General features: G+C 41.1%; 1 protein-coding gene across 10 annotated transcripts; it reads left to right on the top strand.

The window, feature by feature from the left end:
• Positions 1 to 11,819: 11,819 nt before the first annotated feature.
• RCBTB1 (RCC1 and BTB domain containing protein 1) lies at positions 11,820 to 60,647 on the top strand. 10 transcript variants are annotated; one of them, XR_012158856.1, is made up of 12 exons: positions 11,820 to 12,069; positions 31,010 to 31,183; positions 32,158 to 32,308; positions 33,863 to 34,029; positions 38,640 to 38,798; positions 44,671 to 44,778; positions 45,769 to 45,911; positions 49,277 to 49,467; positions 50,816 to 50,942; positions 51,796 to 51,947; positions 53,603 to 54,055; positions 54,490 to 54,572. XR_012158856.1 is itself a non-coding variant. In XM_073343627.1 (12 exons), the coding sequence occupies exons 1-12, from the start codon at positions 12,001 to 12,003 to the stop codon at positions 59,761 to 59,763; spliced, it is 1,713 nt and encodes a 570-aa protein (XP_073199728.1). In that variant the 5' UTR covers positions 11,828 to 12,000; the 3' UTR covers positions 59,764 to 60,647. The 10 variants fall into 10 exon arrangements, 9 of the variants coding, with proteins under 9 accessions (XP_073199790.1, XP_073199782.1, XP_073199728.1 ...); XM_073343627.1 differs by lacking the exon at positions 53,603 to 54,055 and adding an exon at positions 59,623 to 60,647 and having other exon boundaries at positions 11,828 to 12,069; positions 54,490 to 54,620; XM_073343636.1 differs by lacking the exon at positions 53,603 to 54,055 and adding an exon at positions 59,623 to 60,647 and having other exon boundaries at positions 11,828 to 12,069; positions 31,013 to 31,183; positions 54,490 to 54,620.
• Positions 60,648 to 60,948: the final 301 nt, after the last annotated feature.

Consider the following 60,948-nt stretch of genomic DNA (forward strand, 5'->3'; position numbering starts at 1 on the left):
GTATGCAACTCTGTATTAACTACCACTTAGCAAACAGACCAGAATGCATGACGTACTATATATAATGGAGAGAGAATTGTCCTTCTAGTCACTGAGGCAAGAGGCAAGTTCAGACCTCAGGGTCTTGTAACTAGAGCCAAGGAAAATGTAATAGAGGTTTTAAAAATCTCCACCATTTTCCCCTCAAAGACCACAATCTTCCCACTCAGAACTTGTTTTTTCTAGGAAATTTTATCATGCTTCATCATGAACACAGGGTGCTCAATTAGATAATACAATGCCAACCATGACTGGTCAGGACAAAAAGAGAAGGTGTGTTCATCATATATCATCTAATTATGCTGGTGTGAAGGTATAAGGGATACCATTCCTCTGGGGTCAGAGGCCTGCAGCTGATTAGCTCTTCATGGTTGTGTTTTAACATAACATTTCCTAGCAAAGACCAGCTGTTTGCAAGATACTATTGTTACTCATCCCTAGATATATTCCGTTGAGGTTAGTGTTGAGTTACATTGATTGGATGGCATGAGAGCCTGTATCACCACTCCTTGTGTCTCCTCCATGGCTAAACAGACAGCTTCATTTTTTTCAGAATTGTCAATTTGTTATCAAACTTAATCAGTATGAAATTCACATTCAGGCACAAAGGAGATATGGAAATTTTAACAATATTATAATAGGCACTTTTTATGCATCATCAAAGCTTTGCATGGAACTTCATAGCCAGATAAAATTATAGGTACCAGCTGGCCCCTCTGAGTCCCATTTTAAATCCCAAAGAACAGCTTGAGCGCCAAGGCTCCTCCGTTTATAACTCACATAAATCGAAATGTTGTATCCTCTTGTCCTAAATACAAACCAGACCTAAGCGGAACAGAAAACGTTCCAACCAGATTTTAGGTGGGTCCTATTTCAATCCGGGTTAGTCCAAAGTCATGTACAGCTCTTAAAAACACAGAGCCTTTCCTATGTGCGCCATGAGACTATGAAAGCTAAACATACTTCGGTCCTATTTCCACTTTGAGGCCCTAGGAAATTGCCAAAGGATCCACAGAGATGCCTTGCCTAGGGCTAGCCTGGAATATATCATAAGCTCTACTATGTGTTGGTACTAAAATCAGATGGTGTGCATTTTTTTGAAAAATGATCGCCTGTTAATATGGCATGATCAACAGCCTGAGCACATCCCTTTGATTTCTGAGACCATGTCTATACTACAGAGTTAAGTCAACGATCGTAAACCGCTGTAATTACATCACTTGTGCATGTTCAAACAACACTCATTGTGTCAGCGGAGCACATCCACAGTCGGTCCTCTAGCACCGAGAGCAGAGCACCATGGGTAGCTATCCCACTGTGCCAATCGCCACTTTCTCCCACTAGGAGTTCTGGGAATGGATTGCAGTGCATCTTGGGGACAGGATCACCGTCACATGATGCAATTTTCTCCATCCCGTAATTCTAAGGGCTTCCAACTGCATTTCACACTGTTTTTCAACTGCCCCTGTAAACCTTCTGCCCGCCATCTCTGCCTGAAAGCATGGATCCTGCACAACTCACCAGTCTTGTGATAAGTGTTATGAACACAATGCGGCTGATCCTGCAGTATTTCATGAGCTGAGAATCTGAACAGGAATCTGTGCTGCCTGCCCTGCTGTGTACTATGGAAAGAAACAATTCAAGATTGATGTTGGCATTTATGAAGCAGCAGCTGCACACAGTGGACTGTGGTTATTGGGCTCAGGAAATAGATTGTGATGCAGGTATGGGATGATGAGCAGTGGCTGCAAAACTTTCATATGCACAAAGCCACCTTGAACACTCTGCAGAGCTCACCCCTGCCCTGTGTCACAAGGACATCAAAATGAGAGCTGCCCTTACGGTGGGAAAGCACGTGCTGATCGCTGTGTGGAAGCTAGCAACTCCAGACTGCTACCAGTCAGTTGTGAATCAGTTTGGAGTTGGGAAGTCCACCACAGGGGTTGCTGTGATACAAGTTTGTAGGGCTATTAATCACATCCTGCTACGAAGGACTGAGACTCTGGGCAGTGTGTGGGAAATAGTGGATGGCTTTGTGGCAATGGGATTCCCTAACTGCAGTGGGGAGATAGATGGCACGCATATCCCAATTTTGGCCCCAGACCATCTTGTAATGGAGTACATCAACAGAAAGGGCTATTTCTCCATGGCCTTGCGGTGGATCACCAGAGTCACTTCATGGACATCAACGTTGGGTGGTCAGGGAAAGTGCATCTTCAGGAACACAAGCCTGTATAGAAAGCTGCATGCAGGAACTTTCTTTCCAGACCAGAAGATTCCAAAAGGGGATGTGGAAATCCCAGTGATCCTGGGAGACCCAGCCTACCCCTTACTCCTGTGGCTCGTGAAGCCATACACCAGAAACCTTGATAGCAGCAAGGAGCGCTTCAACAACAGGCTCAGCAGGTGTAGAATGACTGTCGAATGTGCGTTTGGCAGACTAAAGGGTTGGTGGCACTATCTTTTTTGGCAGATTAGACATCAGTGAGGAAATTATTCCCATCGTCATAGCAGCCTGCTGTACTCTGCATAATATTTGTGACACCAAGGGGGAAAACTTTCTGCAGGGGTGGAGCATTGAGGTGGATTGCCTAGTGGTTGGTTTTGAGCAGCCAGTCACCAGAGCTATTAGAGGGGCTCAATGATGGGCTATTCAAATCAAAGGGACTTTGAAGCAGCATTTTGACCATGAGCCCCAGTAATGCATCCATCTGCAATGAATTGAGCCAGACATTGTTTACTTGCCACATTGAATGCCTCCTGTAATGATTTCTGCTGAGCATTAATTGTCGTCTGCAAATGTGCCGATTGCCACTGTTTATGAATTTCTGTTGCAACCACCCTGCATAGGTCACAAATAATCACAGTCTTTGTAAGACTAAATTTTTATTAAACAGCAATACACAGATCATGGGTGGTGGATAGAACCCTCCCTGTGGGGAGGCTATCCGCCCCTTTCTCCCATGCCCTCCCCATGGCCGGAGCCCCAAGTTCCCCCACCCCACCCCCGCATGAAGAGGCCTCTCCCCTGGCCGCAGGAGCCCTGGGCTGGCTGAAGTCCTGAGCCCCCTCCACCTGCCCGGAGGAGCCCTGGGCCACCTGCAGTGACCCCCCCCCACCTCAGCTGGAGGAGCCCTAGGCCAGCCTCAGCCTGGAGTGCCACCCCCACCCCCCGCTTGGAGGAGCCTAGGGTTGGCCAAAGCTGCACCATGCCTCCCCCTCCTTGGACCCAACCCACCCAGGGGAAAAGCATCCATTAGAAGATGCTTTTGATACGCCCCATGCAGGTTCTGGGGCAGCTAAGGAGGTAGTATGTGCCTCCTCAGCCACCCCGGAACCTACATGGGGCATATTAAAGCAAAAACTTCACCACCAAACCCTGGAACCAGGGGTCCAGCAGCCATGACAGCGCTGGAGGAGGCAGAGCCTCCCCTGGCCTATTATACCCGCAACCCATGACATAGATTAACATTTCTTACAAGGGACATGACAGGGAGCAGCACTCTCTGAAGTGGGGAACTCACAGCTGTGTGGAAGTCCAGCTGTCGTTATGGAAAATGTCCCTAGGGGTGGAGCGTAAGGGGTACTGTGACAGGCTGGGAATGTGAGAGGAATGTGTTAGGGGAGTTTGGGGACGGCAAGGAAGGCAGTTCTTTTTGGGCTGCAGGGGGAGTCGAGCATGCATGTGTTCCACCTGCAGCACAAACTGGGACCTCAGCGGCTTTATTTGGTCCTCTATTATTCACTCCTGACCCTGTATTATCTGCTCCTGGCCCAGTCTCCTCTCCTGGCTATCCATTTCTAGTTTCTTGTTTATTGCCTCTCTCCATGCTGTGTGCTCACTATCAGCCTGATCTGACGATTGCAGCATTTTGCGAAACATGTCCTCCTTACTCCTCGGTCGCCCCTTATCTGATGGAGGCACTCTGCTGGTGTGTAGGAGATGGCCCTGAAGGGCACATCTGCATAAACAAAAGAAACAATACACAGAGTCAGTGCTGTGTGTGCACTCACAGTCTTGAATCATAAGAGTTATATACACCTCTTTCTCACTTTCCGTTGGCAAGCATGCATCATGGCCAGAGCACTAAATATAGTGAGTTCAGCCTCCAGGATGGGAGTGGTGCAAGATGGGACAAAGGGTCTAGGTAGTTTCAGAAGGGGATCAGTACAAGTGCTTATGGACACTATGCTGAATACTGACACAGTTTTACACAGGTGGCGGTGATCGAAGCTGAAATCACACTATGGAGGGTAACTGAAAATGCAAGGGCGCATCTCCTGTATGTATGCAGCTTCAGACCAGTTCCGTATGCTATTTTGGTTCCTCCAGAAGTAATTGCAGATTGGCATGGCAAAATTTCCTACAATGGGGGAAGAAACAAAGCAACTCTGCTAAGGAGTCTTCAGCAGAGGATTGCAGAGTATCTGCGAGAAAGTTTCCTAGTGATCTCTATGGAGGATTCCCAGGAGATCTCAGTGTCCATTAACAAACTTTTCCACAGGGCCCTGCTGTATAGGGGAATGTGAAACAGGTGCGAACAGTACTTAGCGTCGTTAACTTCGATCCCTTCTCCCACGTGCACCATGTAACCAAATAAAGGATACCTTTACCTCATCCTACCATGCACTATCAAAGAAAAATAAGTACTTACTGGAGCTCCCCTCCCTGCTTCAGGAATGTCAGAGCCGGACTGCTGGGACTGGCTAGACCCCTCTGGAGTCACAAAGAGGTCCTGGCTCGCCACGCCACCGGACAAGCCTGTTGTCTGTCCCACATCCTCCTCCAACTTGGCCTCCTCGTCCATCACTTCATCCCCAGGGTTGACTCTGCTGGCTGCTGCCTCCGGTCTCCCACAGGTATCCACAGGGCTCTTGGCTGTGGAGGTGGGGTCGCTGCTGAGGATGGCATGCAGCTCCTTGTAGAAGTGGCATGTTTTTGGCACTGCACCAGAGCAATGGTCGGCCTCCTTTGCCTTCTGGTACGCCTGCCTCAGCTCCTTGATCTTAGCATGGAACTGCTGCATGTCCCTTTCATGCCCCTTCTCATCTGTGCCACAAGCAATCTGCTCATCAGTGTCAAAGTTCCTATGGCTGTATCGGACTGTGACTGTACAGCCTCTTCTCCCCACAGATCCAGTAACTCCAGTGTACTCCACATGGGAGCCCATTTGCTGCAGAAAGTCAGCATGGTCAGCTGGGAAGATGCAATGTGAGCTGTCCACGCTGAGTAAACAGGAAGTGGAATTTCAAAAATTCCTGGGGCTTTAAAGCAGGAGGGGCACATGCCTGTATACCTGGCTATAGGGCAGCAGAATAGAAACTGCTTACCAGAGCGGTCATGATGGGAATTGTGGGACACCTCCTGGAGGCCACTTAGGGTGACATAAGCAAGTGCAGTGTCCACACTGACACTGCATCGCTCTAACTTTGTCAGAAAAAGATCTATTCTGCTCGTTGAGGTGATTTTATTAGGTTGGTGTAGCAGTCAGTTAAATCAGTGGGAGGAACATTGTTATGCATACACCTCCACCGTTCTGTCCACAAAACTGTGTAGTGTGAGTAAGGCCTAAGTCTACAATCCAACAGTGAAGTCTGTGCAGGCAGAATCCTGTGCACATGCAAAGCTCAGTGCAGGACTGGCACCTAAATCTGATAAATAAGAAGGGAGGCTTCACATCAGAGCTACAAAAATGGAGAATTGCTTACACTGTAGTTTGGTTTCTACAGGGAAATCAAGAACAATTAGTGGCTTTTTGATCTGTTTTAATGAAGTTTAAAAGCCATTATTTACAAATCATGTTTATTTCTTTGCTAAAAGTTTGTATAAGGGTGAGGCTTGCTGTGTCTGTGAGAGACAAATATAATTGGCTACAGCCTGGCAGGAGTTATGTAAATTTTCCCTTCAAATCACTAGTAATGTACTTCAATTGGGATCCCAAATACTAGTGTAATTACAGTCCCAGGTCCCTCATGAGCAGAAGCTGATAATCATGCAGTGGTTTTGGATGTGGACTAGGATAAAAACACAACATTAATTTCTGATCTCCATTATACCAAGCTCTTCACAATGGCTAGGGTATCCTAGTTTTACAGGAATAAAAGACCTATCTCACTCCAAAATCTAGATCCTTGGTTTATTTGCCACACTTTAAGATTAATCTGGGAGAATCTCTGTGTATATGACAAAGTGCACATATTCAGCAGCAGAAAATAGCAGATTAAAAAGGGGGTAAAACATTTGTTATCCCATGTGTGACCAAAAAGCATGGGAGTGGAAAAAGAAATAAATTCTTGGAGCTATGGAGTAATGATGACAATGAGGCTAGAAGACCAATTTAGGAAGCAAGCATAATCTTGGTAAATAGACTCTTTCAGAAAGGGACAGTCTTTTTGTTGTAAATGTGTACAGTGCCTAGCACAATGGAGCATAGGCTCTGCTGCTTTACAAATAGTAAGTAGGTTGTGTCCTTTTCTCTTGGAGGTGGAACTTCCCAAGGTTAGACTATTGCAGTGCACTCTATATGGCAGAACCTGGATTTGGAGACCTTCACGGCATCCTGCAACATCCACCTACTTTCCATAGGGAAGAGGGTTTGATTGGGGGCTCACTGAAGGATCCAAGAGAGAAGGGGCTGAGAGAAGGTTGTAGAGGTCCTTCTATCCTTTAAGATTTACAGGTATAGCTCATGTTCAGATGTCCTGTTTCGTGAGCTGTATTACAATGATTATATTACATCTACCTGCTGCAGAGTATCTTACATCTTCCTCTGAAGAATCCAGTACTGGTTGCTGTCTGAAACAGGATACTGGACTAAGAATCATAGGACTGGAAGGGACTTTGAGAGGTCACCTAGTCCAGTCCCCTGCACTCGTGGCAGGACTCAGTATTATCTAGACCATCCCTGACAGGTGTTTGTCTAACCTGCTCTTAAAAATCTCCAATGATGGAGATTCCACAACCTCTCTTAGCAATTTATTCCAGTGTTTAACCACCCTGACAGTTAGGATGTTTTTCCTAATGTCCAACCTAAACTGCCCTTGCTGCAATTTACGCCTGTTGCTGCTTGTCCTATCCTCAGAGGTTAAGAAATTTTTTTTCTCTCTCCTCCTTGTAACAACTTTTTACGTACCTGAAACCTATTATCATGTCCCCTCTCAGTCTTCTCTTTTCCAGACTAAACAAACCCAATTTTTTCAATCTTCCCTCATAGGTCATGTTTTCTAGACCTTTAATAATTTTTGTTGCTCTTCTCTGGACTCTCTCCAATTTGTCCACATCTTTCCTGAAATGTGGCACCCAGAACTGGACACAACACTATAACTGAGGCCTAATCAGTGGAGAGTAGAGCGGAAGAATTACTTCTTGTGTCTTGCTTACAACACTCCTGTTAATACATCTCAGAATGATGTTTGCTTTTTTTGCAACAGTGTTACACTGTTGATTCCCAGATCCCTTTCCGCAGTACTCCATCCTAGGCAGTCATTTCCCGTTTTGTATGTGTGCAACTGATTGTTCCTTCCTAAATGGAGTACTTTGCATTTGTCCTTATTGAATTTCATCCTATTTACTTCAGACTATTCCTCCAGTTTGTCCAGATCATTTTGAATTTTAATTAGGGCTGTCAATTAATCACAGTTAACTCATGTGATTAACTCAAAAAAATTAACTGCGATTAAGAAATTTCAATTGTTATAAGTGCGATTAAATATTTTTGGAATTTTTCCTACATTTTCAGTATTGATTTCAATTACAACACAATACAAAGTGCTCAATTTATATTATTTGATTACAAATATATGATAAACAAAAGAAACAGTATTTTTCAATTTGCCTCATACAAGTACTGAAGTGCAATCTCTTTATTGTGAAAGTGTAACTTACAAATGCAGATTTTTTTTTTTTTTGGTTACATAACTGCACTCAAAAACACAACAGGGTAAAACTTTAGAGCCTACAAGTCCACTCAGTCCTACTTCTGCCAATCACTAAGACAAACAAGTTTGTTTACATTTACGGGAGATACTGCTGCCTGCTTCTTATTTACGATGTCACCTGAAAGTGAGAACAGGTGTTCACATGGCACTTTTTGTAGCCGGCATTGCAAGATATTTACATGCCATGCTAAACATCTGTATGCCCATTCATGCTTCAGCCACCGTTCCAGAGGACATGCTTCCATGCTGATCATGCTCGTTAAAAAAAGAATGCGTCAATTAGATTTGTGACTGTACTCCTTTGGGGAAAAATTGTATGTCTCCTGCTCTATTTTACCTGCATGCTGCCATATATTTCATGTTATAGCAGTCTTGGGTGATGACCCAGCCAGCACATGTTCGTTTTAAGAACACTTTCACAGCAGATTTGACAAATGCAAAGGTACCAATGTGAGATTTCTAAAAATAGCTACAGTACTCAACCCAGGGTTTAAGAATCTGAAGTGCTGCCCAAAATCTGAGAGGGACGAGGTGTGGAGCATGCTTTCAGAAGACTTAAAAGAGCAACACTCTGATGCGGAAACTACAGAAAATCAACCTTCTGCTGGTGGCATCTGACTCAGATGATGAAAATGAACATGCGTCAGTCTGCTCTGCTCTGGATTATCATCAAGCAGAACCCATCAATAGCATGGAAGCATGTCCTCTGGAATGGTGGTCGAAGCATGAAGGGACATATGAATCTGTAGCATGTATGGCACGTAAATATCTTGCAACACCAGCTACCAGGGGTGGCAGGTTTGTAGAAATTTTGGTGGTGCCCAGAACCTGCCCGCTCCCAAACTCCACCCCCCACCTGCCTAAGGCTCTGGGAGGGAGTTTGGGTGCGGGGAAGAGGTCTGGGGTGCAGGCCCTGGGCTGGGGCAGGGGATTGGGTTGCAGGCTCTGGGAGGGAGATTGGTCGCTGGGTGAAGGCTCTGGATTGGGGCAGCAGGTGAGGGTGATTAATTTTTTTAATCACTTGACGACCCTAATTTTAATCCTATCCTCCAAAGCACTTGCAACCCCTCCCATCTTGGTATCATCCAAACTTGATAAATGTACTCTCTATGCCATTATCTAAATCATTGATGAAGATACTGAACAGAACCAGACTCATAACTCATCCGTGTGGGACCCCACTCACTGTGTCCTTCCAGCATGACTTTGAACCACTGATAACTACTCTCTGGGATTGGTTTCCCAAACAGTTTTGCACCCACCTTATAGTAGCTCCATCTAGGTTTAATTTCCCTAGTTTGTTTATGAAAAGGTCATGCAAGACAGTATCAAAAGTTTTACTAAAGTCAAGCTATACCACATCCATTTCTCCCCCCCACCCCCCCAAGACTTGTTACACTGTCAAAGAAAGCTATCCGGTTGGTTTGACACAATTTGTTCTTGACAAATCCATGCTGACTGTTACTTATCACCTTTTTATCTTCTAGATGTTTTGCAAATTGATTGCTTACTTATTTGCTCCATTATTTTTCCGGGTACAGAAGTTAAGCTGACTGGTTTGTAATTCCCTGGGTTGTCCTTATTTCCCTTTCTATAGATGGGCACTATATATGACCATGGCATTGATTCCATCTATAGCTGTATTATGCCTAGAATTTCAGACAAATGCAGTCAGACATTTGAATAAATAAGCAATGGCCAATACTGCCCTATGCACTTAATTGTTAATAACACACCTTCAAGCTGAATAGACATCCAAATTGTAGTACTAGAGATTTCATAGGCTATGTCTACACTACCACTTAAGTCGGCAAAATGTATGTCGCTCAGGGAGTGTGAATATTCCACCCCTCTGAGTGACACAAATTACGCCAGCATAAGTGGTAGAGTGCACAGCACTATGTCAACAGGAGAGCTCCTTCTAGTTTGTTTTCAAATATTTTCTCCCTTCTACAACAAATTTGAAAAAGAACCACAGCAGAAGTATAACAAGTGTTATTTTGTCCAAGAATGCTCAATAACATTGTATCATTGTATTAGCTGAACATTTTGACACCTTTATTCTTCAAAGAGATGTTTAGAACAAGTGAAAATCCATAGGCCATCCTACAACAGCTGGGTAGCTACAGGTATGGGGGTGAGTATACTGAGCCATAACCTGCAGCAGTGAAGGGACATGCTACTCAAGATGTGGGGCAGGTGGGAATAATCATGTTGCTTGCAGGGAGGGTACCCCTATTTCACCCCCTTATAGGACTATGATACATTTTGTAAAAAGTATGCCCTATGAGGTATCATTTTAAAACATATTATTTGCTGATCATTATGGTTCTGGTAAAATGTGTGGCTGTATGTAAAATCCGATTCCACTATATGATATTACTAAGCCATGTTTTGGAGGGCAGTCACACACCAGTTCCCCAGAGACAAAAGGCTAATCAACGTCTCAAGATCAAGTGGACCATCATCTGATTCAGTGGCCAGTCTTCCACAGGAAAGAGGGTGTAGGCAAAAAGTCTACATTTTGATAAAGAAGCACCTTAAGGTTCCTGTCCACACAGACTTTCCCCAGATGATTCTTGTGCAAAACAAAGTGCTCTTAGAAGAGAGGGCAGACACCCCAAATCATCCTTCCCTTTCTCTATACTAATGGCATCAGCACTTGAAAGGAAGCAGCACGGGGAAGGGGGGAGATGCTGACTGAAGGATTCAGCCAGTTAAGACTGTTGGAACTTATGGTGAGAGAGACCTTTGCTTAAAGTTCACTTAGCTTGTTAAGTTAGATATTAGTTGCATTTTACCTTTTTATTTAGAATCATAGAATTTCAGGGTTGGAAGGGACCTCAGGAAGTCATCTAGTCCAACCCCCTGCTCGAAGCAGGACCAACCCCCTCTAAATCATCCCAGCCAGGGCTTTGTCAAGCCTGACCTTAAAAACCTATAAGGAGGGGGATTCCACCACCTCCCTAGGTAACCCATTCCAGTGCTTCACCACCCTCCTAGTGAAAAAGTTTTTCCTAACATCCACCCTAAATCTCCCCCACTGCAACTTGAGACCATTACTCCTTGTTCTGTCATCAGTTACCACTGGCACAGTCTAGATCCATCCCCTTTGGAACCCCCTTTCAGGTAGTTGAAAGCAGCTATCAAATCCCCCCTCATTCTTCTCTTCCGCAGACTAAACAATCCCAGCTCCCTCAGCCTCTCCTCATAAGTCATGTGTTCCAGTCCCCTAATCATTCTTTATTTGTAATCACTTAAAATCTATCTTTCTGTAGTTAAAACAAATGTATTATCTAAACTGGTGTGTTTGGACTGAAGTGTTTGGGAAACTTCATTTGGGATAACCGGATTTGTGTATATAATTTTCTATTAATTAAATGATGGACTTCATATGAGCGTGTAGTGTCCAGAAGGTTGCTCGGAAGTATAAGACATACATTTCTGGGGGAAAGTCTGGGACTGGGAGTTTGCTGGTGCTGCCCTGCAGTGAAATTCAAGAGTTGCTGGCTACCGGACTTTTACAATATAGCTGAGTGATTTACATGTTGGAGACTGTGTGAGCAGACCAGGAGTGGTTGCTCTCTCAGTTGAGCAGTGAGAAAGGCACCCCGGGTTGGAGAACTGAGGGGACACAGCTCTCCATCACTCCAGATTGTATCCTGGGGTATGTCACTGGGTTCTTAGTTTTAGAAAATGTTAACTTTCTAAGTAAGCAAACGCGATGTTGCTGATGCTATACGACGCTGCTGAGCTCCGCTCGAGGTCGAAGGCTGCTAACTTATCCCTGCAGAGGAAGCCAAGCCTCCTTCAGTCTCTTTGCTCCTGCCCAGGCTGTTTGCATAGCAACCCCGCGCCCAGCAGGAGAGCTGTCCCGGGAGTAGGAAGCGCCGGCAGACAAAGCCGGCTCAGTGCAGCCCGCTTTCCCCACCGCAACTCCAGCCGCAGGGCAAAGGGCCGGCCACAGCCAAGCCCTGCCGTGCGACGTGGGGCAGACCCTTCCTGACCGGGGCGCCCAGGGAGATGGCGAGCGCCGCTCTGGCCCCGGGGCTGCCGCGCGGAGCGTCTGAAGGGCTCCGGAAACACCACCTGGTAGGCGCCCGCCCCACCCCGGGCTTCCCCCCCCGCCCCTCCAGCCCGTGTCCCCCCCCCCGCGGGGAACTGGGGGCGCCCCCCCCGCCGGGCGAGCGCGGGGGGAGGGGCAAAGGTTACGCGCCGGGCGCGCTCTGCCCCTGGCCAGCTCGCGGGCTCCCCGCGCGGCGACGGTGGCGCGGAGACATTGCTTCCGGGCTCCCCGACTACATAACAACCACGGCGCATGCGGAGAGGCGGTCCGTTACGCTCTTGCTTTAAGGTTTGTCAGAGGCTGACCCCGCCGGCCAATCAGAGCGCAGCGCCTCAGACTCGTCCGCTTCTGAGGCCGGGGCAAGCACCCAATGGGCGGTGAGAGTGGGCGGGACCTGTCATTCTCCGCGTGAGACCCCGGAGAAGGAGTTCGGTTCCTTGCAGCCGGATCCCGAACAGGGAAAGGGGCGGGGTTCTGGGAGCACGTGACGAGTGTTGGGTTTCTCGCCCCCCTCCCGTCGCGTGATCTGGACCGGTCGCGGCAGCGTCCCCCGGGCTCTCAGCCTCCTGCTCCGCGCGCTGCCGGGGTGGCGGGTTCGGGGCAGCAGCGACCCTGCCCCCCGCCGCGGGCCGGGGCTCGGCCGAGCAGGACGCTCCTAGCTCATTTTCAGGTATCCGGCGGGGTGCGGGCTGCTGCGGCTTCCTAGCGCCGGTAACGGGACCGGCCCAGCGCCGCTGCTAACCCGCGGGCGGCCCTGAGCAGGGATCGTAACTAGTGGGGGGGGGCCCTCTGCATGCAGCGCAAATTAATACCCCCCTCCCCACCCCCAGGCTGCTCGGGGTCCTAAGCAACAACTGCTTGGTTTGCGTCTGTGTAGGGCTGGCTGCGGCCGGGCCGCGCTCTGCCCTAGCGGGGGTTTCGGGGAAGTCTGGGGTGATGGTGGGGAGAGCGTGGGAAAGGGGGGTGACTGGGCGGGTAGCTGCTGAGGGCAGAGCCTTTGACCCCGGGTTGCTCTGTGTGGGGGCTGATCTCCCCCGCTCTGTGTGGGGGCTGGTCCTTGCCTGGTGCCTTGTCTATAGCTCCCTCCTGGCCTTGGCTGCTCTCCCCAGAGGTGGCTGCATTTCGGCGCTGCTGTGCTACGGCTCCGGCGGGCCGGGCCCTGGTTGTTACAGATGCTCCGGAGCGACCCCCGGGCGGGCGCCGCGGTGGAGCAGGTTGAATGGCCTGTGTCTGGCGGGTCAGCGCTGGAGGCGCCTTTTCTCTACCTGGGGGTTTGGGTGGGTTGCACCTCCCCTCCCCCCCCAAATTTCTGCGGGAGACATGTAAGAGGGGGTGTTTGCTTTGGATCTGAACTAGTTCTTGCTGTTTCTTGGGTGCTCCAGTAAAACCTAGGAAAAACGGGAATGAAAAACAGTTTACAGAGCTTTGTGCTTAAGCTCATGGGTGAGCAAATATCTGTTAATGCACAGGGCTCTCTTTGAGACTGCCACAAAAGAAAAAACAAGAACTTAGGTTCGTGTGATATAGTTGACTTAAACCCTGAACTCCATGACATTCAAATTGAAATTAAGGCTGATGCTCTGCCTAGGGCACTGCAGCTATCCTGTATTGTGTAGCCATTTTAGCATATATGGTATGTCAAGCCATGCACTGTTCCGATATCTCCCCCATAAATAGAGAATTGTGCTACCTTGGATATAACAGGAGTGAGTTAAAGACGAAGTGACAGCCTTTACCCTTTCACTGCACTGTAAGACTGAATGTTCTTAGAGTTTAAAATACTTGTTTTAATTCCTTACACTTTTTTGGAACGTGACTGTCTTATGAAATCTCTCATGTTTTTCTGGGGTGTCCTCCACTTCCCTCATTGAACTTTAAGTACTGCCCTTTCTGTTCTCTCCTGCCTCCCACTTTACCTTTCTCTCCATCAAGGACCTCAGTTCTTGAACCCTTCTTTCTTCAGAGAACTCCACAGGATTCTTCAGTACTTGTTAATGCATGTCCATAGATGGATGACATAAATAACTTCTTCACCCTTAAGGGATGAATGTTTTATGACTGCAGTACTCTTAATTTATAAAGGAATAGGCCAGCAATCAAACTGGGATTAGCTGGATGGCATTGCAGAACACTAGTAAGCCAGCTTCTGGCAGAAACCTGAGTAATTCTCCAGTGATTACCTGAAGGAAAGATCAGGAAATACTTAATGTGTCAGAACACACTACTAGAGGAATACATATAGCACCTTACAGACTAACCAATTTATTTGGGCATAAACTTTCGTGGGCTAAAACCCACTTCATCAGGCTCCATGCATCTGACGAAGAGGGTTTTAGCGCACAAAAGTTTATTCCCAAATAAATTTGTTAGTCTGTAAGGTGCCACAAGGACTCCTTGTTGTTTTTGCTGATACAGATTAACATGGCTACCACTCTAAAACTTGTTACTCTAGGAATGTTTTCTGAAAGGAGTAGGTACCTGATTCAGTACCGAAGAGAGTAAAACTGGTAATTAGTCACAGAAAGGTACTTGACACTAACAACCATGTTATTTTGCTGTGATAGCTATATTATTCAGGTTTCAGAGTAATAGCCGTGTTAGTCTGTATTTGCAAAAAGAAAAGGAGTACTTGTGGCACCTTAGAGACTAACCAATTTATTTGAGCTTAAATATTTATGCTCAAATAAATTGGTTAAGCTATATTATTATTATTATTTCCAAATTTGAGTAGTAAAGATAATGAAATATGTCATAATTTAGAGTATTGCTGTTGTATAAGATAAAGAAACCATTATATTTACTGTACAGACTCTGAACTGTATTGGCCAGTATAGAAGCATATAACTTTTTCACCAAAGAGCCATATAAGAGTGTAGGGTTACAAAAGTCCTGGGAGGTTGTTCCCTTGTTCCTGGTATGCAAGCGTCTTAGAATCATAGAAGATTAGGGTTGGAAGAGACCTCAGGAGGTCATCTAGTCCAACAACCTGCTCAAAGCAGGACCAACCCCAACAAAATCATCCCAGCAGGGCTTTGTCAAGCTAGGCCTTAAAAACCTCTAAGGATGGAGATTCCACCATCATAGGATTCTTACTCTAATCCTATGAGCACAGATGCTTTTTAAATGAAATAAGTGTTTGCTTTCTATAGTGCTGGTACTTAGATTGATAACATGCTTGAATTTTTCATTTATGCTGGAAGTTTCCTTCCAACACTTTTTCTTCCCTTAGCAACTATCACAGTGTCTGCTAGCTAAATATTTTTGTTCAGCTCATCCTTCTTTCCTGCTCCATGGAAATAGAGATGTAATTTCTTGAGAAATTTGGACTTTGGACATTTCTGTAATAAGTCTGTCTCTTCAAGTGACATCTGTGATGCAGTGGTTGTTGACCACCGCCTTCCATCTCTTGCAGTCATGACAGAGTTGTAAAACTTCCACTCAGGTGGGTAATTAAGGTTTTCAGATCCTTTCTAACGTAAACCCTTAGTCTAAGGAACAGGATTTTTTTCCCTCATATAAAGGTTTTTGGGATCCTACTTTTAAAGAATCTTAGTATAGGAGTGAATGGAGAGATGACATTTGTATCATTATAGCTTTCATTGCACATGAAAGGATCCTAACAAATTAAATATAAAAAGAGCCTTGTCTCTCCCTCATATTTACATAGCAGAGGCTAGGAGAAGTCATGGAGCAACCCAAAAGTTTTTGAAGGAACGTAACATAAGAGAGGGGTTATTGCACCCTTCTAAATTTCAGGTAATTGTAAACAAACACCTGTACATTTTGAGAACCAAATTCATCATTGATCTTCTTGGGAAAACAATCCATAGAAGGGACAAACAATAAGTTTAAAATTACTTCCTCTGTGTTTAGCCAAATTGAAATAAATACTGTCTTAGGAGCTATTTAGGATAATTGGGCTGCTTCAGAAGTAATGATGAGTCAGCTAAACAAAAATCAGCATATTGTAGCCATAATACGATATAAAAATGTTTGGCATTCAACATAGTACTTAAGTACTTTATATAGTTAAATCTGTTAAAACAGTTATATCTGTTTATAGATAATAACCTAGGATCTAATGCTGACCCCATTTTATTTATCTATCTATCTATCTTGCAGTTACTCAAGGCAAATAGTTAGGAATGTTTAATCAGTGTAAAATTAACAAACTTCATCTCCACACTGGTCAGTGGAGGATATTTAAAAATAAAGCGGCAATGTGCAGGGGTTTAAACATATGATTGTATTCTAGTAACTGCCTTTATGGTAAGGCTTATGTTTGGAACACAAAAGAGCCTTAGACCAAACAAATACACTTGGAAAGAGTATAAATTAGTGGTATAGGAGAAATTGCACACTTTAAAAATATCTGATTCAAATGTCTAATGGCAATCTTTGTGTTCTTATTGCTCTTTCTTTATGTTTAAGTTGCTATTATAAAATGGCAAAAGTAAGAAATGCCATACATGTGAGACTGACCCTCTTTAAGCTTGAATTTTCACATTTTTGTTGGTGTATCCCTACTTAATTCTTTTTAAAAATTGGTTAACTTTCAGTTACTGCACTTGCTCTTGAGTCCCACTGCCAACTCGTACGGTTTTACAACCAGATTTTCATATTTTTGTTTTGTTCTGGGTTTTTAAGATGTTTCTCTCCCCTGTTAATTTATGAAAGACCTACACAACTAGAGGAAACTGACTAAAATTCCGACCCTCCCAATTTTTCTCTGCAGATGCAGGGCTTTGACTATAGGAACAACAGTTGCAGGATTGGGGTGCAATTGAGGGAAACAGTGGAAGTGGATATACCAACAATACACTAACAAATGCTCAAAGCATATAAGTTTTAAGACTTGTTCAGTTTGTCCTCTTGGGTGTGTTTCTTGTAATGATAGTAGGTACACCATTTTCATGCAGAAGTGTGTTTAAATTGATTGTGTCCTTTTAAGTATAGTTTAATTAATCTCTATTATAAAATAATGTTAGGAATAGTTTTAAAAAATCAGTTGAAAGCATTTTGTAAATATTTCTGGCATTGACTTTGTAAGGGGATGGAGAGGGAATCCTAACTGCCCAAATGATCCTTCTGCACATCCGTGACAATCAGCTTGCAAAATGTTGTTGTGAAAAGTAAACTAACGAGAAGAATTCATGAGCAGTTCAGTCTTTTCAGATTTGTTCAATCTGTACAAATCTGGATATCTGGGTTTTTTTTTCCTCCCCAGATGTTAATAAAGATACTGGATTTAGCTTCTCTGATGTTTTTAAAATTTTTTATTTTCAGGACAATGTGTAAACGCTTCAGCTTTATTCCCCGGCAGTCTCCTCCTTTTGTTTGGTGAACACTTTTGTTCATTTGTTTGTGTTTCAGTGGAGCTGAAATTACCATGGCTTTTTTGTTTTTGTCCTTGTTTGAGCACTAGTACATTGGATCATTTCAAAGATGTCATCACAGCCCTGGGAATGGAGTGAATGGACTTATGCTCCTTCTGCTGGCTAGTTCTGCCATAGTGGAACACAAAGCATTGCAGGTCCTGAAAACTTTTACTTTAAATTGTTTGTTTGTCAGTGGATCAGATGACAAGAATGAAAATGGATATTTGGAATCTGGAGGACTTTATCATTGCTTGCCATCAGTTTGATCTTTTGAGAGGGCCTAGAATGAAAATATTAACTTGTTCATATGCTATTTTTCCAGGAATATTTTGGTACAGTAATTTTTAAAATGTGCGCTTCAGGTGCGATGCTGAATCTGATACACGGATGAAGTTCAGAATCTTCCTAGATCCTCCTTAAAACTGACCTCTGCCATGATGCCTTCAAATCCTGTCATGTCTGTTTTCACCTGTTGTGTCTTCTCTTATACTTAGAATATAAGCTCCTCAAGGCAAGGACTGTCTTTATGTTTGTATAGTGTTTAGCACAGTGGACTGAGGCCTCTAGGGGTTGCCACAATACAAATAAATAATCAAACGTTACATTTCTGATGAAAGTGGACCTGGAAAAGATCACCAAATAAGGTAGTTTTCAGAGTAGCAGCCGTGTTAGTCTGTATTCGCAAAAAGAAAAGGAGTACTTGTCGCACCTTAGAGACTAACAAATTTATTTGAGCATAAGCTTGTGTGAGCTACAGCTCACTTCATCGGACGCATTCAGTGGAAAATACAGTGGGGAGATTTATATACATAGAGAACATGAAACAATGGGTGTTACCATACACACTGTAACCAGAGTGATCACTTAAGGTGAGCTATTACCAGCAGGAGAGAGGGGGCACAGGGGGGAACCTTTTGTAGTGATAATCAAGGTGGGCCATTTCTAGCAGTTGACAAGAACGTCTGAGGAGCAGTGGGAGGGAGAGGGATGAACATGGGGAAATAGTTTTACTTTGTGTAATGACCCATCCACTCCCAGTCTCTATTCAAGCCTAAGTTAATTGTATCCAGTTTGCAAATTAATTCCAATTCAGCAGTCTCTCGTTGGAGTCTGGTTTTGAAGTTTTTTTTGTTGAAGAATTGCCACGTTTAGGTCTGTAATCGAGTGACCAGAGAGACTGAAGTGTTCTCCAAGTGGTTTTTGAATGTTATAATTCTTGACGTCTGATTTGTGTCCATTTATTCTTTTACGTAGAGACTGTCCAGTTTGGCCAATGTACATGGCAGAGGGGCATTGCTGGCCCATGATGGCATAGATCACATTGGTGGATGTGCAGGTGAACGAGCCTCTGATAATGTGGCTGATGTGATTAGGCCCTATGATGGTGTCCCCTGAATAGATATGTGGACACAGTTGGCAACGGGCTTTGTTGCAAGGATAGGTTCCTGGGTTAGTGGTTCTGTTGTGTGGTTGCTGGTGAGTATTTGCTTCAGGTTGGGGGGCTGTCTGTAAGCAAGGACTGGCCTGTCTTCCAAGATCTGTGAGAGTGATGGGTCGTCCTTCAGGATAGGTTGTAGATCCTTGATGATGCGTTGGAGAGGTTTTACTTGGGGGCTGAAGGTGATGGCTAGTGGAGTTCTGTTATTTTCTTTGTTGGGCCTGTCCTGTAATAGGTGACTTCTGGGTACTCTTCTGGCTCTGTCAATCTGTTTCTTCACTTCAGCAGGTGGGTATTGTAGTTGTAAGAATGCTTGATAGAGCTCTTGTAGGTGTTCGTCTCTGTCTGAGGGGTTGGAGCAAATGCGATTGTATCATAGAGCTTGGCTGTAGACAATGGATTGTGTGGTGTGGTCTGGATGAAAGCTGGAGGCATGTAGGTAGGCATAGCGGTCAGTAGGTTTCTGGTATAGGGTGATGTTTATGTGACCATCTCTTATTAGCACCGTAGTGTCCAGGAAGTGGATTTCTTGTGTGGACTGGTCCAGGCTGAGGTTGATGGTGGGATGGAAATTGTTGAAATCATGGTGGAATTCCTCCAGGGCTTCTTTTCCATGGATCCAGATGATGAAGTTGTCATCAATGTAGCGCAAGTAGAGTAGGGGCATTAGGGAACGAGAGCTGAGGAAGCGTTGTTCTAAGTCAGCCGTAAAAATGTTGGCATACTGTGGGGCCATGCGGGTACCCATAGCAGTGCTGCTGATTTGAAGTTGTACATTGTCCCCAAATGTGAAATAGTTATGGGTGAGGCCAAAGTCAGAAAGTGTTATCCTGTTCCACAATTTGTCGTAGTATGGATGGATTCTGAAGGATGCGCATTCATCCCTATGCTTTCATAGCTGTGTAGTTTCCTCTGGGCTGTTCCTGCAAAAATAAAAAATGATTTACGCAAAGAGCCTTGCACAGGAATCTGAGGTTGTATTTAGAACATGGTGAGGGGTGGGACAAAAATAATATATTGCAAATTGTCTACATAGAACATAAGAACGGCCATACTGAGTCAGACTAAAGGGCCATCAAGCCCAGTATCCTGTTCTCCGACAGTGGCCAATGGCAGGTGCCTCAAGGGGAGTAAACAGACAGGTAATCATCAAGTGATCCATGCCCTGTCACCCAATCCCAGCTTCTGGCAAACAGAGGCTAGGGACACCAACTAGTTCCTGGAAGGTTTGCTTCACCCACTGTCAGAGGATTCAGAAACTAAGTGGGACATTACTTTGATAACAGGCGTAACTATAAGCTGACATCTTTCCAAAACAAGTTTTTATTCCCCTGTATGGAAGTTTTATACTATCTTTAGAGAGGAAAAGGATGGACCTGTGACCAGGTTGGGAATTAATTTTCCTTCAACAACAGAGGAAGTTGTAGTGTACAACTAATAGAAACTAACAGAAACAGTTAGGTGCTCTTAAAGCTGTCAAAGCAGTAGGTCAGATAGTGTGAAATAATGAGCTTTAAAGTAAGTTTGATTAATTTAGGCTTAATCAAAAACAAAAAGAGCCCCTGACATTAATGTAAAAAAATGCCAATTCATAACAAAATACTGTAGCAAACTGCACCATCTACTGGCAATAGCTAACCACTGCAGTGACGTGGGTGTGGGAAACCCACCATAATAAAGGGTACTGTACTCTCATATCACCTAGCAGGCAGGAAGCCGTTAACTAGGACATCTGTAAATTTTTAATTGGTCACTATATTTCAGAGAGATTTGAGGGTTGTGAATTGGTAAACACAATTTCATTATAGCAAATGGTCATGAAAGAAACTAGAAAATTATAGGCAAAGGACTCATTTGTGATGGGAGGGGAAAAAAATTCTTGAAACTAATTTAAGAAGAATAATGGTAAGCCTTAGACAATCACACTTTTAGAGAGAGGGAATTTATATTTGAATAACCTGCTGGAGTTCTTGTTAAATACTACCACTATGGATGAGAAATGCAGGGACTATAATGGAGCTAGATTTTTTTTTTTTTTTTTTTTTGGAAAAGCATTTGACAAGATCCCATGTCAGAGATCCGTGGATAAAATCAGATTATATGATGTGGAATAGAAAACTAAACTGAAGATCAAGAGAAGAGAACCAGTTTTTTGTTTGTTACCCACAAAAGCTTATGCCCAAATAAATTTGTTAGTCTTTAAGGTGCCACTGGACTCCTTGTTGAGTAATGTATGGTATCTTTCTTGCTTGAGATGCTCAAGTGGGGTACATAAGGAGTCCATTTTAGAAGGCTGTTCCCAACATATAGTAAAATAGGCAATTATGGTTAATAGCACATCTTAATGGCCAGTAAATTTTTAGTCCTCTTGAGAGTGCATGTTAGTCACACTGGTGTCTTCAGTTACTTACTACAGTAGCCAGAAAAGAAATATCCATATTAATAGATTGCACTCTAAAGTAAATGTTTTAAAATGAGACTTCCAAATTTGCAGTTAATGTTAGGAGTGCTACAGTTAATAAAAGAACAATGTAGCTGTTCTTTAAAATATTTTGATCATATAGGTGGTAGCACCAATAGATGGTAAATAAATTGGTCACTTGTAAAAATATTAAGTATCGGAGCAAGGGGCTAGACAAAGGCTTAGTCTGTACTTAAAAATTAGAAGAAAAATATCACACCATGAGCACCATAGTTAGCTCAACCTAACCCCCAATGTAGATGCAGCTAGGTCAACAGAAGAATTCTTCTGTTCAGCTAGCTACTGCCTCTTGGAAAGGTGGATTAATTATATCAGTGGAAAAACCCCTTCCCTCATAGCTGCAGCTGTGCTGCTGAAGTGCTTGTAGTTTAGAGGTAGCCTTAAAATATAAAGGCTGCTAAGAGGTGTACTGACAAAACAGTGGACAATCAATCCTGGACATGCAAGGTGAATCTGAAGTTTCAGTGAGCCCAGATACCTTTCAAGCTATTGCTGTGTAAAATGTTGATCTCAAGGGATTCCTTCTACTCTTGAAAATAACAGGCAGACTTAGCTTTAATTTCATTCCATGACAAATCTGTTTGTAACCTCTTTTCCATAGCACTTTGCATCTTTGAGTAGATTTGAGGTCTTGTATTGCTCAAGCTTGTCTGTATTCCTATAGTGTTCGCCTCCAGTCTTTTTACTTCTGTGTGCCAAATAGAGTGTGCACAAGAGCCTATCTCATGTGAGCCTATCTCTTGAATCATGTGGGTAGTTTGTCTGAAAATATGCCAAGTAAACTCAGAGGTCAGCCATGAATTCCTAGGAATTCTAAGGGTATGCATTGCAGTAAAAGACCTGTGGCAGCAAGCCTCTGCGTCTGGATCAGCTCTGTGCTACTGTGCTTAAAATAGTAGTGTAGACATTCGGGCTTGGGCTGGAGCCTGAGCTCCAATACCCTCATTTCCTCTCCTTTCCCCCACCCCTCTCCTTCCCCACTGGGTTTTGGAGCCCATCCCCAGCCCAAACATTTACACTGTTGTTTTTAGCCGGGTAGTGTGAGCTTGAGTCAGTTGACCGGGGTTTAGAGACTTGCTGCCTTGAGTTTTTGTTTTTGTTTTTTGCAGTTTAGACGTACTTTCATAGACCACCATTTCATAGAAAGCAACATGTTCTGGGTTGAAATTATGTTTGTTGCTGTGATCTTTATAACTCAAATACATTTAAAGGTAGTAATTCATCTACTGAAGAAAGTTTTTAACAAAAAAAAAGAAAAAAAAAAAAGCTTTCCTAATGGCTTGTCAATGGAATGTACATGATTGCCAAACCTATGCATGTAGGAGGAAATCCTAATAGATTAAGGCCAGAAGAATCTTTTATGATGATCTAGTCTGACCTCCTGAATAACACCAGTGAACCCAAAAAGAAAAGGAGTACTTGTGGCACCTTAGAGACTAACCAATTTATTTGAGCATAAGCTTTTGTGAGCTACAGCATTCCTGACTCAAAATCCTCTGAGCAAGCGAGTTGATCATGTTCCTCTCCCAAAGCTTGTTGCTGAATTAAAATTTGTCTATCTGTCCTAAAGCACTTATAGTGTAAAAGAGTGGTTTTCAAACTTTTTTTCTGGTGACCCAGTTGAAGAAAAGTGTTGATGCCCACAACCCAACAGAGCTGGGGATGAGGGGTTTAGGGTGTGTGTGTGGGGGCTCTGGGCTTGGGTTGGGGTGCAGGAGGGGGTCAGGGCTTTCAGTTGGGGGTGCAGGCTCTGGGTCGGGGATGAGGGGGTTTCGGGGTGCAGGAAGGGGCAGGGGATCGGGGCATGGGGTTGGGGCGTGGGCTTAACTTGGGTGGCTCCTGGTCAGCGGCGCAGTTGGGGTGCTAAGGCAGGCTTCCTGCCTGTCCTGGCACCGCGGACCGCACTGCACTGTGCTCCGGAAGTGGCCAGCAGCAGGTCTGGCTCCTAGGTGGAGGTGCACAAGCAGCTCCGCGTGGCTCTAGGTCACAGACACCTCGCCCCCTGCCTGCCCCAGCATCCAATGGGAGTGTAGAGCTGGTGCTTGGGGCTGGGCAGCGTGCAGAGCCCCATGGGCACCACGCTCCCCCTACCTAGGAGCTGGACCTGCTCCTGGCCGCTTTCGGGGTTCAGTGCGGTGTCAAAACAGGTAGGGACTAGCCTGCCTTAGCTGGGCAGCACCGCCGACAGGACTTTTAATGGCCTGGTTGGCGGTGCTGACCAGAGCCGCCACGACCGAGTGTCTTACAGTACTGGGTTGTGACCCGCAGTTTGAAAACCACTGGTTTTAAAAGTAAAAGTCTTATATATAATTGTTTGGTTGCCATTTTGTATCTAGCAGGAGCTGCTTCTTTAGTTGGGAGCAAATACAAATAGCATATCCTCTGCAGCTGGAGAGGTCTAAGAGATACGTTATCCTCTGAATAGACCTTTCCCCTCTTCACATAGAGTAAACAGGATGTTGGACTGCAATGGTAGAGGAATTCAGTATAAATCAAAGGTGATGGTTTATAAGAGAGAGCGTGATTCTAAGTATGGTGCTGTGTGTGCAGTCTAGGTTAAAGATTTGTCGAAGCTGGTAAACGATTCTGAGGGTTTTTAGATCTTGGCAACTAACTAGCTTCCAATAGATAATTGTTACTGATTAAGAGAGTCTAAATGCAAGCTCATTGTTTAGCTGTATAAATTACAGTAATGTGTAGGTCTTTCTGGTGTTTAGTTTTGAAAGAACTTTGTAAACAAGCTTTTGTGGAATGAGTAATAACTATATAGAGACTATATACACTTGAAATCTAGGCCACAGTTTTCAGATATAGTAGCCTAAAGTTAGGCTCCTAAATCCATATGTGGGCACCTATGCTATTTTTTCAAGAGTGCTGAGTATCTAGCAGCCTCCTCTTGGGTGCTCAGTGCTCTTGAAAATGAGGTAGATGCCTTACTATGAATTTAGGAGTCTTACTTTCGGCTACTATTTTTGAAAAATCTTTGCTGTAGTCAACTTTTAAAAAATGAATTAAAAGTAGTTTCAGGTACTAAATTCGCTGCGGAGAGGTTTGCCAACTTCTGCCTTTTTTAAAAAAAGGTAGGAAAACAGCTAAATGTGTATATTCCTGTTACTGCGTGAAGATCCAGGAAGGCAAAAGGACGAACTGAGTACTGAAAGTACGGTCAAATGCACAAAGTAAACAAATAAAATAAACATACAACTTTTTTGCTCTTATAATTTTAGGTGGTGGTTGCATTATTAGTCACTTTTTTTAACCTGATGTTGGAGGTGTCCCTTTAAAACATGTACATGAATACTTATGATTTTATAGCCTTTAAATATCTTGTCAAAGATTTAGAGATAAGGTTGTCATGGTTTCATAGCTTTTTTTACATTAAAAAACAATAACAAACTATTTACAGTAACTGAGTGTTGAAACTTGTCCTGTGCATTGCTCTGCAGCTTAGGGTCACAGTTTACCTAGGATGGCTGCTTATTTAGGACTTCCCTGCATTAAAGAATTCCACCGAAACATTTCCATTGGTTTAGCTGCATTGATGACAGCCCTCCCTGTAGGTAAGGTAAGGATGCCAGAAGTTACCATCAGTGCCAAATTAGCTCCTGCAGCTGAACTGAGAGTATCCTCAATGGAGAACTTGTTGGTAAAATTCTGTATCATAAATGTGGCCTTTGATTCACTGTCTCTCAAGGTAAGTAGACAAAGGGGAAGCAAAGTCTCTCAGATTTGAAGGGACAAGCCCAAGGTCACACAGTGCTTCAGTGGCAGAGTGGGTCTTGTTAGGTTTTTAAAAGTTTTATAAACTGTCTGGTCAGGGTGGTAGATGACACTTGCATTCCTAACTACTGAACTATTTACATGCATCTGCTTTTCATTCTTTCTTCCATTTTGAGCCTACAAAAGGTCCTCTGGACAAAGCAGGCTCTTCAGTGTGGGCCTTCTCTTACTTTTAAATTAATGTAATTTTCCTTTCCAAATCTCAAGGATTTTTTGAGGTTTTGCAGTAAACTAACTCTGGTAAGAAGAGTTTGCCTAAGATGACTGTAAACACAGAATGAAGCACGATAGTATTGTCGACTCTGAGCATTCAGATATTGTGTCTCGCCCCAACCAATCATGACATTAAAAAAAGGGTTCTTTGTTTTTCAAGCATTTAGTCTTGGGTCTCATTTTCAGTCTTTCCTGCACAACCATGCAGGCTAGCAACTTTCATCTTAAAAAGCTGAGATTCTCATGTAATAGCTTGACTCAAGAATGTGGGGCTTCAAGAAAAACACCTAAAATTGTGAGATTTTGCAACATCCAGAATAAATTTTTCAGATTTGTATTTTGGTACTTGACCACGTGCTAAAGTCATAAACAGCCAGTCCAGATAATTTACATGACTTGGCTTATAGTGTTAATCTCATGTGAAAGTAATTTTTAGGTTTTATATAGCACTTCCTCGTGTAGTGTTCTGAACATTTAACTCTTCATTCTCTACGTGGCAGAGGCAAGTGTATTCCCCATTTTACAACCGCATATGTCTTTAATTCTGAGTACCATCAACTTCTGTCACTCTGGCTTCTGATCAGGAATAGTCTTCCTGAGTCGGAGTAGTTAGTAGTTGATGTGTTTAATCTGCACAGGCAGACCCACTGACTCCATTGAGGCTCCATACAGATACAGGGGTCCGCTCACTCAGAGTGACTTCCTGCGTCAGAACTCTAGTTGATAACTGAGAGCTGCACAGTTGTGAAACTTTTGTGATGGACTATAATCAATAATACTGCATTTAACAGAATGTAGCTACGCAATCTGATTTTTTTTTTTTTTTTTTTTTGAGGAACATAATCTCTTGTTTTATTGTAGGCTGAGTTTGTAGTGCCAGCTGTAGTTAAGGTCGCCTAATACTTGCCATTATAAGAACTTGTTTTCAGCTGCTTGTAACTCTTGCAAACTTTAACTGTTCATTCAATTTTTGAAAAATTTCAGCTAGAGCAGTTAGTTCATTTCCAAGTGTGAGTTGAGCAAACAATGTGTCTCTCCATAATATTGGAAAAAATGCTTAAATCCGTTTAATTGAGAAGCTCTAGCACTTCTTTGTGTTGGAGTAGACACACAAAATTTGGCAGTGAGATTGTGTGGTGTCAGGGGAGGTGCCTTTTCTTCAAGTGTCCTGAACATATTTACACTCTTGAGTTGCACTGACAGCTTGGACAGTGCAGTGTTCTGGTTGTATTACGGGTTAGAATGTTCACAAACCCCTCCTGCACCCTTAATGTTCTAACACATTCTGAGGGTGTGGCTATAAAAGGGAGCATGGCTCTGGTTGCTGCCTCACTTCCTTCCAACTGCAACGGTGAATGTACACAGACCTCTCCAGACTGCAGGGATCCATGGATATAAAATAATCTTTCCATTCTTAGATTAGTTAGTAGTTAATAGTTTTAGAGTAAGCTCGTTTTAGAAATAGGTTTAGATTAAGTTTCAATTTAAAGTAAGTTACTTATACAATATCATGGTAGATTTGAAGATCAAGAAACATTGTTTTAAAGGGTGTTTGTCATGCCCGGCTGTCTTCGCCACATCTGATGTGCATGTTCAGTGCTGAAATGCCTAGGAGAAAGGCATTCTTGTTCGTACTGTACTATTTGGGGCCCTCCTCAGCCCCACAGAGCTAGACAAGACTTCAGGCTCTTCTGTTACAAGAAACTTTGTCAGTCAAGCCTCTGGGATCAGATACTTCTAAACAGATATCTGATACCTCACTTTAGGAAGGAATTTGGGGTAACTTAAGACTTTTGATGTAAATCAGTGTGTAAATTTACCAGTATTCTTCCCCAACCATGGGCATGTAAGGGCAAATCTAAATTACATTATTTAGACACAGAGAATGCATTCTGATCTGAACAGAACTAAAGACTTTAGGTCCTCTGCTACATTGTTTATATCATATGTTGGTCAGGGGTCAAGCTGTCTCTGCCCATTCCCTGTCAGTGGGTCAGACAGTATATAGAGGACCGTTATAAAAGTTCTTCACTCTCTCCTCCTGCAGTTCTTAAAGTTCATTCTACCAGTGCAGTTGCTACGTCTGTAGCATATGGTAGACATGTTCCCGTTATTGAAATATGTAAATATGGAGTTCAGCTCACACTTCCACTAAACAGTGTGCCTTTTTAGATTTGGCAGCCAGATCTGATGCACAGTTTGCCAAAGTGGTGCTTCAGTTGTTTTGTTTAATTAGGACTCAGTGTTCCTACATCCACCTTTTATGTACTCCTTGCCAAACTATCCCAAGAGTAGGAATATTCAGAGGATTCTTGAAGGAAATGGAGGTTACTTGTAACTGTAGTTCTTCGAGATGGACTCTACATACTTCCATTCCCTGCCCACCTTCCCCTCTTCTGTGGAGTCCCAATTAAGGTTATCACTGGATTCTGTAATAGGGATGGAAGAAACTGAGGCCACTTGTGTCACCAAGCCCTTTTGATAGCCATGCCCTCAGAATGGGCTAGAATATTTAGGGAAGTGGGGAGAAGGGCATGTGAGCACTCTAATCGACCCTGATAGCAGAAGTTCCACTAGCCAAGCTGCACCAGTTGGCGCATCCCCAGAGTGTGAACTTGCTGACTGACTCTGCATAAAGTATGGTTACAAGTAACTAACCTTCATTTACTCTGTGTGGAAAATAGTCAAAACTTGGCCAAGTTACACATTTTTGAAAAAACTCAGACTTGTAAGTTTGGAAGCTATGTCTTCTGAAGATTCTTTATGCACTAAGCATGCTCCAGCTAAGGGCTGCAGGGACTGAGCAGGACTTTTCTTGCAATTACTCCTCTTGGTGTCCTGAAATGCTATGGTATCAGGAACTGGGAGTAGGGGGATTCTCTTCCTGGGCACCCGAAGTAGAAGCAGTGAGAGCAGGGAAGCATGGACGGGGGGGGTGGGGTAAGGGGGAAAGCCTGTCTTGAATTCAGAGGGATGAGAAATGGGAGGAGTGAGGGAGGAGAAAATGGGATTGTGGGGTGGGAGGTTGCAGGAGCCAGAAAGTGGGGGAGGAAGAAAGGGAGCAGCTGGAAGGGGTTGGATAGGAGCTGAGGAGGACAGGATATAGGTTGCACTTCTTAACTGAGTGTTTGGCTCTGCAATTTTAACTCTTTTAACATAGTCTTTTAGGTATAATAGATATTATGTTAACAGTATTATTTCTATGTGACGGTACTCAGGGTCATGAGGCACCTCACCACCATCTGCCCATAGCATTAGGAAGTGTTGTCTGGACCTTCTGTGGGTCAGCTCCTTGAAATCATCAGCCTCTGGCAATCCAGACCTCTGCAGGCCTTGCTGTGTCTGTACCAGGTAGTTATAGGCATACATCAATTCCTGAGTCTTCTGAGCATTCCCTGTAGTGCCCAGCCCCTTATCCACTGAGCACTCAGAATTACTAGGCCTACTGTTCCCAAAGGAACAGTGAACACCAACTTATACCTTAGAACACAGCTTTGCTAAACACTTAATTTTTTTCACTATAAATGCATCTGTTTACTGTTAAAGAACTGACATTGAAGTGAATAAGAATATTGGAAACAAATGGTTACATATAAAACAATCGTAAAACGCTTTCTAGAGACTAAACATAACTAACAGGTGAATATCTTGTTTAAAGAAGCTAGTCTCACCCAAGATTCTTTCCAGCATTTTCAACTAAGTGTGGTTGAGATCCCTCTTGCATGAAGCAAACTCATTATCCATTTGCTTCCATAGTGAAGGATGCTAGGGTGTCTTCTTTGTCCTCCAAATTACTAGAGCAGACCTTGGGTGTCCAGACAGTGGTGTAACCAGGTGGAAAAAACAGGGGAAGCGGTAATGATAAAGGCACCACCCGCTTGTACTCACCCAGCGGTGCTCCAGCTGTTTGGCGGCGGCTCGGGCGGCGCTCTGGGTCTTCAGCGGCACTGAAGGACCCGACGCCGAAGTGAGTAAAAATTTAAAAAGGCGCCACTTGTGCTCGGTGGGGAAGCGGCCGCTGCCCCGCTCCCGCCCTAGCTACGCTCCAGTGTCCAGGTCAGAATAGGGTTGTCTCCCCTACTCTCTCACTGCTTGCTTCCTCCTGTTACTTTCATCTTTTGAATCTTTCATAGTCCTTCATTATCATTCAGTTTAGACTGGTGAGAAGAGGCCCTTTGTTTACTTGTAAATTAAGCACTGTATAGTTCAGACTGCTAGATAACAATTTCTCTTCTGACAGAACCTGTATTTCCTCTTTGCTGGAGATCAGTTCCAAAATACAGACCTTAACATAATTTTGTGTGTGCGTGTATGTCTGTCTATAGACACACATACACGTAACCCCTTAACAACATGTTTCATGATGATTTTGATGACCAGTGTGTGACAGCAGCTTTTATTTCGGACCTCACATGAGACTTGCCGGTGAACTAGAATGTATATTCCAGACCCAGGAGGTCCCTGTAACATCTAGGCACCCCTCTGTGCCCCTTTCTAGTTGGCACAAAGAGGTTCCTGGGTCATACATGACCAGTGCGTACCATAGTGCTGTCATTTTATGGAATGCTCTGGTGAGAGCACAGATCTGTGCCCAGGAAGTACTAGCATGTCACATAAATGTGGAGAAATACTAACAGCAGAATCTCTTTGGAGCATCAGTGCTAACATGACTTTTCTTTTGTGTGAGGATCTGATCAGATCTAAAACATCTTGCATAGTTGCTTCTTTTTTTGAGTATTTTTATCTCCTTCTTGAATCCACACAGTGTTCATGCGCAAACTAGAGGTGATGAGGGTGGTAGAAATTTGTAAGTTATACAGAGTGATCTTGTTTCTCTGGCAGATTTGATGATACTTTTGTCCATCTTCCAATGTTCTAACGCAATCCAAAGTGTTTCCCAATTAACCAGTAATGACTAGTTGCTCTGCACAGAGTTCTCCAATGTTTTTCATTTAGTCTGAAGCAAACAGATCATGGTTTTGTGCTGTAATTCTCCCATGCTCAAAAATAGTTATTTTTGTCCACAAGGAAAGTTTTAAATCAGCCCCCGTCCCCAGGACATCCCCAGTACTTTAACAAAAAACCCTAACAAACTGGCATCGTGTGCTACTTGCATATATTGGGATTTCACACTGTCCAGAATTAAACTGGGATTGCACACTCGTTATAGGAGACAGATATTTTACTTTAAGATCTGCTTGTTTTTATTTAAATGGAATCTAGGCTTGGAATACTGTTTCACGTTTACAAGAGAATTGAATGTAATACAGAAGAAAATAAGGTCCAAAATAAAGCTCAGAAATATACTGCCCCTGAAAGGCAATACTTGCTAGGTTGCATATTTTATCAACATATGGATTTTTCAAGTAGAACGGTGTCTTTATCAGGGTTTTTTCAGTAGTTATTAATTCAAAGTAGCCCAGCAGGTATTTGTTTTTAATGACATTTCTCTAATATCCTGTCTAGGACTAGCTATTTGTTCTTCCTTGGTATGTTGTATGATTACACATCTTAAATAGGAATAGAATATTCATTCATCAGAGAGACTAATGTCTCTGTAGTTAAGTTTTAAGTGCTATTTTCTTTTCTAAAGAAGAATATCTTGTGCCTTCTGTTGAAAACAAATAATAAGCCTTTTTAATAGTTTGTTTTTGTTTCCCCCCTCCTTTTTACAGCAGAAATGTCAACTTTCTTATAGGAATTATATGAAACCCAACATAGTCATGGTGGATGTAGGAAAGTGGCCAATATTTACCTTGCTTTCACCTCAAGAAATAGCATCTATTAGGAAAGCATGTGTATTTGGCACATCGGCCAATGAAGCTATATACATTACCCATAATGATGAGGTAAGTCTATAAGGAAATGAAATACCTGATCTATTTTGGGATGTAATTCTAACCCCTTTGAAAGCCTGTAAATAAGCAGCCTACAAAAGACACTATGCATGAATCTGTGTCCCATTCTGTGAATGAATGTGGCGGAAATGAATTGCAAATATTTGAAATCTTGCATGGGGACAAAACTGGGAAGAGAGTAAAAGGAGTCACAATAAAACACTCTTAACAACAAAAATTATTTTCATTACTATTAATGTCCTAGATTAGAAAAGATGGAAAAAATAAAAACTTGCTACATAAACTGGGTCTCTTTACATTTCTTTTCACTCGGACAACTGAACTAGACTGGTCAGTTTCACTTCTTGGATCTCTTATGCTAGCACACATTTAAATATAACCGGGCAATTATTATGACAAATGTTAGAAGAACTTACTATCCTTTAGATCGCTATTGGGTATAGCAGCTGTAATAAAAAGGAATCTCCAGTCCAGGATATGCCCATTAGAGGTATCCTTTTAAATTTAAGTAACTTTTTTCTGAATCAAAATAGAATGGTCACAGCTTTTTTATGGAAGAAGTCGTAGTAGTGCATTGCCCTAAATAAGCTTAGGCACCCAAGAGGAGGAGATATTTGGATGCCTGACTTTAAAGCGTACAAAACACAACTAAAAACGCTTCCGTAAACATTTAAAGACCTATGATTTCAGTAGAATAATTTCCGTTAGGGTTCGTAAACCTTCCTTCTGTGTGTATTAAACAAAAATCGAAATTTGAATCTAGAACTAGCTGTAGAACCCTTTGAACCCAGTAAAGTTCTATGGACGAAATCTTTGCCCCGTTGAAGTTGATGGGAAAACTCCCGGTCACTTCACTAGGGTCGGATTTCACCCTATATATCTATATCTGTCTCTCTCCCTCTCCATAAATATGAATCTAAATAGTTTAAAATGCAAATTGTTTTTTTTTCCCTTTTTCCCCCCAGGTGTTTGTGTTTGGACTAAACTGTAGTAATTGTTTGGGGACTGGAGATAATCAAAGCACCATAGTACCAAAGAAATTAGAAGCCTTATGTGGAAAGAAGATTAACAGTCTCAGTTATGGAAGTGGACCACATGTTCTACTTAGCACTGAAGGTAGAAAACATTTAGTATGTGATATAATCAGTTACCTATTCTATAAGGGTTAACCAAGAACAGAAGTGGAGATATGTTGGTAGATTGATACTTGGCCAATGTGCTGGGTTTGTTGCTCTTTGGGGAATTCTGATCCTGGGCCAACAAAGTTCAAAGGCCAGATCTCTCCACTTACAGAGATCATAGCTTTGCTGAAGTCACTTTACACTAGCTGAGGAACTGGTCCAAAGCATACCATGAGGGTGACCTGCTTAATCTTCTCTCTGGGAAGGAGGAGCTACGTGCATTCCTAATTATCAGAACTTAATGATCAGATAACATTTTCCAAACCTGGTGGCCATCCGAATCAAATAGTATTTTCTAGTTTTTGTGGCCTTCTAACCAGCCAGCTTTTACAAAAGAAAGAACGCAGGTTATTTCTCAACACTGGGTGGGTAGTAAACAGCGGCAAGGAAATGAATGCATTTTACCTTTTGAACATAAAATTGGAAACCAGACTCCAACATGAAGTTGTGAAGTTCATTGGCTGACTAGCAAGGCAGTGCTGATTAAAAGGGTCTGGACTTGATGGCTTCAAACCTTAACAGTAGACTTTTCTTTGTTTTTAAATAGTTGTTTTGAGTTAAATTTGTCATAAGAATAGACTGTGCTTGTAGCATGTGACTTCAAGCTTCTGAAATATTATGAATAAAATGACAGACCGCTCACTCTCTTCTCTAAATTGTTTGCCTGGTTCCTTTATTTAATGTTGGATTTTGAGAACATTGGAACACCTTGCTCAGTTGTTTTTTTTCTGGGAAGGGGGTATTAAAAATAATTTAACATCAAAATTAGTTAATGTGGACTCACTGGACAAAGCCGCCTTTGCCTTGAATGGACAAGAGGCAAGATAGAATCTGTTTAAAGGAAGTCTGGTGAAGGCAGAAAGTCGGAGAAGAGCAAAGAGGTTGCTTGAGAAATTCTCAAGGGTAAAGAATACTGAGCCCAAGGAAGGGAAGGAAACTAAATGGAGTCCAGGAAATGTCCACTCAAAGTTGGCTTCCCTTTATAGAATAGCAAATTCATATAGAAAGCTGGTTTGGTTTGGGGAAAATAGCTTTTGTCTGTGTTGCCTGATCAGGCAGCTGACATCAGTTTTAAATAGTTAATGATATTTACTGCCAATTATAGTAGGGTGATGTGGGGAAGCAAGCATTTTCATTCTGCAATAAGGTTAGTGAAACCATTTAAATCTGTCTGTTAACAATGTCCTCAATTATATTGAGGTGCCACCATTTATCTTTCTCAATTAACCCAGAGCTCATGCTATGGTATAGTCACGAATAGTTAGACTTGAGAAGGAAGGCTAAATACTGTACAAAGAATATACTGTAGAACAATTACTACACTAGTCTCACTACTTAGTTATTCTACTCTCGCTTTCACTTATAGCACTGTCTGTACTCATGCTTTTATAGAAGTTAAAGAAGGAGAAGACCAGTGTTAGAATCAATTAACATCTTCATTAATTCGGAATCGGTGGAGTGATATCACAAACATGCATGTTTTGTGCAGATGGTGAAGTTTATGCTTGGGGACATAATGGATACAGCCAGCTTGGGAATGGAACAACCAATCAGGGCATTACTCCTATTCAAGTCTGTACCAACCTGCTAATTAAGAGGGTGATTGAGGTAGCTTGTGGTTCTCATCATTCTATGGCCCTATCATCTGATGGAGATGTAAGTCTTACATTTTCTTATTTAACTTTTTCAATAAACTTGGAGTTCCTGAAAGGAATCAGATAGATAGCTTTGGAGATTGAAGTCCTTTTCTATCCACAGTACAGGTACAAAATAACCTTACCGGTGCGCTTCAAACCCAACGCATCCTCTCTTTAGGGGTGGGAGGGGTAGTTCATTCTCCTGGCCAATTTTAATTCTTCTTCCTACAGTGATTTGAAAATTTAGGCCAGTGAGTATTCTTGTGGGTTTTTTGTGCATCAGACGCCTATCAGTAAGACTGAAACTGGAAAGAACACTGCACCTAAAAAGCAATGTAATTTTGAAAGACTTTCTTTTTCACTAGCATTCCCTATCTGTATAATAGAGAATTGTACCAGAAATGGTAGAATCTTTCAAAAGATACAAATTTAAGGTTGCCCTCTGTGTGCGCTGTTGTAGCACTTAAGATGTGTGCCTTGGGCAGATGGGTCAGTCTGCGGTGTCTTTAGTGTTTTGGTTCTCTTTAATACCGCATCTGATTTCTGCATTATTCATTATTGTGGAAGTATTCTGCTCTGTCCACCTTCACATACATTTAGAGGGATTGGGCATAGTTGGCTTTGTATCTAAATTCTGCTTTGTGCTATATATGTTGAAGAAAATATATCCCCGCAGAAATGAGTGGAGTCAGGCTTGGTTTGTCCATGTGTAGTTACCTGGAAAGTGTAAATCACAAATTTCTTTAAATACTACTGACTAGTCAATGTTTCCTTTTTAATGAGTGGTCAATGTTTCCTTTTTAATTAGTGTAAAAATGGTATTTTTAGACTGAGTAATCAGCCTGATCTAATGCTGTTTTAGGGCTTCATCTGAATTGTTTGATTCTAAAATCAACTTAAAATAGTTAAGACGAGGAATTCAAAATAGCCATAATTCTGTCTATGTATTGGGCCCCCAGAACTACAGTATCTGAGCACCTCCATATCCTATTCTAATATGAAATCATACTACTGCCATTATGACACACAGTAGCATATCAATATCTGTAATGAGGGGGATGGAAGGCAGATTCAGAAGCTAGTTTTCTGTTGATAATGTGCTGCTTTTGAGAGGAGCTTGTGCTTAGGAAAGATCTTAAAATCATAGAATATCAGGGTTGAAAGGGACCTCAGGAGGTCATCTAGTCCAACCCTCTGCTCAAACCAGGACTGATCCCCAGTTAAATCATCCTAGCCAGGGCTTTGTCAAGCCTGACCTGAAAAACTTCTAAATCTCGAGATTTTTCACCCCTTTGCCTTGCATAGGGTATGAAACTTGGAAGTGTAGTGCACCTAGTTAGGCAGCAGTGCTATGGTCCAAACAAGATAAGATGAGAAATAGTAGGAGGGATGTTCTACAGGTGCGAAGAATGAGACCTGAAATGCATATTTTGAATATAATGTATATTTAAACTGTACTTAATTACAGTGTTAACCTCCTGGAATTTAGACATTTAGTTTGATCTATAGTCTGCTGCATTCTTAGTGGTTGTCTGAGGCTTTATTGTCAAGATATATAACTCTGATTATACAAAACGTAAGGGAATGTGGAATAATATTTACATATGGAATATGTAATATGGAATAATATTTACAGAAAGAATTGGCTGCAAAAGTAAATGACTTTAATCTCTGGAATTTCAGAAGGTCTTTGAAGTGTCACATGACTGTTCATGTGACGTTAAATGATGAGCTCTAGAGTAGATGAAGAAAGGTAAGTGAAGGGCAAACAGACCACCAGCAATTGCCAAACTGGGAGAACTGTTGAACAGATGAATAGAGACAGCTAGTTCATTCCATGGTTTAAAGAGCAGAAGCTGTAATCACAGATGGCTGTCTTATATAATGAGAATATATATATTATAACAGTGGCTTAAATTTCACATTACTGTGGTGGTTTGCTAAAAGGTGGGGAGAAAATTATGCTTAAGTTCACTCACAATTTAACCTCTAGGAAACTTTAAATTTAGAGTCTCACTTTTCCATTATAATTCTGAAAAATAAAGCTGGTAAATAGTCTTCTTTGAAAACATTTTCATTATACCTTAACACATAGAGGATGTTTGTTATACAAAGGATACATTTAATACAGTAGAATCTCAGAGTTACGAACACCAGAGTTGTGAACTGACTGGCCAACCACATACCTCATTTGGAATTGGAAGTATGCACTCAGGCAGCAGCAAAGACCAAAAAAAAGCAAATACAGTACTGTGTTAAACATAAACTAGTAGAAAAATAAAGGGAAAATTTTTAAACAATTTTTTGAGAAGGTAAGGAAACTGTTTTTGTGCTTGTTTCATGTAAATTAGAATCCTAGAAAATTAGGGTTGGAAGAGACCTCAGGAGGTCATCTAGTCCAACTCTCTGCACAAAGCAGGACCAACACCAACCAAATCATCCCAGCCACGGCTTTGTCAAGCCGGGCCTTAAAAACCTCTAAGACCATTGCTCTTTATTCTGTCATCTGCCACCACTGAGAACAGTTGAGCTCTACCTTCTTTGGAACCCCACCCCACCCACCAGTTGAAGGCTGCTATCAAATTCCCCCCTCGCTCTTCTCTTTTGCAGACTAAACAAGCCTAGTTCTCTCAGCCTCCCTTCGTAAGTCATGTGCCCCAACCCCCTGATCATTTTAGTTGCCCTCCGCTGGACTCTCCCTCCAGTTTGTCCACATTCTTTCTGTAGTGGGGGGCCCAAAACTGACACAATACTCCAGATGTGGCCTCACCAGAGCCAAATAGAGGGAAATATCACTTCCCTCGATCTGCTGGCAATGCTTCTACTAATGCAGCCCAATATGCCGTTATCCTCTTGGCAACAAGGGCACACTGCTGACTCATATCCAGCTTCTCATCCACTGTAATCCCCAGGTCCTTTTCTGCAGAACAGCTGCTTAGCCAGTCAGTCCCTAGCCTGTAGCGGTGCATGGGATTCTTCGGTCCTAAGTGCAGGACTCTACACTTGTCCTTGTTAAACCTCATTAGATTTCTTTTGGCCCAATCCTCCAGTTTGTCTAGGTCACTCTGGACCCTATCCCTATCCTCGAGCAGATCTACCTCTCCCCCAAACTTAGTGTCGTCCGCGAACTTGCTGAGGGTGCAATCTGTCGCATCATCCAGATCATTAATAAAGATATTGAACAAAACCAGACGCAGGACTGACCCTTGGGGGCACTCTGCTTGATACTGGCTGCCAACTAGACATCGAGCTGTTGATCACTACCCTTTGAGCCACCAATTTAGCCAGCTTTCTATCCAATTACATTAAGATGGTTAAGGGCAGCATTTTTCTTCTGTATAGTAAAGTTTTAAAGCTGTATTGAGTCGAAGTTCGGTTGTAAATCTTAGAAAGAATAACCATAATGTTTTGTTGAGACGTTTGTAACCATAACGTTACAAATGTTTCAGAGTTATGAGCAACCTCCATTCCCTAGGTGTTTGTAACTCTGAGGTTCTACTGTACCATTTCCCCCCTCCAACCCTCCATATATTTAGCAGGTGTTTAGTTTTAGATTAATTAGAATAGTTAATAAAAGCAAAGGATGTGATATAGTTATGGACAAAGAACCTCATGCTTTTTATTTTTTTTCACGGTGGTAATGTTATAATGTGTGTGGCTGATGCTTTTGCACAAAGTTTTTCTCCATTTATCTTCTATCCATAGATATTAAAGTAAAGCGATCAATTAACACCAAAAAGGATACGTAGAATTTATGCAAAGGCAACCTCGTTGCAGTTGCAATCAGCAGCATGTCTGGTAACATCTTTTTCATAAGGGTAAATTTAAATCAGGACAAAACACTGGACAGTAAACTGTAGGAAATATTCCTACATTTGCCTCTGGGGATGGACTAGATAACCAAATATGAAATAACATGACTTTAGAGGAGGAGAAAAAGTCTCCTGAGGGAGTATATATTTCATGATCTTTTAGGGTTTTATGAACACAGACAACATCTTGCTTGCTTAATTTTAGATATTTTCAGTAGCAACAAATTCTTGTACAAAACTACCACCAAAACCAGTACTTCCCTTAATGCAATTTTTATCAAGTAACATTGCTGTTGAAACTTGTACAGTCAACCAGAACTTCCCCATTCACAAGCTCCAGTGGCAGGTTGGGGGAAATAAGGAACCCCAAGGACACTCTAGATCCTTATCCACCTGAAACAGACTGCTAAGTGAGAAGGGGGGAGTTCTGTAAAGCTGGAAAAGAAAATGACATCCGTCACTGCATTCCCCGTTGCGCTTAACTGTCTTGAAATGTATTGGAAGAGGTGTGTTCAAATTCATCCCCTCAAAGTTGTGTATGTCCTTCTGCCACCTTTATCTTTTACACTGGAAATATGTCCCATATTTTTGACAAAATTTGGATGCTCCTGTTTTGGAATAAGTAATTGAAAAAAGTGCCATGTTTATACTTACAGTACCAGATCTAGCTCATAATCTTTAAATTAAAAGAAAAAGTCAGTGATTTGGTTTTAGCTAGGGTTGGACAAGTCCTATTTCTTCAGAAGAACCTAGTCGCGAAACTAAACATTTTAGCTCTAAACTATTCAGATATGTATCTCTCTCTTTTCATGGGCAGGTATATGCGTGGGGCTATAACAACTGTGGTCAGGTTGGATCTGGATCTACAGCAAATCAGCCAACTCCTCGCAAAGTCTCAAATTGTTTACAGACTAAAATGGTGGTCAGTATTGCTTGTGGTCAGACCTCCTCTATGGCTGTAATAGACAATGGTGAGGTAAGCTTTCTCCACTAACCTCATAATATAATACATTTGTTGTCCGATTATGACTGCATAGAGATGAGAAATGTTGACATGGAGAACACTTCAGTTACGGAATATACATCAGTAACTACTGTGGAATTTTATGGTCCACAAGAAATACCTTGGTGTAACTGTTCAATGGTCACAGCTTGAGCATGAACAGTAGGAAGTATCTGTTAAGGGAGAGTTAATTGCTTACTTGTCCAATCTGTTAACAGGGTTTTTCACTTAACAAAATTCACAGAATGGGTTACTCTTTTATAGAAGTTATTTTAAGTCTCCACCTCCTAGTTACCATTCAGGTGCCTTCTGTGCAATAAGAAATAACTTCCAGATGTGGCTCAAAGATTGAGTAACCAGTTTCCAGTCTCTAAACGATATATTGATCTGTTTGTATTGTAAAGTGGCTTCTGTATTTTTGTAACCAGAGAAAATAGAAAGTCACAGGCTCTGAAAGTCTGCAAATTTATAATACCTAGTTCTATAAGACTATGAGAGTGGCCATACAAGGTCAGAGCAATGGTCCATCTAGCACAGTATCCTGGCTTCTGACAGTGACTGGTGCTAGATGATTTAGAGGGCATGAGCAGAACAGGGCAATTTATCGAATGACCCATCCCATATCATCCAGTCCCCGCTTCTGGCAGTTGGAGGTTTAGCAACACCCAGAGCATAGGGTTGCATCCCTGACCATCTTGGCTAACAGCCACTGATGGACCTATCCTCCGTGAACTTATTTAATTCTTTTTGATCCCAGTTATACTTTTGCTTTTGACAACATCCCCTGGCAATTAGTTCCCCAGGTTAACTGTGTATTGTGTGAAGTAGTACTTCCTTATGGTTCTTGTATTACATGTTACTATCATGTACCCTTCTTAGTCATTTCTTTTTCTAAGATACAGTCCCTGTCATCTTAATCTCTCCTCATGTGGAAGCTGGTCCAGATGCTTAATTGTTTTTGTTGCCCTTCTTTGCACCTTTTCCAAAATAATCTTTTCTGAGATGCAGTGACCAGAGTTGCATGCAGTACTCAAGATGTGGGTGGACCATGGATTTCTATAGTGGCATTATGATATTTTCTGTCATCTTATCTATCCCTTTCCTAATGGTTCCTAACACTGTTCAGTTTTTTGGCATCTCAGAATTACCGCTTTTTCTTGAACGGTAACAGCTAATTTAGACCCCATCATTTTGTATGCATAGCTGGGATTATGTTTTCCAGTGTACATTACTTTGCATTTATCAGCATTGAATTTCATCTGCCATTTTGTTGTCCAGTCAACCCAGTTTTGCCAGATCCCTTTGTAACTCTTTGCAGTCAGCTTTGGACTGAACTATCTTAAGTAGTTTAGTTTTGTTTCATCTGCAAATTTTGCCACCTCACTGGTTTAATCCTTTTTCCAGTTAATTTATTAATACGTTGCACAGCACTGGTCCCAGTACAGAACTTTGGGGGACCCTGCTATTTACTGCTCTCCATTGTGAAAACTGACCATTTATACCTACCCTTTGTTTCCTATCTTTTTAACCAGTTACTGATCCATGAGAGGACCTTCCCTCTTATCCCATGACTGCCGCCTTTGGTCCAAGGCTTTCTGAAAGTTCAAGTACACTATATCCATTGGATCACCCTTGACCTCATGTTTGTTGACCCCCTCAGAGAAGTCTAATAGATTGGTGAGGCATGATTTCCCATTACAAAAGCCATGTTGACTCTTCCCCAAGAAATTGTGTTCATCTGTGTCTGATAATTCTGTTCTTTACTATAGTTTCAACCAGTTTGTCCGATACTGAAGTTAGGCTTCCCAGCCTGTAATTGCCAGGATCATCTCTGGAGTCTTTTTTAAAACTTGGTGTTCCATTAGCTATTCTGTGGTCATCTGGTACAGTAGCTGAATTAAAGGATAGGTTACATACCACAGTTAGAAGAAAGACCAGTAGTAGTTCTGCAATTTCATATTTGAATTCCTTCAGTGAATTCAATACCATCTGGTCCTGGTGGCTTATTACTGTTAAATTTATCAATTTGTTTCAAAACCTCCTCTATTGACACCTCAATCTGGGATAGTTCCTCAGATTTGTCATTTAAAAAGAACATTTCAGGAGTGAGACTCTCCCTCACATCCTTTGCAGTTAGGACAAGATGCAAAGAATTTATTTAGCTTCTCCACAATGGCCTTGTCTTCCTTGAGTGCTACTTTAGCATCTTGATCATTCAGTGGTCTCCCTGATTGTTTGGCAGGCTTCTTGCTCTTGAAGTACCCAAAATATATAGTTTTTGTCTTTTGTTAGTTGCTCTTCAAATTCTCTTTTGGCATGCCTAATTATACTTTTAAACTTACCTTGCCAGAGTTCATGCTCTTTTCTGTTTTTCTCAGTTGGATTTGACTTCCAGTTTTTAAGATGTCTTTTTGTCTCTAACCACATATTTTATTGTTGGTTAGCCATGGTGGCAGTTTTTGGTCCTCTTGCTGGTTTTTGGTTTTGTTTTTTTGTTTGGGATATATGTATAGTTTGAATCTCTGATGGTGTTCTTAAAAAGTTTCCATGCAGCTTGCAGGCATTTCACTTCTGTGATTGTACCTTTTAATTTCCATTTAACTAGTTCCCTCATTTTTGTGTAGCTCCCCTTTTTCTAAATTAAATGCTCTCTTCCCCAAGAATGTTTAAATTTAACTACATTGTAGTTGCTATTACTATTGGTTCAGCTATATTCACCTCTTGGACCAGATCCTGTGTGTCACTTAAGACTAAATCAAGAATTGCCTCTCCCCTTGTGGGTTCCAGGACTAGCTGCTCCAAGAAGCAGTCGTTAATTATGTCTAGAAATTTCATCTCTGCACTCCATCTGAGGTGATGTATACCCATTAATATGGGGATAGTTGAAATCCTTCATTATTACAGTGTGTTCTGTTCTCTCTCATCTCCCTGAGCTTTTCACAATCACCATCACCCTGGTCAGATGGTCAGTATTATATTCCTACTGTTGTAATCTTATTATTCAAACATGGAATTTCTATCCATAGAGATTCTATGGAACAGTCTACTTCATTTTAGATTTTTGCTTTATTAAACTTTATGCTTTCTTTCACATATAGTGCCGCTCCCAACCAGCATAACGTACTGTCATTCCTGTATATTTTATATCGTGTGCCATTGATTATTATCATTTCAACAAGTTCCTGTGATGTCTATTAATCAATATCCTCATTTAATACCAGGTGCTCAAGCTCACCCATAATAGTATTTCGACTTCTTGCATTTATATACAAGCACTTTGTCAATTTAGTGTTGTGCCTTCATGTGATATGATTAAATGGGACTCTCTCATTTGACTGTTTCACTACAGTTCCTACCTATATTTTATCAACTTTTATCCTCTCCTCTTTACTAAGATATAGACTCTCCTTTAATAAAACCTTCCCAAGGGATGTCTGTCCAAACCATATGCTCCTGCCGTACCTTTCCCACAGCTTTGTTATGAAGTGCATTTCATCAGAAGCTCTCAAAGTGCCTAAATAACGCCTGTCTGTACTTCAGCACTTTACATTTACAAAATGCTTCACAGACATCCTCACAACAGCTCTTCCCACAGTTTTATACAGAGTTCTTCTTAATTGAATCATAGAAATGTAGGGCTAGAAGGGACCTCGAAGTCAAGTCCAGCCACTTGTGCTATGGCTGGACCAAGTAAACCTAGACCATCGCTGACAGGTGTTTTGTCCAACTTTTTTCAAAACCTTCAGTGATGGCGACTCCACAGCTACCCTTGCAAGCCTATCTCAGAGTTCAACTATCCTTCTAGTTTGAAAGCTTTTCCTAATATATAAGCCAAATCTCCCTTGCTTCAGAGTAAGCGCATTACTTCTCATTCTACCTTCAGCAGACATGGAGAACAATTGGTCAGCGTCTTGTTTATAACAACCCACAGTATATTTGAAGAGGGGTTATCAGGTCCTCCCCCCCTCAGTTGTTGTGTTTTTCTCAAGACTAAATATGCCCAGTATTTTAATCTTTCCTAAGAGGTCTGGTTTTCAAAACCTTTTATAATTTTTGTTGCTCTCCTCTGGCTGCTCTCCAATTTGTCTGCATCTTTCCTAAAGTGTGGCATCGGAATTGGACACCGTACTCCAGCTGAGGTTTTATCAACGCTAAGTGGAGCAGGACAGTTACCTCCTATGTCTGTCATACAACACTCTCTTGCTGATACACCCCAGAATGCTAGCCTTTTTTGCAGCTGCATCAAATTATTGACTCCTATTCAATTGGTGCTCCTCAGTAACCCCCAGATCCTTTTCAGCAGTGCTGGCACCTAGCCACTTATTCCCCTCTTTATAGTTGTGCAGTTGCTTTTTCCAGTGGAATACTTTGCACTTTGTTGAATTCAGACCAATTCTCCAATTTGTCAGGGTCATTTAGAATTGCAAACCTGTCCTCCAGAGTGCTTGCAACCTTGTGTCATCTGCAGATTTCATAGCATACTCTCCGCTCTGTTATCCAAGTCATTAATGAAAATATTAAATAGTTCTGGACCCAGGACTGATCCCTGCAGGAACCCACTGGACACTTTTCCAGTTTGACACTGAACCACTGATAAATAATCTTTAAGTAGTCTTTCAATCAGTTGTGCACCCACCTTATAGCATCCCATATTTCCCTAGTTTCATTATGAAAATATATTGATTTTGACAGTTGCACGTGATATTACATCTATTTCTTTCCTTCCCTATCAATCAGGCTAGTAACCCTTTCAAACAAGGAAATTAAGTTTATTTGGCATGATTTGTTCTTGAGAAATCCATGATGGCTATTCCTTATAAGCCTATTATACTCCAGGTGCTTCTGAATTGGTTGTGTAACAACTTGTTTCAGTATCTTTCCAGATATGGAATATGATTTTTTTCAGTGTAACTTCTAGTTTTTCTGGTTGCAAAGATTGCATTGATACATATATTTTCCTGAGTCTGTAGCTAGAAGGATTGAAACTACCACACAAAGTATAAATTTATTTATTCATCTTAATAGGGTATTAAATGTGAAGCTTATTTATGATAATCTAAAAGCTCGTATGGTTAAACTTCCATTTAATACAGTGGTCCTGTGTACTTCAATACACCATGCAATCCCATTAGTTGAATTATGTCTCCTGAGTGGAGTTCTAGTGTTATCTAACTGCACTTAGGGATCCCCAAAAAGTTTGTAATGCAGCCTTGCTGGAAGCAGCCAATTGGATATCTGTTTCACTTTGCTTCAGATACCCCAGTCCAAGAGCACAGCATCACCAACTGACGGATGGGGCTGTGAGGATCCTCAGTCTTTCCAAGGTTTTAGTTTTCCTGAGAGACTTGTGGATAATTGGGTTGCACTGTACGTGTGCTGTTCTGAAGTGTCTATCCTAATGAAAACTAGGAGTAAAGTAACAAGTTCAGAACAGTGAAGTAATGGATTACTCTGCTGTTGGACATACCTTAAGTTGATCCATTGATCAAGATGGTTGCTTTACAGTTCTGTCCACTAAAAATATTAGACCAGCACAGTAAGACTGATGTGTGGGATTTTGTGGTATTGTATGTCTTCTGGGAAACTAGATCAGTACGGTAAAGGCAGGCATCTTTTAAAAAGCAAACTTTCCTTTAAAACCTGGAGAATAGAGAAGTTGGAGAAAATGATCAAATTAATATAATATGCCCTCCTCTCCATTCCCCTTCTTCTTGTTAGGTTTGTGAAGATTTGACATTATCTCAAAGGTCTTTCTCCAGACTTCTATTGTCTCTGGTTACAACTCATATTTTCTGTATTCCTACAAACAGAACAGGTAGCTTAATCTTTGTTTTTCTTAAACTAGGTATATGGCTGGGGTTACAATGGTAATGGGCAGCTAGGTCTGGGAAACAATGGCAATCAACTCACACCTTGTAGAGTGGCAGCATTACATGGTGTATGTGTACTTCAGGTAAGTCCAAAGTAGAAGTAAACCATGCATTAATATTGTATACATCTCCAAAAATTTAACCCAGTCTGAGTCATAAGCACGTTTCTAAATTCAGGATTTCAGTGTTCTAGTTCTTTTAAAATCTATTAAAGCTGAAAGATTGTGGACAATTTTTGTAATGCTTGCTTTTGTATAACCTCGTGAATGTGTCAAAATGCTTCATTGCTGAATAACCTAAATAAACTATGCATACAATTTGTCATGCAGGTACCATCTCTATATATTGTGGGGCATGATGAAGTGAGGTATAATGGGCAAACTTGTAAGGAATGATCAAGAACAGGGAAACTAAGAGGTTCAAAGGATTTGTCTTAATATCCTATGTAGACAGTGGGTTAGGAGTGAAAGGCTAGCGAGAAGTGTCTTACCGTGAAAGCTTAGGGCTAGGAGTCAAGAGATCTGGGTTCTAGTTAGGACTGTGTCAGACTTTTGTATAACTTAGGTTAAGTGGTTTTGTGACCCCACCCAATTTTTTTTCTCCATTTCTACAATAGATAACCACCCCCCTTACAGGGCTGTTCAAGTCTCAGTTCATTACAGTTTGTAAAGAACTTTGAGATCTTGGGATGAAAAGTTCTGTGTAGTTGTCTAGTGTGAAAGATTCAACCGTTGTTTCTGGAATAATTACTGAAGTTTGTAACTTAGAAGTCAGAGAGACTACAAGGGGATTCTCCAAAGAAGTCCAAGGTTAAAAACCTAGGACCAATTGTTTAGCTATTGTGGACAAAGAATGCTAAACTAGATTTTTTTTAAATCTATTTATTAAGTGAAGAATTAACCAATGAATACTAAATTACCAGTACTTGGGGTTTTCTAGTACTTATTGCTAATGTATTTCATGTTAGCTTTAAGTATCCTAAATGGAGACTGGTGGAGGTATTTAACGTTGTTCAGTCAGATTAATGTAATGAGTGTAATAATTTTGTCTTCCACTTGTAAATTTACTTGCAGATTACCTGTGGCTATGCGCACACACTAGCCCTAACAGATGAGGGTTTGCTCTATTCCTGGGGAGCGAACACTTATGGGCAGCTGGGAACTGGCAATAAAAGTAACCAGCTAAGTCCAGCGCAGATCATGGTGGAAAAAGAAAGGTAACGTTGCTACAGCTAACCTATTTCTAGATTGGGTTGTGTGAGCATGCATTATGCAGTCTGTTTGTAGCTCTAGAAAGGTGTCTTGCTTTGAGTACTTGTTCCTATTGTTTCTTAATCTTTTACTATACCATACTCTTATCCTACCTTTTTTTCCCTCTAAATTCTGGACAGGGCGCTTTTGGTATTTGTAGTGGCTCCTATGCTAACCTTTGAAAGTATGTATATTCTATACATATCTGGTGCAGAGATGTAATGGACAAGGAGGCCAAATGTTAATTACAACAAGCTATTCCACCAATGACCTCTCTAATCAAAACATTTGGATTATATGTGCCAAGTTGTTATACTACATTGATTCCTACATTTGAAAAAAATGCCTGGTATGTGGTGATTCACTGGAAAGTCGGCTGTCTGAGATTCTGTAGTCAAAGCCACCAGTGTGTTCAGTAAGTTCCTCTTAACTTTGAAACACTTGGACTTATGTCAATTTTTAATAAGTGGTCTGTTCTCATTCTACCTAGTTCTGTTTGTGTAGTTCTCTAATGGGCAAACAGTCAGCATCTGGCTGCTTTTTCTTTATACAGCTAAATTTTCCATTTGGGAAACCAAGGCCATTCATAAGATGTCTTTGCATCTTATAAATGTGAGGTGGCAAAGCTTCTCAGTACTGAGCCTGCTAAAAGTTCAAAAAACTAAAGATGGTAGAAAATAGTGTGTTTTGTGAAGTACTTCTTGAAGTGATAAAGAATCAGAAACCAAATTGGATGATGGAGAACACTGGTGGAAGGAAAGATAATACAGAATAGGGTTTTATTTTTTCTTAAATAGTGGTTCAGGTGAGGTGCATGGAGAACTTAAATTCAGAACTGATCATGTCTTCAGGCATGTGTGCTTTTTTTTTTTTTAAAAAAAAAAAAGTCTTCCTTTCAGAAATATAAAGTGGATAATGCCTTGCTAATGATAAAATGGAAAAAATGTTCCAGAAAAAGCAATTTGTGGTACTAAATTGAGATGAATCTATCCTCCCCTACTGAACTTACCTGACTAGTCTTTCTTGGAGTTAGTGCCTATGTAACAGTGTTTTCCGGTGGGATATATTTTAATGCTTGCTGCTCCTGTTGGCTATACATACTACCCAATCTGCCGTCTATGCTAAATGCTACTAATAGAGGCTACTAGCAGATCCTGTTGAAGCGGCGTGCCATGCTGTCCCAAGGAATAAGTATGGTGTATCACTGAATTTGGGTTTTACATCCAGGGTGAAGCCTAATAGCTTAAAAGGAAGTCTGAGTTAACCTGGAGATGCAGCCTTGAAGGAAAGGATTTGAGTGCAGATGTCCAGCAGGTAAAGGACCTCTATTTATCAAAGAAAGAAAAGGTGATGTGCTTAGTGCTCTACAAGACACATGCCACCTTTGACCATAGGCACTTACATCCTAGAACAAGGACGCAGATAAGGCAAGACGAAAAAATAGGGTAGTGTCTGTGTTGGTGGAGTCCAGTTGGGGAAACAGGTAATCGAGGCCACAGTGGAGTCATACATGGATTTGAAGGCAAGGAGTGGTTGTGACCTCCGAAGGAGAGGAAGAATTATTAACGGAACTTAATCATTTTAATGTTGAGAGAGTTTGCTGTTGGTGGCTGGGATGGGCAGTCCTGGTAAAGATGAGGTTATAGTAGTGGTATTGTGGGGGGGGGTGAATTGAGAGTGAGAAGAGGGAGCATGCTAAATTGTTGTAGTTACCAGCTGGTGATCCTATGTGATGCTCCAAAATCTTGGTGTCTGATGGGTCTTAATACTATTTTAAAGTGAAACAATGATTGTGTGTAAAATAATAACTTGTTTTCTTTGTAAATTAGGATTTACTCAATACTTAATTTGTGCCAGGGCTGAGCCCTGGCACCTGTCGGCTTGGCAGTTCATAGCCCCGGTACCTCTGGGCTTGCTGCATCAGTTATGAATGTAAAACAAGTTGCTTGTGCACCAGCACCACTTTCATTACAAGTTAAACTCTGGATTTACCACTGGAAGTACCAAAATTCAGGATGATTTACCGCCTGATACTCTGTGCTGAAAGACCAGTTTTGCACTATAATCTGATATTTGTGCTACTCCTAGATTGTCATATTGGGATACTGACTTTTGATATACAGAAGAAAAACTGCCAGAAAATATGAGAAATTGGGTTTTATTGGAAATTTGTCTGTCCTCCGCTGACTTCTTCTTCTTCTTTTTTTTTTTTTTAAATGCGGAAAAAACCTGAAACCCTGGTATGCATATTTTTAACATGGGAGGAAAAACAAGAAGACCCAGCTTATTTTAAAACTAACTCTAGAACTTCCCTCCCAACTTTTCATTTCTGTGGCATTGTTCACCAGCTGAACAGAGATTCTGGATACGTCTTTGCAATTCTTTTAACGGGAATGTGATTCTTCTCTGTTTGTATATAATCACTTCAGATAACAGTTTAGGGATTATTTGAGCAAAGGGAGAACAGAATCTGTAAGAGTACAGCAGCACCTACAGTTCTTTAAAACAGTGTGGACGTAGGTTTTTTTAAAAACCGTGAAACGATTTTTTTTTTTTTTAAAGAATGTGCTTATTGAATAATGTGAATATTTAAAATGATGATCCTGTCAATTTGTTGTTTTCCAAACAGGCTTCAAACACTGGGGGAGGGGACTAAATACAACATGAGGCCAAAAATAAAGGCATGTTTTACAGCAGGCTATATCTGTCTAACTATCAGAGCCCATCCGAAGAGGGACTGGGAGATTCTTTAGTGAAGTATTTGAAGTGCTTGCTTCAAAAGGCATTTTCACTGGTACTAATAATTTAAAATGAGAGAACTAGCTCATAAAAGTGCTGTTTGGAGACAGAAGGCCTGGAACATGCACCATTAATTTGGGAATAGTTTTCCAGGCTACTTCTCAAATCTTGTTTTGTTACAAAATATAGATGTTGTAATTTCTTCATGCTTATCCATAGATTTTGCTTATGTGTACTGCGATATTTGGCGATGGCTCTTCATTTTAGAAATCTCTGCCTGTTAAGTGCCTATTGTGGGTGAGGTCTGAAGAATGTTTCTTGAAAGACTTGTGAATATCACTTTCTGTAAATGTCACTGTAATCTGATATTGCATTGGCTTATATCTCGGTAATTTAATACTGAATCTGGTTATGTGAAGGTTGTTCAGTTCAAAGTGATATCCAGCCAAAAGAAAACACAGGACTACAGGTAGCATATTCTCTGCTTTTCCCACTAACACAATTAGGTTGTCTTTAATTTTATGCTTCTGTGGTTTTAAATATACGTTATAGACAAACTGCGTTTTCTTTTGATTTTTTTTTCTATTCATAGGGTTGTAGAGATTGCAGCCTGCCACTCTTCTCACACTTCTGCTGCCAAGACCCAAGGTGGCCAAGTGTATATGTGGGGCCAGTGCCGTGGCCAGTCTGTTGTTGTTCCTCACCTCACTCACTTCACTTGCACTGATGATGTGTTTGCTTGCTTTTCTACTCCTGCTGTGATGTGGCGCCTCCTTTCAGTAGGTGAGAGCGAACTGGCACATGTTATGCAGTGCTACAGTACAAAAAATCTAATGCTTGTATGGAACAGATTTCTTGTTTTTAAATATTTGCACCTTCTGAAAATGTGCTTTCTTCTTAGAACCTGTATATTCTAGTGGGGCAGGAGCTCCACGGTAGTGAAGGGTGAAACCAGCTTACTGTTTAGCAATCAATGTTTAAGTGCTCTAAAAAGCATGTGCACTTACCATTGTCATGTATGCGACTGGACTGCTAGAAATCCACCGTGGGAAGAATAGAATAGTCCACTGTGCTGCTCTGCTTGCATGACTCACAACTCAGCATAGAGATGAAGGGTCTGTGTTTCCTTTGGGTGCAGATGCACCTCTCATATCACACCATGAGCAGTGGCAATTTCCTGCTACTAATCCCTGCACCAATCAGCATAGCTGTCACTAATGCAGGGAAGGGCAGTTGGAGCGCACTCAGATAAATAAAAGAATAGCATTGTGGGGCACAGCACACCACATGAAATGACAACTTACTTAATCATCCTTCATGCCTTCTCATTGTAGGGCAGCCTTGGCTGAAACATACTTGCAATATATTCCAAGGGGCTCTTGCCAGTTCATGGTGGGCAGAGTTAAGGTTGCTAAGCTCATAGTTAGGTTTCCTGCAATGCCACAAGTCTCTGAAAGCTTGTGCTACTACTGACTGTTGTACATATATTTTTTTTTATAGGTAAATGGAGGACTTCAATCCCCATTAATCAAACACCTTTCAGAAATGCTAACATAAGTTTTTTTGGGGTTGTTTTAAAAAGTAAATCTGACTTTTTTTTTTTTTTTTTTAAGTTATTTTTTGGAGAGCAATGTCAGCTTGGGCACCACAGGCTCATAATACGTGAGGACACTATTTTTTTTCATAGTTCGGTCCGATGTACTGCACTTCCTCGCAGGAAGGTTAATCTACATTTTCCAGACCTCCATAGGATCTGTCCAAATGCTGAAGAAACTCAGTTTGGGAGTTTGCTCAAGTGGACAATTTTAATAGTTTTCCAATAGTCTTCCAGTTTTAATAGTTTCCTTGGTAGCAGTTGCAAGGCTGTTGTACCAACCTCATTTTTCATGACACACTTATCGGATGTTATACTCTCATAATTGGCTCATAAAATGGGTGCTGACAACACTGAACCTCAGTCAGGACTACCAACATAGATCTGCCAGACACTTACTTCCTAAACATGACATAGTTACCCAGTGACCCATGTTTTCTTGACTAGCCTGTTTAATTAAGCCACTCTGCAAATGTATGTATTATTAGGCAGAATGTATTTTGTTTTCAAAACCTTTTGGTGTTTTTTTTTTTTAAGAGCATGAAGACTCCTTAACAGTAGCTGAGTCTCTGAAGAAAGAGTTTGACAGTCCAGAAACCTCAGACCTAAAATTCCGCGTAGATGGAAAATACATCCATGTGCATAAAGCTGTTCTAAAAATCAGGTAGTGTTCATGTTTCATGGCTTCTTGGTCAGCAATCCCTCTACTGCATAGAGAGCAACCCGTTAACTTGTCGTCTCAGAGAAATCCATCTGCAGTGCTGTCAAAAGTGAAGGTGTACTTAGACTTTTTAAGACTGTTCACTATTATTGAAATTGTTTAAGCTTGTATTTTGGACTGCTTGGAAGGATGAGGTTGACACACAGAGATCTTTAGAAATGAGGGGATTTGTCTGAATTAGTGCGTTGTTGTCTTTCTATTTTTCATGGACCAGTAGCTGTCGTAGAAATCTCTCAGGTAATATCACCACACAGTTACCAGATCTTTTAAAAAAACAAAGATAAGTAACTAAATCGTTAATTGCACTGACTTTGAATACACATGAAGGAGACATGCTGTTTTTACATTTTATTTCTCTAAGTCTAACTTATTAGAATGAGATTGTTACATACTAAATTTGAGAAGGGGCTGAACTGAAATACCAGTTCTTAACATTTTCTGTGTGTGGATCAATATCCAGACTTCACAGCAAGGGCCTATTTCTTTATTTAAAAAATTACTAAAGCCTTTTATTAAATTCCATGTGTACAAAACTTAATTCTTTCAAATTCTCATTTGTTGTATCACATACAAAATAATTGCTTTATTCTCTTGATGTACCAATATTACTTGCATTTGATGTACCCCAGGATTGGGAAGAGAACATACCCTTTTGGTATTTAACGACATTTGTATTTAGAGATCTTAATTTATTGTAGAGAAAATGAAGGGAAGCTTTATTTCAAATGGTCTCTAATATAGTGTTCATGTATCATATCAAGGTATGCCAGATAAATCTTCTGCCTTTCTGTTCTAGATGTGAACACTTCAGAACCATGTTCCAGTCATATTGGAATGAGGACATGAAGGAGGTGATAGAAATAGACCAATTTTCTTACCCAGTGTATCGTGCCTTCCTTGAGTACCTATATACAGACAGCGTTGATCTGCCACCTGAAGATGCTATAGGTAGCAACAGCCTTCTTTGGCCAAATTACATGATAAATCCAGTGATTCGATAAATGGACAAAAAAGTGGGGGAGTAAATGGTGCATGTTGGTCTTAGGACCACACATATGATCGGTTTCATTGTGATTACTTTTAAAGTGCAACTAAAGTAAACTCTTAACGACTTGCTACAGAAATAGTGCTGTGTAACTCTGAATAAATTGAGCAGCAAGTATCGGAGAGTAAAAGGTAGAGGAGGTGTTTACATTTCTCTTCTGAAATAAGCATTCATCCCTTTTGCTAAATGGAATCAATTATGCTTTGAAATGACTTCAAGAAAAAAATTCAGTTACTCTATTCTACTCGGTATAGTCCCTGTAATGAGGTAATTTTTACCCAGCACAGTGGACAAGCTCTGAGTTAAATTCTAGCTTTTATAGCAACAGTTTGTGCACTTGATACTTTCCCTGTTCAATAAGCAGGGCCCCTATCTTGCAAGCACTTACACATGTACTTAACTTTTATGCACGTGTGTAGTCCTGTTGGTGTCAGGGGAACCACTTATGCTTAGGGATAAGCTCCTGTGTAAGCATTAGCGGGATGGGGCTTAAAGTAGTGAAAAGGCCTCTGTTTGTTTTTGTATGTCAATGAAGCTGCTTTTCTGAATAACGCCCAGTTTAACTGAGATGCTGTTGCGTGTTGGGGCATGTCTATGCTGCAGCTAGGGGTGTGCTTCCCAGCCTGGGGAGGCACAGGCATACACTAGCTCCACACAAGCTTGCACTCCAAGAATAGCAGTATGGACCTTGTGGCCCTGGGTGGCAGCTTGGACTTGCTCAACCCCTTGGTCCTCATGTGAGTGATTAGCCTGATTCACCACCTACTCCGCAATGTCCCCGCTGCTATTTTTAGTGTGCCACTTCAAGCACAGCTAGCCCGTGTCTACCCAGGCTGGGAGGTAGGCTCTCAGCTGCAGTGTAGACAGACCATACTTCACACGGAGAATGAAGACTCAGCCCTGGTCTACACTAGGACTTTAGGTCGAATTTAGCAGCGTTAAATCGATGTAAACCTGCACCCGTCCACAGGATGAAGCCCTTTATTTCGACTTAAAGGGCTCTTAAAATCGATTTCCTTACTCCACCCCTGACAAGTGGATTAGTGCTTAAATCAGCCTTGCCGGGTCAAATTTGGGGTACTGTGGACACAATTCGACGGTATTGGCCTCCAGGAGCTATCCCAGAGTGCTCCATTGTGACCGCTCTGGACAGCACTCTCAACTCAGATGCACGATTTGTTTGCCATTGCTCTGACGCAGGGAGGGGCGACTGATGACACGGCTTACAGGGGTGGCTTACAGGGAGTTAAAATCAACAAAGCGGGTGGCTTTACATCAAGGAGTATTTCAGGCAGGACTTCACGGAGGGTTCCAATGAGAAATGGTGCACCTAAGTTATTGTTCTTATTGGAACAGGGAGGTTAGTCTGGCCTCTGATTGATACATGGCTAGATTTACCTCGCTGCACCTTCTCTGTGAGTGACTGCAGTGTGACCTAGAGGAATGAGTCCCCTAGACGGGGGGCGGGGCGGGGTTTGCAAATGAGTACAAAACAAATCTGGTCTATTTCTTGTTTTGATGCACTCCATCTATCTTTTACATCTTTGGCTGGCAGCAGACGGTGCAGAAGGACTGCATGCCATCCACATCTCATGGCTGCTCGGCAGAAGATGGTACAATAGGACTGCTAGCCATCCTCATCTCTTGCCTGTCCAGCAGAAGATGATGCAGTAGGACTGCTAGCAATCCGTATCGCCTGCCTGCTCACCATAAGATGGTTCAATAGGACTGACTGCAGGACTAAAGAGAATGACCTGATCAGGTCACTCTAAATTTAGTCCCTGCGCCCATGTCTGCCCAGGTGCTCCTGATCGACCTCACATAGGCGACCAGGAGCACCTCGGACACAATGATGATGGCTACCAGTCCTGTTGCACCGTCTGCTGCCACAAGGCAATGGGTTGCTGCTGCTGTGTACCAATGCAGTACCACGTCTGCCAGGACCCAGGAGACATACGGTGACAGTGAGCTGAGCGGGCTCCATGCTTGCCGTGGTATGGCGTCTGCACAGGTAACTCAGGAAAAAAGGCGCAAAACGATTGTCTGCCCTTGCTTTCACGGAGGGAGGGAGGGAACGGGGGCCTGATGATCTGTACCCAGAACCACCCGCGACAATGTTTTAGCCCCATCAGGCTTTGGGATCTCAACCCAGAATTCCAATGGGCAGTGGAGACTGCGGGAACTGTGGGATAGCTACCCACAGTGTAACACTCCGGAAGTCGACTCTAGCCTCGGTACTGTGGAAGCAGTCCGCCAAGTTAATGCACTTAGAGCATTTTCTGTGGGGAGACACACTCTCGAATATATAAAACCGATTTCTAAAAAACCGACTTCTATAAATTCGACCTAATTTCGTAGTGTAGACATACCGTCAGTGTGGAGCTTGCCTTGATGCTGTAAAAGCAGAGTTTGAAAGTGGCTAATATAATGGCATTTTAATTTCAGGACTTTTGGATTTGGCTACATCTTACTGTGAAAACAGATTGAAAAAACTGTGTCAACACATTATCAAGAGAGGAATTACTGTGGAAAATGCATTTTCATTGCTCTCTGCTGCAGTGAGATATGATGCAGAGGTAAACTTCTAAAGATTAAACTCACTAAATGGACTACCTCTTTTTGACCAGAACCATGGAGCATAGCAGACAGCTTTTAATCTCCATTTTGATTTGAGGGAAAATTGCTCGTTGCACTGAGAATTTGAACAGTAGGGTTCTGGTGCTGTTCCTTGGACTTTGTAGCCATTCTGTTCAGAGTGAAAGCCATATCTTTGTATTAAACTTTTAGTAGACGACAAATTAACTAGCACGTTATATCTATATATACACACACAAGACTTATTTAATCAAGCCATAGAATGAGGCACAATATAAGTAACTTTCATATTGTCTAGTTCATGGTGGCCATTTTACGCTGTTTTGCTTAGCTTCATAATGCATCGCTCCATGTTATCTGGAAAAAAAATTCTGTGCTGAAAACTTTCCATCTAGAGGCTGAAAATATTACCTTGCAAATAAAGGGCAGGCTTTAAAAAGAAAGCAAAACCTGGAGATTCTAAAAGTCCTGCTGATTGGTTTTAGAACACTAATCTTTGCTTAATACGTTTAAATATGTACACAGTACAAGTTGCAGCTTTTTAAATCCTCTTCATGTGTTTGGGATTTTTCTTGTAATATTATTGATGGGAGGGTACTGACAGCTGCGTCCAAACTTTTGTTAACAAAGTTGTTTAGAAGTAGGTGACATAATAGGCATCAGATGGATCTATTTGCTCCCTCTTGATTTACACTTGAATATAGACATAGACATCAGAGTTTTTGGTGCCATGGAAACATCCATTATCTTGTACTCAGGGTAGACTGATTTAAATCAAAGCAATTTTAATCAGCAATTTAAATCAGCAAGCAGGAAACTTTGATTAAATCATTGATTTTAATCTTGTTTTGCATTTGTACTTTTCTTTCCTAAAGAAATTGAGTCTCACTGGTTGGTAACTATTAAATGTTGATTTGCAACTAAATGTAGCCTTTACACTAAATGTGGTACTTTCTACTCACCAGAAAGGTACATGATATAGATATCCACATTTATTTAAGAAATTATGTATCTTAAAATAACTGTATTCTGTCTTAATTTTTGCCTTTTAATAAGTTAGAAAATGGTGAATGATGCTTTACATATTTCTTAGATTTTTTTATTCAATAGATTAATTTTTTAGTCATGACTTTGTGTCGAACTGCATTTGGTTGGAAGTCGGAATGCAATTAAAAACATACAAACATGGTAATTTAAAATTGCTTTTCATTAGTTAAATGAAACTACCTTAAATGTGCTAGATGCATAAGAAAATATAAGTTTCTATCAATACCTGTTTTGCATTTAAAACATTGATTTATGCAACAAAGATAGTATCTGTAATTAGTGAAATAAACTGTTCTCCTGGTGACCCATCTCCTTCAAGATTTTAGAATTAGTAGAACTCGTCCTCTCACCTGGTTTTTGTTTTTCTGGTGTATGGTTTCTGAGGGCACAAACAATGAATTAGATGTTGAGTAAGTGGTGTAGCCATTCTCATGGCAGTTCTTATTCATAGATTGGAAGAGGAAAACAATATTTCCTGTTTTTTTCCAACTCCCAATCAGTGTCTTGGTTTTGAAATAACCAGGCATTGAGCTGAACTAGCTGAACAAACTAAAATGAATAATTTCCTCTGTACCTGTAATTCTCTACTGCTGTCAAAGCTGGTTTAGCGCTTCAACAAACTGGTTATATATTGTTTAGCCAGTGACTTCTACCAACTCACTGGTTTGGCTTTTTTTAAAGGTTTGGCAGCAAATATGTACTGCTTTAATATTTGTATTCAATTTACAATTATTTTAATAGACTATATTAAGTTTAGGCTTTTAATATAGGTTGTCATAACTTTATATATAATTTTAAATACACTTTTCTTTTTAAAAATAACTATTTTTCATTTAAATCAGTTTTAAATTAAATAGGCTTATCTTGACTTCTTGAATTTATTTTTATCCTCCCTGAATTTAAAGTGCATTTTCCTTTTATGTAGTGCGTAGTTCCTTTAAATATTTGGGAACCAGAGACTACAATTCTTGAAATAGAAAGACAGTTGTGTCTGGGTATTCAGGCATCAAATGTTTTTGGTCACATCCAGAATGACCATATCCAAATTCTTTAATTATTGAACTGATAATGGAAATAAGTTTATTTCATTATATTTAACTTAACAACAAAAATCAGATTACAATCAAAGTACAATACATTTCCAATCCTTCCATGTAAAATCTGTTCCTACAATGGAATAAAATGGCAGGAAGTAAAGCTCATCATGGAGCCAGCTAACTGAACTATGAAGTCAGATAAGTGGTATATGAAGGGGAGATAAAAATGACATTTTTCTCATTATGAAGTTAATATTTAACTATTTTGCTGTTTAATCAGATCAGCTGGCAGACTACTCTCCTAGGGTCTGCAGGTCCTGAAGGTATTTACTTGTTGATTTCCTTTGGCATTTGTTACTCAGACTAGCCTTTGTTACCAAATGTGCAACTCTGCTGCAGCTTGCTTATTTTCTATAGGTTGTTCACTCTTATGAAAGAGTGTGTTGCTTCGTAGATCACACATCACGTGCTTTGTAGCAACCAAAATGCACATATATATCCATGCGCCGTTGTGCGTTCCTCAAAGCTTAACAGCAATTCTGTTAACAGATGAAGTTATCTCAAACCTTTTTGTTTTGGAGATAATAGACACAATACAGAGCTTTTTATTTTAAATGGAAGGTTATCTATTTTAATTTCACAAAGGCAGGTGTGACATCCATGAATGTGGTTTGGGAGGTGAAGGTGAAATAGTCCTGCAGAATGTGTTTCCCATGTGCCATCATGATTCTCCCTTTTAAAGAGTGGGGGAAGAAACCGTTACTCTGCTGCAGGATGTACGTTCTGCCTTTTGCTAATTGAGGTTTGTGTACACAGTCTGCCTTACTGATTGTCAGGTGTAAAAGCTAAACCAAAGAAAGATGGAAGGCACTGCACTGTGGTTCTGAGCTTTTCTTGGGCATCTACAACATTCAGAAGACTGATTTTGAAATGTCTCTAGAATCTATAATTACATATGCAGTAAGCTAACTGGCAAGTTCAGATGACTTTAGTAATGAAGTTAGTTCCTGGGATGTCCTTTCTCTAGAAAGCATCAGTTAAAACTGCATCATCTATTTAAAATACTTCCATATCATGAAATTATATACTTTTCCAGTACTGAGGGTGCAGTATGTTTCTCTGGGATTAATGACTGGCTGAATTGTAATGGCCAGAGTTACACTGTAGGTCCAGTTTCTCCCTGTAGCTAACTAATCACTGGAAGTATCTTGTGCCTCTATCATTTATACTATATACACTGAGGTTTTACTTTGTGATCCAGTGTGCAAATATGACTTATCTAATTTTTCTGCAGAATTCTGAACTTTCCAAAGTCTTATTGTAATGATAACACTGCTTGTATTTTTGTTACTCTGACTTGGAGTATGGGAATCTTATTAATAAAGTACTGTAATACAGTAAATGTGTACGTGATGAATTTTTATTTAAAATCAGTTTAGTCCATTTGTTATGAAAATTCACAGCTATGTTCGGCCTTTCATAAACCTGTTTCTTATTACAAAGACACAACACAAGCCAAGACATGCATGCAGCTCCAGAGATCCTAATCTTAAACCAGTGCATTTTCTGTATTGCTGTGTCAAGAAATGTTGACTTGGTGTCAATGAGCTAACTTTCCATCCTGGCCTAGAGTGCAGAAATGCAAATATGGCTTTACCTAATCACACTTGCATATTGTACGTGGCTTGACTGTCTTTAAAACTATTTTATATGTTCAGTAGGCTGGATACTGAAGTTAGACGAGACTAGATGGAGTCTGTCACATTGACGTTCTACTCGATGGGGAGGCGGGATGGAGGGGGAAATACTTAAATAGAATGCAGTAGTCCTTACTATAACAGATTATCTGAACCTAGAATTGTAGCATGAAAGAGAATGTTCCTTTCTAAATGGAACAGTTGTCTACTTTAATCATCTGATCATCTGGGGTTTATGGCTGACTTTGCTGTGGGCTGCAGAATTAGTAACTCTGTGTGTAATATTAATAATATTAATACCTCTGTGGGTGCAGTGTGAGAATTGTTTGAGGCACTTTTTGATCTTTAGATGAAAGGCACTATGTAAATAGTTAGGCACTATATAAATAGTGGGTCAGACTTTAGTGAGGCGTAGAATTAAAGTATGGGACTTGGGCTGCCTTGTACCCAATACATTCCTGCTAAATATTTTCATGAGAAACAAATAGAGCCATTTCAGTACAGGTTTATTCCTAGTGGACATAAAGGTGTCCTGCATGAACTTTACAGATTTCTTTAAAGACCTCTCCATCTAGATATACTATGCTGTAATTTGCTTTTTCTCTAAACCAGTGCAACATCACTCCATTAGGGAAACCAGTGCAACTTTGTATTTAGACCGGGCTTTAATGTGGAAATGGAAGAACTGAATTTTCTCAATGCAGTCTTGGGTATCATTTTTCAAAGATGGCTTTTACTCATCTTTCCATTAGCTGTCAGTGGAATGTAGATATAATTTCCACCCTGGATGCTTCCTCTGAAATAGCTAAAACCAATCTAGTCTACAAACACTCTTAACAAGGGTAGGGGAAACTTTTGAGGTGAGATAAGGCAGTTCACTCTGTCTTAAGTAAAATATACTAGTTTGAATAGTACATGGCGTCTCAAACTGAGAGTTGTGAACATGTTTGAAAGGGTCAAGAGCACCTTCTTTTCTTTATGGCTAGTTTGGAGGATCTATTTTTTTGTTGCAATGTGGGGCACGATATGGAATAGGTTGAGAACATCTGGGAAAATGTATTTACGTAGCTCTCTAATCTGTTTATAATTCCACTGTAATTACAAAAGATATGTAAAAGCATTTGAGCCTGGTTCTAAATAGTCTCTTATGGTGTAACCAAAGCTAATAAAAAGGCTTTTTTGTTTTGTTTTGTTTTGTCTAGGATTTAGAAGAATTCTGCTTTAAGTTTTGTGTCAATCATTTGACGGAAGTGACACAGACTACAGCGTTTTGGCAAATGGATGGCCCCCTGCTAAAGGAATTCATTGCTAAAGCCAGTAAATGTGGAGCCTTTAAGAACTGAAACACATGGCTGTAAGTTTTGGATGACGTAGGGTTGTACCAGTCATAGTTGGTTTGCTGTATTCATGTGTAACAGGCTTGTGTAACCCTGCAGGTGAAGAAAAACAAACCAAACCTAATTGATTGCATTATATTGGGGTTATAAAACTCTCTACAGAAACTGCAGCAAATATTCTGTGTGCTGTATCCATGTTTTTAAAAAAGTGAACTGTTGCAAGAGATGCAAGTCAGAAGGTTAACATTAACTCTCATTTGGAGAGCTGGAAAACTTCATGTTGCTGTTTTTGAGTTTACTGTACTTTTGAGGTGGGGAAAAATTGAAGCAGGAGGATGGTTTTGAGTGGTGATGAGAGGATTAATCATTTGGTGCCAGGAATTGGGATTTCTTAAATTGATCTGTTGGGACCTCCAGGGAATTTCAGCATAGGCTGAACTGAGCCATTGAAACATTTCATATAAATGTTAGCTCTGTAGCATTACCCTGAAGGAACAAACAGGACTGATTTCTTTGTATTGTGGTTGCATGATTATGAATTTGTAACAATTTCGCTATGTATAAATAATCAAATGTATTCAAGGCTTAGAGGAAACTGCAGAAGACATAATGTCGCTACAAAATATGCTCAGAGCAAATTTACTAATCGAGTTGGAAGTAAAGCTGCCCATCGGGGATACCTTAACATGCAAATGGCAACATATAACCTAGATGTTCAAACATTATTTATAATAGTCATTGAAGGACATATTGCCCTGTTTTGAGGTCCAAATAAAGTTAATTAGGCTATTCTAAATAAAAGAGCAAACTGTTGGAAAGGTTTTTTTTGCATTGGAGTATTATATAAAAAACTTTAAAATTACATGTAATAAAATTACACTTTTTTCAAATTGTCTGCTGTAAACTCTTCTGACTTGAAGAAATGTCATTATCTTTTATTACATCTACCACAGAATAAAGTTACAAATAGTGTGGCAAATGTGTATTGACAGAATCCAGTCCCAGTCCAGCTTTACATGCCAAACAAGCGGTGCTACACCTGCAATCCGTACTTCAGGAAATAGAAAAGAATTTATCCATGTACATACTTGGCCTCCATCAATGGTAATATGTCTCTCTCAAATGTCAGTGAATTTATCATGACGCTCCCATGAGGTCAGGGCTTAAGTGTTTGGGAAGTGCCTAGCACAT

The sequence above is a fragment of the Lepidochelys kempii genome, chromosome 1, assembly GCF_965140265.1.
Source record: "Lepidochelys kempii isolate rLepKem1 chromosome 1, rLepKem1.hap2, whole genome shotgun sequence".
Classification (NCBI taxonomy): domain Eukaryota; kingdom Metazoa; phylum Chordata; order Testudines; family Cheloniidae; genus Lepidochelys; species Lepidochelys kempii.

Bases quoted from the DNA above. Each gene is read 5' to 3' on its own strand.
- RCBTB1 (XM_073343627.1), top strand. From the start codon at position 12,001: ATGGCGAGCGCCGCTCTGGCCCCGGGGCTGCCGCGCGGAGCGTCTGAA. The intron at 38,799-44,670 runs GTAAGCTTTCTC...TTCTTAAACTAG, and splicing joins CTGTAATAGACAATGGTGAG to GTATATGGCTGGGGTTACAA. The intron at 49,468-50,815 runs GTGAGAGCGAAC...TTTTTTTTTAAG, and splicing joins GTGGCGCCTCCTTTCAGTAG to AGCATGAAGACTCCTTAACA.